Source organism: Salmo trutta, chromosome 22 (assembly GCF_901001165.1).
Source record: "Salmo trutta chromosome 22, fSalTru1.1, whole genome shotgun sequence".
NCBI classification, from domain to species: Eukaryota; Metazoa; Chordata; class Actinopteri; order Salmoniformes; family Salmonidae; genus Salmo; species Salmo trutta.
Window position 1 is genome coordinate 30,677,817 of NC_042978.1, and position 63,063 is coordinate 30,740,879.

At 41.7% G+C, this 63,063-nt stretch overlaps 6 protein-coding genes across 17 annotated transcripts; 4 read left to right on the forward strand and 2 right to left on the reverse strand.

The window, feature by feature from the left end:
* The first annotated feature begins 6,190 nt into the window (after positions 1-6,190).
* LOC115158567 (regulator of G-protein signaling 21) lies at positions 6,191-8,852 on the forward strand. Of its 6 annotated transcripts, none has more exons than XM_029707674.1 (5): positions 6,191-6,368; positions 6,883-6,947; positions 7,029-7,120; positions 7,834-8,000; positions 8,169-8,852. In XM_029707674.1, exons 2-5 carry the CDS (start codon positions 6,937-6,939, stop codon positions 8,370-8,372), a joined length of 474 nt encoding a protein of 157 aa, XP_029563534.1. In that variant the 5' UTR covers positions 6,191-6,368; positions 6,883-6,936; the 3' UTR covers positions 8,373-8,852. The 6 variants fall into 6 exon arrangements, with proteins under 6 accessions (XP_029563534.1, XP_029563530.1, XP_029563535.1 ...); XM_029707670.1 differs by having other exon boundaries at positions 6,192-6,368; positions 6,878-6,947; XM_029707675.1 differs by having other exon boundaries at positions 6,192-6,368; positions 7,050-7,120.
* A 12,107-nt stretch (positions 8,853-20,959) lies between these two features.
* Positions 20,960-25,757, forward strand: LOC115159012 (regulator of G-protein signaling 5). The gene is given in 7 exon segments (XM_075074249.1): positions 20,960-21,036; positions 24,635-24,730; positions 24,842-24,879; positions 24,984-25,099; positions 25,102-25,138; positions 25,569-25,602; positions 25,604-25,757. Coding segments are annotated over 7 exon segments (552 nt in total).
* A 2,421-nt stretch (positions 25,758-28,178) lies between these two features.
* LOC115158569 (regulator of G-protein signaling 21) lies at positions 28,179-31,056 on the forward strand. 2 transcript variants are annotated; one of them, XM_029707677.1, is made up of 5 exons: positions 28,179-28,468; positions 28,780-28,836; positions 29,278-29,339; positions 29,495-29,661; positions 29,847-31,056. In XM_029707677.1, exons 1-5 carry the CDS (start codon positions 28,383-28,385, stop codon positions 30,033-30,035), a joined length of 561 nt encoding a protein of 186 aa, XP_029563537.1. In that variant the 5' UTR covers positions 28,179-28,382; the 3' UTR covers positions 30,036-31,056. The 2 variants fall into 2 exon arrangements, with proteins under 2 accessions (XP_029563537.1, XP_029563536.1); XM_029707676.1 differs by having other exon boundaries at positions 28,181-28,468; positions 29,275-29,339.
* Positions 31,057-39,192: 8,136 nt separating this feature from the next.
* LOC115158571 (regulator of G-protein signaling 21) lies at positions 39,193-41,246 on the forward strand. The gene is made up of 5 exons (XM_029707681.1): positions 39,193-39,351; positions 39,460-39,555; positions 39,734-39,795; positions 40,054-40,220; positions 40,343-41,246. Exons 1-5 carry the CDS (start codon positions 39,263-39,265, stop codon positions 40,535-40,537), a joined length of 609 nt encoding a protein of 202 aa, XP_029563541.1. The 5' UTR covers positions 39,193-39,262; the 3' UTR covers positions 40,538-41,246.
* A 3,071-nt stretch (positions 41,247-44,317) lies between these two features.
* Positions 44,318-53,690, reverse strand: LOC115158570 (ubiquitin carboxyl-terminal hydrolase isozyme L5). 2 transcript variants are annotated; one of them, XM_029707679.1, is made up of 11 exons: positions 53,472-53,690; positions 52,872-52,935; positions 51,841-51,946; positions 51,231-51,356; positions 51,043-51,104; positions 47,219-47,349; positions 46,478-46,541; positions 46,272-46,374; positions 45,295-45,408; positions 45,051-45,149; positions 44,318-44,827 (listed from the first exon to the last, which is right to left on the reverse strand). In XM_029707679.1, exons 1-11 carry the CDS (start codon positions 53,545-53,547, stop codon positions 44,783-44,785), a joined length of 990 nt encoding a protein of 329 aa, XP_029563539.1. In that variant the 5' UTR covers positions 53,548-53,690; the 3' UTR covers positions 44,318-44,782. The 2 variants fall into 2 exon arrangements, with proteins under 2 accessions (XP_029563539.1, XP_029563540.1); XM_029707680.1 differs by lacking the exons at positions 52,872-52,935; positions 53,472-53,690 and adding an exon at positions 52,334-52,553.
* A 219-nt stretch (positions 53,691-53,909) lies between these two features.
* Positions 53,910-55,792, reverse strand: glrx2 (glutaredoxin 2). 5 transcript variants are annotated; one of them, XM_029707684.1, is made up of 4 exons: positions 55,768-55,792; positions 54,948-55,017; positions 54,696-54,872; positions 53,910-54,261 (listed from the first exon to the last, which is right to left on the reverse strand). In XM_029707684.1, exons 2-4 carry the CDS (start codon positions 55,014-55,016, stop codon positions 54,097-54,099), a joined length of 411 nt encoding a protein of 136 aa, XP_029563544.1. In that variant the 5' UTR covers position 55,017; positions 55,768-55,792; the 3' UTR covers positions 53,910-54,096. The 5 variants fall into 5 exon arrangements, with proteins under 5 accessions (XP_029563544.1, XP_029563545.1, XP_029563542.1 ...); XM_029707685.1 differs by lacking the exon at positions 55,768-55,792 and adding an exon at positions 55,722-55,741; XM_029707682.1 differs by lacking the exon at positions 55,768-55,792 and adding an exon at positions 55,554-55,731.
* Positions 55,793-63,063: the final 7,271 nt, after the last annotated feature.

The window sequence follows — 63,063 nt, forward strand, 5'->3', positions numbered from 1 at the left end:
TACAAAGTATTGACTTTGGGGGGTTGAATTGTTATCCACTATCAAGTTTTCCGTTTTTTGTCTTATTTCTTGTTTGTTTCACAATAAAAAATATTTAGCATCTTCAAAGTGGTAGGCATGTTGTGTAAATCAAAGGATACAAACCCCCCAAAAAATCTATTTTAATTTCAGGTTGTAAGGCAACAAAATAGGAAAAATGCCAAGGGGGTGAATACTTTCGCAAGCCACTGTATAGGTGGACCTGTTTTTTTGTTTACCGCTTAACTGCTCAATACATAATAGCCGCATGTGCGCACTCCCTCAGAAATTGTTTGAAGAAAATATCCTTTCTATTTTATTCAGCTTTGTTCAATTGTATTCTTCATACTATAAAATAATGCCATGGAACTCTAAGCAAATCTTGTCTGCTAAATGAACTAGTATAGCCCACAGCCATATGGCAAAGCCAGATCAGGAACTAATTTAAGGACAGGAGCGCTATTGTGTTGTTCTTAAATATATACAGTTGAAGTCGGAAGTTTATAAACACTTAGGTTGGAGTCATTAAAACTCATTTTTCAACCACACCATAAATGTCTTGTTAGAAAACTATAGTTTTGGCAAGTCGGTTAGGACATCTACTTGTGCATGACACAAGTAATTTTTCCAACAATTGTTTACAGACAGATTATTTCACTTATAATTCACTGTATCACAATTCCAGTGGGTCAGAAGTTTACATACATTAAGTTGACAGTGCCTTTAAACAGCTTGGAAAATTCCAGAAAAGTATGTCATGCTTAGAAGCTTCTGACAGGCTAATTGACATCCTTTGAGTCAATTGGAGGTGTACCTGTGTATGTATTTCAAGGCCTACCTTCAAACTCAGTGCCTCTTTGCTTGACATCATGGGAAAATCAAAAGAAATCAGCCAAGACCTCATCAAAAAAAATGTAGACCTCCACACGTCTGCTTCATCCTTGGGAGCAATTTCCAAATGCCTGAAGGTACCACGTTCATCTGTACAAACACAATTACGCAAGTATAAACACCATGGGACCACACAGCCATCATACCACTCAGGAAGGAGACGCATTCTGTCTCCTAGAGATGAACGTACTGTAGTGCGAAAAGTGCAAATCAACCCCAGAACAACAGCAAAGGACCTTGTGAAGATGCTGGAGGAAACAGGTACAAAAGTATCTATATCCACAGTAAATCGAGTCCTAAATCGACATAACCTGAATGGCCGCTCAGCAAGGAAGAAGCCACTGCTCCCAAACCACCATAAAAAAGCCAGACTTCCGTTTGCAACTGCACATGGGGACAAAGATCGTAATTCTTGGAGAAATGTCCTCTGGTCTGATGAAACAAAAATAGAACTGTTTGGCCATAATGACCATTGTTATGTTTGGAGGAAAAGGGGGGAGGATTGCAAGCCGAAGAACACCATCCCAACCGTGAAGCACGGGGGTGGCAGCATCATGTTCTGGGGGTGCTTTGCTGCAGGAGGGACTGGTGCACTTCACAAAATAGATAGCATCATGAGGATGGAAAATTATGCTTGGTCGCAAATGGGTCTTGCAAATGGACAATGACCCCAAGCATACTTCCAAAGTTGTGTCAAAATTGCTTAAGGACTACAAAGTCAAGGTATTGGAGTGGCCATCACAAAGCCCTGACCTCAATCCTATAGAAAATTTGTGGGCAGAACTGAAAAAGCATGTGCGAGCAAGGAGGCCTACAAACCTGACTCAGTTACCCTCTCTGGGCTAGTGGGACGTCACCGTCCCACTCTATTCAACAGCCAGTGGAACAGCGTGGCGCGAAATACAAATACCTCAAAAATGCAATAATTTCAATTTTTCAAACATACTACTATTTTACACCATTTTAAACATAAGACTCTCGTTAATCTAACCACATTGTCCGATTTCAAAAAGGCTTTACAGTGAAAGCAAAACATTAGATTATGTTAGGAGAGTACATAGCCCAAAATAATCACACAGCCATTTTCCAAGCAAGCATATATGTCACAGAAACCCAAAGCACAGCTAAATGAAGCACTAACCTTTGATGATCTTCATCAGATGACACTCCTAGGACATTATGTTATACAATACATGCATGTTTTGTTCAATCAAGTTCATATTTATATTAAAAAACAGCTTTTTACATTGGTGTGTGATGTTCAGAAAATGGATCCGCACCGAAAACTTCCGGTGAATTTACTAAATTACTCATCATAAACGTTGACCAAACACATAACAATTATTTTAAGAATTATAGATACAGAACTCCTTTATGCAATCGCTATGTCAGATTTTAAAATAGCTTTTCGGCAAAAGCACATTTTGCAATATTCTGAGTACATAGCTCAGCCATCACGGCTAGCTATTTTGACACCTGCCAACTTCGGGGAACACTAAACTCAGAATTAGTATTAGAAAAATTGTATTACCTTTGCTGATCTTCGTCAGAATGCACTCCCAGGACTGCTACTTCCACAAGAAATTTAGTTTTTGTTCCAAATAATCCATAGTTATGTCCAAATACCTTGTGCGTTCAGGTCACTATCCAAATGTTAACCCGCGAGTGGATTTCGAGACAAAAAAATTCAAAATGTTCCATTACTGTACTTAGAAGCATGTCAAACACTGTTTAAAATCAATTTTTATGGTATTTTTCTCAGAAAATAGCGATAATATTCCAACCGGACAATAGTGTATTCATTCAAAGAGGAAAAGAAAAAACAGCGTGGTCTTGTGAACACGCATATCCAATCTCTTTGTCACCAGGCAGACCACTGAGAAACTGAGCTACTATACTCTGCCCTGAGACAGGAGACGCCTCAATCTGCTTTCTGAAGGCTTCAGAGAGCCAATGGAAGCCTTAGAAAGTGCTACGTAACCCCAGAGATACTGTAGTTTCGATAGAGAATCAAAAGAAGAACAACAAATTCTCAGACAGGCTTGCTTGGAATTTTCTCAGGTTTTTGCCTGCCATGTGAGTTCTGTTATACTCACAGACACCATTCAAACAGTTTTAGAAAGTTCAGAGTGTTTTCTATCCAAATCTACTAATAATATGCATATTCTATTTTCTGGGCCAGAGTAGTAACCTGTTTAACCTCTTACATCTAGATGTTCCGCTAGCCAGTTTAAATCGGGTACGTTTTTTATCCGGCCGTGAAATTACTACCCCCTAGCCCAGACAGGTTACACCAGCTCTGTCAGGGGGAATGGGCCAAAATTCACCCAACTTATTGTGGGAAGCTTGTGGAATGCTACCCAAAATGTTTGACCCAAGTTAAACAATTTAAAGGCAATGCTACCAAATACTAATTGAGGGTATGTAAACTTCTGACCCACTGGGAATGTGATGAAAGAAATAAAAGCTGAAATAAATAATTCTCTCTACTATTATTCTGACATTTCACATTCTTAACATATAGTTGTGATCCTAACTGACCTAAAACAGGGAATTTTTACTAGGATTAAATGTCAGGAATTGTGAAAAACTGAGTTTAAATGTATTTGGCTAAGGTGTATGTAAACTTCCGACTTCAACTGTATATATTTTTTCATGTTATGTTTTTTTAGACCTGTCTAAAATAAATAATGTATGTATTGTGATGGTGTAGGCTATATTAAATTGATTTTTTTTACTTTTTAAAATGTAGATGTTCCCAAGGTACAAGGCTTGTAGGCTATGTAGGAAGCCACGAGATGCTAAATGTGTTTATGTTATTAATTAACGGTAAATTACGGTGATACCTGTAGTTATTTGCTTGACAATCACCGGCTGACAAAATTTCATGACAGCAACAGCCCTTTGTACTGTACAGCGGCTCTGCTTGGAACTGTTATTGTGGGGTGAGCCTGCAGTCAGACTGGTGTTATTGTGAAGGGACACAGACCCACGGAGACCACCAGATTACTCATTACACACCTACAGCCGGAAAGCGGCAGCAACCCAGGCAGACAAAACAACACATAAAATGGGAACCCAGACAGAGAAAAGGTAAAACCTTTGTAAGTAATAACATTGATGCTCTGGTTCAGGAGTCCCCCCCCCCAACCCAGATGGTATGTCCTGCCACAGAGACACAGAGCCAGAGAGCCAAACACTGAGGCCATGTATCAGTGGTCCTGGGGGCCGTCCTCCCAGCTGAGCTTTTAACATGAGCAACAGCGACCCACAGACACTCTGTGCATGGCAAACCCCACTGACAAAGGAGAGAGGAGAGGAGAGGGAGAGAATCCAAGTAGAGACAGAGCTCCCCACAGTGGCTGATGGTATGGTGGTCATGGGATGTCATCTTGGGAAGGGGCGATGCATTAAATCAGGTACTGTACTGTACACCAAATGGAAAAAGAGAGAGACAGAGGGGGGGGGGTTAGAGGGGGATATGGTTGTCATTGTAACATTGGAAGTGAACAGGGGTTTCTCCCGGTAAGCTGTGTGGTCAAATGCTAACTAGGGTGTAGTGTTGCCACAGAGTAAACAGAAGAGAGGAGAGAGAGAGGAGATGAAGGCTGCTGGCTAATCAACTCTCCAATCAGTTTGGCATGGTAACCACCATGACTCCTTGTGAGAATACAAATCAGATGAATTAGATATGAACATCCCAGTCCTATTTCTCCTCTCATGAGAAAAATTCATTAAGAAAATAATAATTCAATTCAAAGCGCTTGTTCGTATACCCTGTCTCTCCATCTCGTTCAATGTCTCTCTATTTTTCCATCTTTCTCAATCTCCCATTTTCTCCCAATAGAGAGAATGAATTTGAGTGAATAGAGAGAGATTTGATCAGGAATCATTGCAATGTTATGATTTCCCTATATAAAATAAAACATTTATTCAGTATGCATGGAGAGCAGTGTTTGTTGTTCAAAACAGGAGATGAGCTGAGCCAAACTACTTCAGGGAGTCTCTTTTGCCTCTGTAAATAGCCGGAAGTTTACACACTGTTTACCTAAAAGTGTCTAAGGAGGTATCTTTCTGTTTACATTTACACTTGTGAAATCTTTGTTTAGCATTGTAGCTCATTTAAAAATCTCATGTTTGTTGATGCAGTGATATAAAACATTCATTATTTACTGCAGGTATCTGCTTTAAGACTATAGATGTTGTATATTTAACAAGCATTATTTATCACTCATACATAGGTCCTTCCCTGCTGGCCCACACATCCTCTTCAGTGCACGAAGGTCAATAAATAAAGGTAAACAAATGAATTCATCACAAGCCTCAACAGGACAGAGATTTCTCACCTTGTGAATGGATGAATAGAGGGAGGTTGGCTGGGAGATGAAAGGCTGTTTCATTCAGCTTGGCCGAAGCACTGAGCCCAATGAATAAACTGGCCTTCACCTGCCATGGCAATAGTTCAGAGGGAATTAATGCAAGACAAATACATGACAATTAGGAAAAGGGCTAAGCCAGGTTTTATGTCTGCTCCTGGACACAGACCAAGTAAAAGGCCAGGGGAAACCACAGAACAGGGGAGGCCAGTAATGGTTATGGAGGGCAGCAGTGTGTACAGGCTTTTTTAAGACACCTGATTCAACACTAGCCACCTAATTTATGCTCTTAAAAATAGTCCAATGTTAGTTGAATCAGGTGTGTAAGCGCTGGGCTGAACAAATACCTGCATACATTATGGAACATGGCACAGAGGCTCAGGGGAGGGAATGATCAGATCTGCCAGGTTTTGTTTGGGTAGCCAGATTCCCAGCTGCAGCAGTCACAGCAGCAGTGTTTTACAGCACCTGTTCCCATTCTCCTAGCTGGCCCAGAGCGTCCCGCTGAGGGTCCATAAATCAGTCGTCGGTACTGGAGAGGGGTGGACAGGTAGAGACACTCTGCTGTCTCTGTCCCTTTTACTGTCATTCCTCTTGTTTTGCTCACTACACTGCCAGTTGTTCTGTCATCAGTAATTTTCAAAGCTGGGGGCCGACAGTGTCTGTCTCGGTCCCCCCCCATCTGGCAGAGATAGTGGTGTCTCCCTCCCTTCCTCCTATCCTCTGCTGTCTGTCTTCATAGGAGAGTGATGGGTGAAGAGTTTGTCGTTGAACTGGGTCAAACATCTCTCTCTGATTTTTCAAGCTTCCCTGATTCCCATCCGAGGAATTTCAAAGTAAAAAAAGCACAATAAAAACTCTGAGTCACCTCTTAACCCTCCCATCTGCCAATCCTCCTCCCAGCATAACATGTGGATACTTGTGTGCTCTAGCCAGAGGGGAATAGCAAACAGGGGAATATAATAGGGAAGTCTAACTAGAACTGGGAAAAACATCAGAAGTTGTTGAGCATATATATGAGTGCTGATCTTCAGGACGAACAAACTCTGCTTTTCAGGGATATTGTAATCATATGCATACATTGTAAGTATTAGCTTTGAGCTTTGCTTTGGCTGTATAGAGAAATAGAGAAATGCTTGTGACATGACCACTCCTTTCACATTCCTTTAATTCCGTACTAAACAGGGTTGGTTAACCTACAATATATTGGTTTGCTTCAGCTTTTTGCATTTCTAGGCACAAATGAGTTATGCTTCATTGTAAGTGGTTAGTAGTTCATAGGTAGGTAGTCTCTATTCACATTTGTGTATAAAATAAATGTTTGATACAGAACACTGCTCATGGATGATTGGTCAAAAATAATTTATCTCTGGCTAATACTTATTATCGATTAATGAATCAATAATCATAATGGATTACCAGTGTCTTCTTAAACGGCTGCAGATTCTGACTGCTGAAGTTATGAGATTTCCTGTTTCTGTCCCATAATTCATAGTGAAACTGGCCAGTTGCTGTTCTGCTTTTGCATTTTTTGGGCAAAAAACATCTCTGACTAGACAGGCTTCCTGTGCTCTCTGTTGCCCTCATTTTAGATCAGCTGTTTCCATCATCACTCTCTTATGTTAGAAGGTCTGATATCAGGCGAAGGGGCATGTACAGGAAGTAAGTCAACATTCTGTTCTGTATAAATGTAAACCATTTGAACATCATCATCATCCTCAAAAAAAAATTAAGAGGCTCTAGGCTTTTTTGTTGTTTTTGTAGGGCCCCCAAACCCCCCATCGATGAAGTTGTGTCATGGCGACAATCCCTGAAAAAACTCCAGGAGTCTAAAAGTAAGACAATGTACTCTTCTTTACGCTCTCTCTCTACTACTATTGATACTGTTGATTGGTACTGTTGATACAGTCCTACCAAAACATGTGCAGGGAAGTGGTACCAGTATAAGCCTAAAGTCATTGGAACAGGGGGGACAAGCTGGCTGTCGTTGTACATATTTTGTCTTGTGTCGATTAGAGTCAGTTCTCCAGCTGTGATTTATATTAAGCAATTAGTGTGAGTAATGCAGTTTGCTGTTTGTTTGTGTTCCCAAAAGACTAATGAAAAATGGTACACCTGCATGGCTTTATAAGTAGGCTAAGCATTTTGAGAAGGAACAGTAGGCTACAAAGGACAATTATTCTCCCATAAGACATCTGCAATGGTTCACTCACATCTAAAACATGTTTTATGACATTGTACATATTTTTTTAGGCAACAAAAGTTATTATATTGTTTGCTAATTTATTTGCATTGGTCAGCAACTGTAAATGTCCCATTTAAAAATGGAAGCCCAGAACAACTGTTGGTGAACTTGAAAAAGCATCTCCTTAATATCTCCCTGTCAATTTCCTGAACCAGTTTGACAACTTTGTGGGCTAGCCTGCTCTCTCTAACTAAACCTGTGTTCTACAGGTCATGGTCAGTGGCCATGCTTATATGTATGTGCCTGCCTGTGTGAATGTGAGTCTGTTTCACACAATCTCCTTTTTATGTCTCTACCATGTAGCAGGGCAGCTGGCCTTCAGAGAGTTCCTGAGGACAGAGTACAGCGAGGAGAACATCTTGTTCTGGCTGGCCTGTGAGGAGTACAAGACCATCACCACCAGCAATGAGATAGCTATAGCAGCCAAAAGGATCTACACAGAGTTTGTACAGGTCGACGCTCCCAGACAGGTACGTAAAGACATTAGATGGAATGGTGTAGCTTAATCTTCTTTCCCCCTCCCTCTCTCTCTCTTTCTTTCATTTATTTTTTTAATTGTTAGCTCTCCCCCTCAAGCTGTCTCTCAATCATTCTGTCTATGTGTCCCTCTCTCTGTCCAACATGATGGCTACACAAAGGCAGTTTCATTCATTACTCAATTCCAGATAAACATCGACTGTGGGACCAGGCAGGAGATTACAAACAGCATGTCTCAGCCGACCCTGAGCTGCTTCGACAAGGCACAGAGACTGATATACAAGCTGATGAAAAAGGACTGTTATCCCAGATTCCTGAAATCTGAAATCTATCAAGGTCTTTTAGAACCATCAGAAGCCAGCTGAGGTTCCAGAACCAGGTGGAGAATAATACCTGTCAACAACCAACAGTCTGTGGGCTGACAGGGATTCAACTCTCTCCGCTCTAACTAGCTGCCCATGTTAGTTAAGCATGGTTTAACTCTGGGCTGGAGCACAAAACACAGGGCCCATGCTCTGTAGTCTCTCTAATAATAGTTCATCATCTAGCTCAGTGGCTCCCAATCGTATTCTGAGGTGTGGCCAACCAAAATATTTTCTACGTAAGGTGGGATACTCTCCATATAAATATGCTAATATTATAGATAATAGATACGATTACAAATGTTATACAGTACTGACTTTATTTAGAGTATAAAGCATTATGTATCTTTTATAACTTATTATTATCCATTGATTATCAATTGATTGTTACATTTAACTGTAATAATTCATGGTATTCTCCTGATGTCTATGTAAACTAGGATATGTCAGACCTGCCATTAAAGCCACGAAAAAAAAGTTTCAGTCAGTTTTTTTTATTTATGTGTTGTTTCTGTCTATGACAGAAATTCAATAAGCCAACCCAACGTAATGTTGTGTATGCGGGTGTATGTCATTAGGATTCAGAAAGCCAATCCAACACAATCAGTGCAGCATCAGCTGAGGTCAGTCTCTTTCTCTCAGTCGTACCCTCATGTTGTTCCTCTTTATCTCTCAGACCCAGAGCAACCCCAAACGCTCTGTTCCCTAGGCAACCAGGCCAATGGGCCATCTTTGAGACCTCTCTCTCGCTCCCATCTCTGCCTCTCTCTTGTGTGTTGTGTTTTCACACATTGTACAGTGAGATTTCATGTTGTTTACAGTTAAATTGACCTCTCAGTGTTATCTGTAACACCATTCCAGGTATGTATAGTTTCTCCCCAGCAACGTCTGTGTACGCTATCCATGATGCAGCGAACATAATAATACTTTTTTTTAAATGAAGTAAGCTTTATGCAACATCTTTCTGAGTATGGACCCATCACACCTTTTATATCTCCCAGCCGGAGGCCATGTACTCTAGAAGGATCAACCACCTGCCTCCACTCCAACACACCAGACACCATCTTCCCTCCACATACAGACCCCCACAAGGATATACACCTGGCATCTTCCACTAGTAAACATAGACACAATTAAATGTAACGCATACCAACCTGCTCTAGGATATGATACCATGTTCATTGCTTCCCTCAGTGAGTCCCACACATCCACACACACATAGGCACTTTAATTGTGTTTCCGGCCAAACTTATACAGTTGCAAGAAAAAGTATGTGAACTCTTTGGAATTACCTCGTTTTCTACATAAATTGTTCAAAAAATGTCACAACAATAGACAAACACAGTGTTAAACTAACAACACACATTTTTTTTCCCCCTTGTCTATATTGAATACATAATTTAAACATTCACAGTGTTGGTTGGGAAAAGTATGTGAACCCCTAGGCTAATGACTTCTCCAAAAGCTAATTGGAGTCAGGAGTCAGCTAACCTGGTGTCAAATCAATGAGACGAGATTGGTTAGAGTTGCCCTCCAATATAAAAAACACTCACAAAATGTGAGTTTGCTATTCACATGAAGCATTGCCTGATGTGAATCATGCCTCGAACAAAAGAGATCTCAGAAGATTAATATTAAGAATTGTTGACTTGCATGAAGCTGGAAAGGGTTACAAAAGTATTTCTAAAAGCCTTTATGTTCATCAGTCCACGGTAAGACAAATGTGTCTATAAATGGAGAAAGTTCAGCACTGTTTCTACTCTCCCTAGGAGTGGCCGCGCAGAATGCTCAATGAGGTTAAGAAGAATCCTAGAGTGTCAGCTAAAGACTTATAGAAATCTCTGGAGCATGCTAACATCTCTGTTGACGAGGCTACGATATGTAAAACACAAAATACGAATGGTGTTCATGAGAGGACACCACGGAAGAAGCTACTACTGTCCAAAAAGAAATTGCTGCATGTCTGAAGTTCGCAAAAGAGCACCTGGATGTTCCATAGCACTACTAGCTAAATATTCAGTGGACAGATGAAACTACAGTTGAGTTGTTTGGAAGGAACACACAACACTATGTGTGGAGAAAAAAGGCACAGCACACCAACATCAAAACCTCATCCCAACTGTAAAGTATGGTGGAGGGAGCATCATGGTTTGGGGCTAATTTGCTGCCTCATGGCCTGGTCAGCTAGCTATCACCGACGAAAAAAATGAATTCCCAAGTTTATCAAGACATTTTGCAGGAGAATGTTAGGCTGTCCGTCCGCCAATTGAAGGACAACAACCCAAAAAGAAGTACATCAACAACAGAATGGCTTCAATAGAAGACAATACGGCTTCTGGAGTGGCCCAGTCAGAGTCCTGACCTCAACCCGATTGAGATGCTGTGGCATGACCTCGAGAACGGTTCACACCAGAAATCCCAAGAATATTGCTGAACTGAAACAGATTTATAAAAAGGAATGTTCCAAAAGTCCTCCTGACTGTCGTGCAGGTCTTATCCGCAACTACAGAAAACATTTGGTTGAGGTTAGACTGTGATGGCACCCGTCTTATAGGCTCTTAACCAACCATGCTATTTTCATTGTTTTTTCACATTTTTCGTGACTTTTTTTGTACATAATGTTGCTGCTACCGTCTCTTATGACCGAAAAGAGCTTCTGGACATCAGAACTGGATTGTTCACCTCAAACTGGAAGAAGAGTTATTCTTCAATGAGTCGGACTGGAGGGATATAATACAGACACCCGACCAGGCCCAGATCCCCGTTATTCACTGGAGAAGGAAACTGAGATTTTGCAGAAAGAGATCAGGGTGCCTTGTGAGGATCAGGTGACAAGTAGCTAATCTGCCCTGACCTTCTGTTCTGCTAGCTAACATTCAATCGCTGGAAAATAAATGGGATGAACTGAAAGCACGTTTATCCTACCAATGGGACATTCAAAATTGTAATATCTTATGTTTCACCGAGTCGTGGCTGAACGACGACATTAAGAACATACAGCTGGCGGGTTATACACTCTATCGGCAGGACAGAACAGCAGCCTCTGGTAACACACAGGGCTGGGGGCCTATGCATTTATGTAAACAACAGTTGGTGCACGATATCTAAGGAAGTCTCGCGGTTTTGCTCGCCTGAGGTAGAGTATCTCATGATAAGCTGAAGACCACACTATCTACCTAGAGAGTTTTCATCTGTATTTTTCATAGCTGTCTACATACCACCACAGACCGATGCTGGCACTAAAACCGCATTCAATGAGCTGTATACCGCCATAATCAAACAGGAAAACGATCATCTAGCGACGGCGCTCCTAGTGGCAGGGGACTTTAATGCAGGGAAACAAATCAGTTTTACCTAATTTCTATCAGCATGTCACATGTGCAACCAGAGGGGAAAAATATTCTCGACAACATTTACTCCACACACAGAGACACATACAAAGCTCTCCCTCGCACTCCATTTGGCAAATCTGACCATAATTCTATCCTCCTGATTCCTGCAAACAAGCAAAAATTAAGCAGGAAGCACCAGTGGCTCGGTCTATAAAAATGTGGTCAGATGAAGCAGATGCTAAATTACAGGACGATTTTGCTAGCACAGACTAGAATTTGTTCCGGGATTCTTCCGATGGCATTGCGGAGTACACCACATCAGTCACTGGCTTTATCAATAAGTGCATCGAGGACGTCGTCCCCACAGTGACTGTACGTACATACCCCAACCAGAAGCCATGGATTACAGGCAACATTCGCACTGATCTAAAGGGTAGAGCTGCCGATTTCAAGGAGCGGGACTCTAACCCAGAAGCTTATAAGAAATCCCGCTATGCCCTCCGACGAACCATCAAACAGACAAAGTGTCAATACAGGACTAAGATTGAATCGTACTACACCGGCTCCGACGCTCGTCGGATGTGGCAGGGCCTGCAAACTATTAGAGATTACAAAGGGAAGCACAGCCGAGAGCTGCCCAGTGACATGAGCCTACCAGACGAGCTAAATAACTTCTATGCTCGCTTTGAGGCAAGTAACACTGAAACATGCATGAGAGCATCAGCTGTTCTGGACAACTGTGTGATCACGCTTTCCGCAGCCAATGTGAGAAAGACCTTTAAACAGGTCAACATTCACAAGGCCACAGGGCCAGACGGATTACCAGTACATGCACTCCAAGCATGCGTTGAGTAACTGGCAAGTGTCTTCACTGACATTTTCAACTTCTCCCTGTCTGAGTCTGTAATACCAACATGTTTCAAGCAGACCACCAGGGGTGCGTGCTCAGTCCCCTCCTGTACTCCCTGTTCACTCATGACTGCACGGCCAGGCTTGACTCCAACACCATCATTATGTTTGCTGATGACACAACAGTGTCACCGATAACGATGAGACAGCCTATAGGGAGGAGGTCAGAGTGATCACATTGGGAGAATGTAATGCTGATGTTTCTGCCAAAAAGCAGGTGGTTCTGCAATGCAGCCCATCTGTTACTAAGGCTCTAAGTGTGTGTGTGTGTGTGTGTGTGTGTGTGTGTGTGTGTGTGTGTGTGTGTGTGTGTGTGTGTGTGTGTGTGTGTGTGTGTGTGTGTGTGTGTGTGTGTGTGTGTGTGTGCAGTTTGTCAAATCAAGTCAAAATGTATTGGTCGCATACAAAGTTTAGCAGATGTTATAGTAACATAAGCATTTTTCTGCACGCACTATCTCCTAACAATGCAGTAAAATGCCAAACAAGTACACAAATAATAAATTAAATAAATATATATATTTATATATATCAAGAAAATTAGGAACGAGTCTAATTAACAATCCAAATAGCACTGTAACAGTAATCCAAATGCAAGATCAGCTAGGAACGAGATGTACAGCAGTAGATTTATTAGAGTGAACTATGAACTATAGTGTGTATAAACAGCGTAACTATAATACAATGTACAGTAGATGAAATATTAGAATGAGCTACAGCTGTATGTTGAGAATGCAGTAGGGTCCAGGGGTTTATTGTCTACACCAGGGAACAGCAGCGTTGGCTGTGGGAATGTGTGTGTGTGTGTGTGTGTGTGTGTGTGTGTGTGCGTGCGTGCGTGCGTGCGTGCGTGCGTGTGTGTGTGCGTGCGTGTGTGTGCATTTGTCTGTGATAGCTTGTGTGTGTGTTTGTGATAGTGAGTGAGTGTGCATCACCTGGTAGATGGCTAGTGATGGCTCTTCAACAGTCTGATGGTCCAATAGAAGCTCTCGGTCTTAGCTCTGATGCACATGTACTGTCTCTTTCTGTCAGACGATGACCAAGGGAACAGTCCGTGGCTCGGGTGACTGAGGTTGTTCATGTTCTTGTGTGTGCGTACGTGCTTGCATGTGTTTCTGTCTAACTACAGAAGAGAGGAAAGTTCTCTAACCAAGACGGCGTCTGCCATTTGGAATATGAAACTTGAAGACAGAACATTAATAAGACAGTAGGGTTATAAATGAGATGAGACCAGTGACACAGTAACATCTACATAATACCACACCAGCCCGGGGATACAGCAGGGATTTAGGTCTCTACAAAACATACTATTGCATTAAAATAATCTCCCTTTCAGGGCTGGGATGATAATACAAATCTGCCTGAGCCAATACAAAGATTGGATCAAAGCAACATAAACAATATCTCTGTCAATTATAGGACAGGGCATTGTTTGGGCCTGAAGAAAAGACAATAACACAGCATAATATATTTGGAAACAAAGAAAGATGACTTCAAGTTCCAAGTGTAAAGTGAAGTTTTAATTCGGTTGTTGAAGGTGACATTACATATAGAAACACTATTTTGTCTTTGTTCCTTTAAAACCTGGTTGCATAAACAAGTTAGAGCAGGCAGGGACAGACAAAATAACAGTGAAATCTCACAACATGGTAGAGACTTCATGCCATGCTAATCACATGACCCACTGGGTTGGCAGAGGGCAAGGGACATTGGGAAGAAGGATAGTTCTGAAAGCCTCTCAATCATCTCTTGGTGTGTGTGTGTGTGTGTGTGTGTGTGTGTGTGTGTGTGTGTGTGTGTGTGTGTGTGTGTGTGTGTGTGTGTGTGTGTGTGTGTGTGTCTGAAAATATCTGAAACCCTACCTCTTCTTAGAGGGTCTTAAATAATCCCACAGCACTCCCCCCTTTTTTTATGATATCTTACGAAGGTCCTGAACCTCCCTATTTGTAACATTCTACTGATATTGCCCTAAAAATAAATACTTTACCCAAGACTATAAGGATATTTCCCATTGACTATCGTGGTTTTTCAGATCCCCTAACAATACAGTTTGCAGGTCCATCTGAAATATTATGAGATAGTAAGTACTATTCCTGGACCTGACTCCAAAAGCGAGCCATCGATGGACAGTACCAACAAATATGCTCTATGGATTCTGTTTAATTTAATCCCATCCCATCCCTATTCTGATAGACCCCTGTGATGGCTGGGTGCTGATTTGGGAGACAGACAGGGAGGGGATAGAGGTCGTGAGGCCCCAGCAGGTTGGCCTTCTCTGGGCTGCAGAGCAGAAGAGATAACTCCCAGGGACTTTGCGTCTGGTAAAGTAGCAGCGGAAGAACTCATGGAGGGAGGGAGATAAGGTGTCTAAGACTCTGCTGAGTCCCACAAATTGTCCCTGGTCCTGACTGGGAAAGGCTGAAGTCCTTTCATAGCTTACCTCCTGCAGTAGGGCTTTCTGCATTAAAGGTTTAGAAATGGGTTTCTTACATTATCTGGGAACATACCTTATCCCTAGTTCCTTCTGAACACCCCATTCTGAACACACACACACGCACACACAGTCCTCACCTCTGATTCCCTCACCCCAGATGCTGCTTTGACAGTAAACAGTAACAGTTCAGTATATATGATGAAGGGTTTGCAGGTATGTTTGGAAAGTCAGTATTTGAGGATACATTTTTGAGGAGAAATTTTTCAAATGAAATTATTTTATCATATTTGCTCCCTTCTCAGCATTAACTACTACTGAATGTACAGCTCGGTTTCTTATTAATATCCACTAGATGGCAGCAAAGACGCCATTTCAGATTTACATTTACATTTTACATTTTAGTCATTTAGCAGACACTCTTATCCAGAGCGACTCACAGTAGTGAGTGCATACATTTCATACAATTTCATGCATAACTTTTTCTGAACAAATTATGAATTACGAGTCAAAGTTTCAAAGAGAAATTGAAATTCATGAGCAAATGAACCATGGACCAGCTTAGTTTTTTTAAATATATTTTTTATCTCAACCTATACATTTAACAGGGCCATATGCTATTGTTTCTGAATAATGCCATTGCATAAACTCTTTTCACTTTTGTGAACAAGTGAACCAAGTCTCTAGTCCTTGCAACCACACTGTAGATTCTGCTGACCAAGGCCCGACAGACATGAGAATTTGAACCATAACGCCTGAGCTGTTTTTTCTATGAGGGGATTTCAGAAACCACAAAATATAACACTGTCAGTCTGACTTCTCCTGAATCTCCTGTGTTTCCTTGGATGCCAAGCCGTTTCACTTCCACCTCAGTTCAGAGGAAGTCTGTGAGGGTTTTGCAGACACAGACACCCACCCTGTCCTCAGAGCTGTGGAGAATGGTGTCCCTCATCCCAACACTTAGAGCTGTGGAAAATGGTGTCCCTCATCCTAACACTCTATAAGCCTGACAATGGGTGCCAGCTTGCTGCAGCACCTAGTCCATAGTGCTTTTACCTCTCCACTGGTTTTCCGATTGCAGGTCAAGGAAAGGAGGAGAACAGGAAGCCACTTAAGACTAGTGGGACCCACATTGAGTCATGCATCACAAAACTATGATAGCCTCACCTATCGTAGGTGTGTACGTCATAAGCGGCAGCAGAATAGTAAGGGTGTGCACGTCCGCTTGTTTTATGTGTCAATAAAGTTTCAGCAGCACACTGGCATTTGAAAGTTGCTTTGCATAGTTTGACAATAACATTGGCACTCCTGAGATGAGATTGTCCTCATATATTTGCAGTTTTTCCCCAATATACAATAGTTATCCGATAATATGCCTCTTTACATTGTCTACTGTACCTTCATGTTGTAATGCTGTAGTAATCTGCCTTCCTGTTCTTACACTATGTAAATGACTGTGTTGTTACCAGGTTATTATTGTAAAGATTATTTATGTAATGAGATGTTAGTGAGATGCTAGTGCAATGCAACAACTCCTGCTAGCAGGTCAGATATTATTGACAGTAAGAACAAAACTGAAAACTGAGAACTGAGGCAAGACTGAGTCTCCTTTCTCAAAATGTTGAATATTGAAGTACAGAATTTCACAATTGACGCTATGTTGCTAAATTGAGTTAAAATCAGTAGCACTTTCACAATAGGGATTGCCAAAACACTGTAATCGGTGGAAATAAACGGTTACATTGACATCCTGAGGCGTTAGTTCACTCATGGTTATTGCGAATGTGAGAAAGGTTATGTTTCTAGTCATGTCAGAGATTATTAGGTGCAAGTTGATTTGAGTGCATTCTTTGTAAACCAAAATGATATTTACCAAGCACATCTAGAACCTCTTTCTTGGTACCACACCATCTTACAAGGAAGCAGACAAGTCAATGACAAAACAATAACCTTACCAACTGTCTGCTGACACAATATCAAAATTACAGAACAGAACAAATTGTCTCTACAAGACTTCATGCTCTACCACAAATACAACTGTTTGGGTTCAATGTACGTTATGGACAGTGGTGTGGCCGTCCCTCTCCCAGATAGACCCAGACAGACTAACAGAGCTAACATGGTCCTACTCTATTCACAGGCCAGGCAATTAATGAATTGACTGTTTCATCTGCTGTCTCTTAGCTACTCATTATAATTTAATTACAGCTACATTTAATTAGCCAGTCATCTAAAGACCTCATAATAGGTGTCACAGCCTGAGGCTCCACTTGAGAGAAGAGAGAGAGAGAAACAGAGAGAGAAAGAGAGAGCAAGAGCGAGAGAGAGAGAGAGAGAGAGAAAGAGAGAGAGAGGCAGAAAGAGGAATAGCTGCTCTAAGGGTAACTTTCTCTGCTGGAAGATACAGTAGCACAGTACAGTTCCACTAAACATTTAGGAATGTCACATCAGATATCACAAAATAAATCCCTCTGTCAGGGTTTAACCTCCAGGTCATAGTCTACAAATACTAATAATGGAATTTTTAGGGATTTTTAGTTGCCCTATACAGTCAACAATTACCTTTTATATAGTAAGTAATTAAATGAAGTTGAATGAATGTTGACTTCGATTGTAAAAAAAAATCTAATGAAATGTGACTGAAGTAATTGCCTGCTATAATGTGTCCAAGTGCTAGAGTAAAAATACACATTCTAAGAATTGAGCCATTTACAATGTAAATGTCCTCTTAATCTGTCTGTCTGTATATTTCAAGACATGGCATATGAGGGCGCAGTGAGATACCGGCTGGGTTGGATGATACTTTTCTCGTTAACCATTTCTAAAAAACATATACAGTACTTCAAAACGGGAAATCAACCAATCCTCCATAGTTAACACAGTGGAAATGTCAACTTATTTATTATCTAAATGTTGAAAGTGTGTCGGCGACAGAGAGAAACAAAATGGTACAGTTTGAGGCCATGTGGCCGAGAGTGATGCTGGCGCTGGAGATGGGGGTATGAGCAGCTGTGTCTGGCCAGGGGTGATGTTGTGGATGTTTGTGTGTGTCTGTATGTTGTCATTTGTATGTGTATGTTTAGTTTTGTATTGTAAAAATAAAATACAAAAATAAAATAAATGCAGCCATTTACAGTATCAATATAGTTCTCTGTCATCATGTTGACTGTGGACTGCAAGTCGACATGTCCCAATGTCCGCATCCTATGATGCAACATCATGGCTGACTGGTAGTTTCACACCCTATGTTGAAATAATACAAAACAAATGACGGGGGTACCGGTTAGTGGAGGTAATTTGTAGGTAAGGGTAAAGTGAAGTGACTAATGCATACTGTATATAATAAACAGCGAGTAGCAGCAGTGTAAAAACAAAAGGGGGGTGCGGCAATTTGATTAATTGTTCAGCAGTCTTACGGCTTTGGGGTAGAAGCTGTTAAGGAGCCTTTTGGTCCTAGACTTGGCGCTCCAGTACCGCTTGCCGTGCGATAGCAGAGAGAACAGTCTATGACTTGGGTGATCGGAGTCTTTGAAAAATGTTTGGGCTTTCCTCTAACACCGCCTAGTATATAGGTCCTGGATGGCAGGAAACTTGGCCCCAGTGATGTACTGGGCCGTACGCACTACCCTCTGTAGCGCCTTACGGTCAGATACCGAGCAGTTGCCATACCATGCGGTGATGCAACCGGTCAGGATGCTCTCGATGGTACTGCTGTAGAACTTTTTGAGGATCTGGGGACCCATGCCAAATCTTTTCAGTCTCCTGAGGGTGAAAAGGTGTTGTCGTGCCTTCTTCACAACTGTCTTGGTGTGTTTGGACCATGATAGTTCGTCGGTGATGTGGACACCAAGGAACTTGAAACTCTCGACCCGCTCCACTACAGCCCCGTCGATGTTAATGGGGGCCCGTTCGGCCCGCCTTTTCCTGTACTACACGATCAGCTCCTTTGTCTTGCTCACATTGTCTTGCTCACTCATGTTGCATGTGTTGGTGTCCCTCTTTACCACCCTGAAACTCAGTTAAATTAGATACACCTGAATGGAATGGATGAAAAGAAACAAACAGGAAAACACAATTACTTCCGCTCCAGTAAATCACATCAATAAACATTGGATGAGTGTCTGGATCACCCATAGTGATCTTTTCCATCCTGCCACACAAACTTCAAAATAAATAAAACAAAACACACACACAGAGCTCAAAGGGTGTCATTGTAGATTCGTTCTGTTAAGAACCAGTCATACATCTCAGATTCATAATCTAATCTTCACTGAGAGTGACAGGCAGGACTTCCATGGAACATTGTGTTACCAAAGTGTTTTCCCCATAAGATACCATTTTGTGTTTTCTCTCACACCTTTACTCTGTTACTGATACAATGTCAACACACGGGTAGTGATATGATATGGGGCTGGTCATTGGTGTTTATGTGAGTGGAAGTAGAGTGAGAGAATGCTGCACACGCACATGCGCACACACACACAGGCACACACGTACGCTACAGTACATACTGTACCTAGGGCATGACTCATCTGTTCATCCTTGTCCAAATCTGATTCACCAAGACACACCTCTATTTAATTTAGTTGTATTTGTGTAAGACAAAGTATTTTCATAGTATCTGCATGTATGTATCTAATGGAAAACTTAGTTAGTTCACAATGAATCCCTAAAATATGTATGGAATTATAAATCCACATATAACCACATTATTGGTGCAAAACACATAACACAAGAAACACAAATCAAATCACCACAAAAGGTCACATCTATGTGAGTATATTAATTATTTCTTCCTGGGGTTTAGGTTTTCAATTTCCACTAGCACAAACAACATGAATTTTCATATCCTCTGATGTCAGGGTTTATATGTGTTCATTGTGAGCCCCTTTGGGACCCAGCCATTAGTCAAGCATGTCAAATGAGATACACATGAGGAGATTCTCAGTAGGTGGGTTGCCCTTCTGCTTTTACCCCTCCACATCACACACCATGTCAGTACCAGGGTTTGTAGTTAGGAAAGTTCAAAATACTCACACTAACTATAGGTAGATGTGACCAGCCGATCTCTCCACAGGAGTCCACAAACACACCACAACACTCTAGGGGGAACTCGGGGGGAAGCTTCAAAAAAATGATTTGCATGTTATGAAATTCCATATGACTACGATTTCAGTGAGTCTTTCTATTCTTATCTATGGCTAGGGTAACCTAAGCCAAAATAAAGCAGCAATAAGAAGATCAATATAATCTGACTCACAAGCCTTGTTGCAATAGATGAGAATATCGGACCACTCCCAGTTTTACAGACACACCTTGATAGGACAGTATGATGGTTACCCATTCAGATTGCCATGGCCATGGTCCCTTTTTCTATTACATATTATTCTTCCTCTTATGTTAGCAAAGTTACCATTCACAGTAAATGACAGATGTTCTCAGGAAGTTGTATGTGGAGGAGTATAGATGTGAGTAAACCCTGACGATCATATTAAGGTGGGCAGACAGACACTGCTCCTTAACATCTTCCTGTTTTAAAATATGGTCATTTCCATTCACTGGCATGCAATGTCTTCAGAGGGAATTATTATAGTGTTGAATCATGAAAGATGTGTCTTCATAGAGTGTGATTTAGTAATATATGTACTATTTATACTATAAAACACAAACACTGTAGGAAATAGCTCTCAAAAGTTCCATTATATTGATGAATGGAAAAACGGTGGAAGAAAGCGGGGAAAATGTGAAGAAATTTGAAATTAGAACTGTCCAGGACTGTAAATGCCCTAGGGGAGTTATCTAGGGGTGGCCTGCACCAGCAAGTCCCAAATGTCCCCAGAACAAACCTCTCCTGAGACTCCTGAGATGCCCATACAGTGTACAGCTATCTCCTAGGAGGAAACACTGTCATTTACGTGAAGATGCCAAAACTATTATTTTCAAAGATACGGATCAATGAATATAACGATCAGCTGCAAAATATGACACAGACGAGAAGGTAAGCTAATGTACCGTACCAGTCAAAAGTTTGGACACAGGCCCCGCGAGTGACGCAGTGGTTTAAGGCACTGCAGTGTTAGCTGTGCCACTAGAGATTCTTGGTTCGAGTCCAGGCTCTGTCGCAGCCAGCCGCAACTGGGAGACCCATGGGGCGGCACACAATTGGCCCAGCGTTGTCTGGGTTAGGGGAGGGTTTGGCCGATGTCCTTGTCCTATCGTGCACTAGTGACTCCTGTGGTGGGCTGGGCGCAGTGCTCGCTGACACGGTTGCCAGGTGTACGGTATTTCCTCTAACAGATGGCTGGCTTCCGGGTTAAGTGGGCATTGTGTCAAGAGGCAGTGCGACTTAGTTGGGTTGTGTTTTGGAGGACGCACGGCTCTCGACCTCCATCTCTCCCGAGTCCATAAGGAAGTTGCAGCAATGAGACAAGACTGTAACTACCAATTGGATAACACAAAAAAGGGGTAAAATGTTTTTTAAAGTTTGGACACATCTACACATTCAAGGGTTTTTCTTTATTTTCTACATAGTGAAGACATCAAAACTATGAAATAACACATATGGAATCGTGTAGTAACCAAAAAAGTGTTCATAACTTGTTATGGATAGGGGGCAGTATTTTCACGGCCGGATAAAAAACGTACCCGATTTAATCTGATTATTACTCCTGCCCAGAAACTAGAATATGCATATAATTATTAGCTTTGGATAGAAAACACTCCAAAGTTTCTAAAATTGTTTGAATGGTGTCTGTGAGTATAACAGAACTCATTTGGCAGGCCAAAACCTGAGAAGATTCCAAACAGGAAGCGCCCTCTCTGACCATTTCTTGGCCTTCTTGATCATCTCTATACAAAATAGGGGATCTCTGCTGTAACGTGACATTTTCTAATGCTCCCATAGGCTCTCAGAGGGCGCCAGAACGTTGAATGAGGACTTTGCAGGCCATGGCTGAAAAACAGTAGCGCATTTGGATAGTGGTCGATCTGAGAACAATAAGACTGGTGCGCGCGTGCACGAGAAGAGTCCATTTTACTTTCTCTGTCTTTGAACGAAAACAACGACTCCCGGTCGGAATATTATCGCTTTTTTACGAGAAAAATCGAATAAAAATTGATTTTAAACAGCGTTTGACATGCTTCGAAGTACGGTAATGGAATATTTTGCATTTTATTGTTACGAAACTCGCCGGGCACGTCACCCTTCGTGACCCTTCGGATAGTGTCTTGAACGCACAACAAAATGCTGCTATTTGGATATAACTATGGATTATTTGGAACCAAAACAACATTGGGTGATGAAGTAGAAGTCCTGGGAGTGCATTCTGACAAAGAACAGCAAAGGTAATCCAATTTTTCTTATAGTAAATCTGAGTTTGGTGAGTACCAAACTTGGTGGGTGTCAAAATAGCTAGCCATGATGGCCGGGCTATCTACTCAGAATATTGCAAAATGTGCTTTCACCGAAAAGCTATTTTAAAATCGGACACCGCGATTGCATAAAGGAGTTCTGTATCTATAATTCTTAAAATAATTGTTATGTTTTTTGTGAACGTTTATCGTGAGTAATTTAGTAAATTCACCGGAAGTGTTCGGTGGGAATGCTAGTTCTGAACGTCACATGCTAATGTAAAAAGCAGTTTTTTGATATAAATATGAACTTGATTGAACAAAACATGCATGTATTCTATAACATAATGTCCTAGGAGTGTCATCTGATGAAGATCATCAAAGGTTAGTGCTGCATTTAGCTGTGGTTTTGTTTTTTGTGACATTATATGCTAGCTTGAAAAATGGGTGTCTGATTATTTCTGGCTGGGTACTCTGCTGACATAATCTAATGTTTTGCTTTCACTGTAAAGCTTTTTTGAAATCGGAACGTGTGGTTAGTTAAAGGAGAGTCTTATGTTTAAAATGGTGTAAAATAGTCATATGTTTGAAAAATGGAAGTTTTCGGATTTTCGAGGACTTTGTATTTCGCGCCACGCCCATCATTGGATATTGGAGCAGGTGTTCCGCTAGCGGAACGTCTAGATGTAAGAGGATAAACAAATCAAAATATATTCTTCAAAGTAGCCAACTTTTGCCTTGACGACAGCTTTGCACACTCTTGGCATTCTCTCAACCAGCTTCATGAGGAATGCTTTCCCAACAGTCTTGAAGGAGTTCCCACATATACTGAGCACTTGTTGGCTGCTTTTCCTTCACTCTGTGGTCCACCTCATCCCAAACCTTCTCAATTGGGTTGAGGTCGGGTGATTGTGGATGCCAGGTCATCTGATGCAGCACTCCATCACTCTCCTTTTTGGTCAAATAATCCTTACACAGCCTGGAGGTGTGGTTTGGGTCATTGTCCTGTTGGAAAAGAAATTATAGTCCCACTAAGCGCAAACCAGATGGGATGGAGTTTCGCTGCAGAATGCTGTGGTAGCCATGCTGGTTAAGTGTGCCTTGAATTCTAAATAAGTCACAGACAGTGTCACCAGCAAAGCACCCCCACTCCATCACACCTCCTCCTCCATGCTTCATGGTGGGAACCACACACATGTCTGTGTGAGACGCTACTCTGCGGCGGTTGGAACCAGAAATCTCACATTTGGACTCATCAGACAGAAGGACAGATTTCTACCGGTCTAATGTCCATTGCTCGTGTTTCTTGGCCCAAGCAAGTCTCTTCTTCATATTGGTGTCTTTTAGTAGTGGTTTCTTTGCAGCAATTCAACCATGAAGGCCTGATTCACACAGTCTCCTCTGAACAGTTGATGTTGAGATGTGTCTGTTACTTGAACTCTGTGATGTATTTCTTTGAGCTGCAATCTGAGGTGCAGTTAAATCTAATGAACTTATCTTCTAACTCTGGGCCTTTCTTTCCTGTGGCGGTCCTCATGAAAGCCAATTTCATCATAGCTCTTGATGGTTTTTGGGACTGCACTTGAAGAAACGTTCAGTTCTTGAAATGTTCCGCATTGACTGAACTTCATATCTTAAAGTAATGATGGACTGTCATTTCTCTTTTCTTATTTGAAGAAACTTTTACCAAATAGGGCTATCTTCTGTATACCACCCCTACCTTGTCACAACACAACTGATTGGCTCAAACACATTAAGAAGGAAAGAAATTCCACAAATTAACTTTTAACAGGGTACACCTGTTAATTGAAATGCATTCCAGGTGACTACCTCGTGAAGTTGGTTGAGAGAATGCCAAGAGTGTGCAAAGCTGTCATCAAGTCAAAGGGTGGCTACGGTGAAGAATCTCACATTTGTTCAACACTTTTTCGGTTACTACATGATTCCATATGTGTTATTTCATAGTTTTGATGTCATCACTATTATTCTACAATGTAGAAAATAGTAAAAATAAAGAAAAACCCTTGTATGAGAAGGTGTGTCCAAACTTTTCACTCGTACTGTATATATCTAGGAAAGAGGCATTTTAAGTATTCAATATATACAAACACATGAGGACAAATATCATATAATAAAACAAAATGCAGTAAGTGTTTTATATTTACACCAATACAGAAATAAAGAGAAGCTGTTGGTAATATATCAAGATCAGATCTTAATGTATACTACTTCCTCAATTTCCACAGGATCGATATCCTTTTAAGCCGAAAAAGATAGAAAAAAGACATTCAGTGTATTCTGGTACAGAAGATAAATGATGACTCCTTTTCTAAAAAAATCAAGTAAGTACAGCAACAGTAGAGACTATTTCACAACAATAACATGTCAAATAGTAATATTGATTTACAAAACCCATCTAATCCAAAAACGTGTCGTCAAGCGGACAGTAGAAGAATTCAACCAACTCTTGAGAAAGAGTTGAAGGACAAAAGTAAGGACAACTGTTTTAACCACATTGGCCCAGAGTACATTTATTATCTTCAATAGTACAGTCTCATAAGACCAACTTCTGACTTTAGCATGCTAATCCCACAGGGTTCTTTGCAGCCTGCAGATCCTTCCTGCAGTCTGAATTCCGTGAGGAGAATATTGAGTTCTGGCTAGCATGCCGTGACTACAGAGAGAACACCTCACCAGCCGACCTCTCCTGGAAAAAGCAAAAGAGATCTACCAGGAGTTCCTCCATCCCCAGGCCCAGTGAGAGGTCAGTTAGTCAGGCTATGCTTCAGCTTTCACCTTGGTAGTAGCAGCTATCCAAATGCTAACATATTACAAGCTAAAGTAGCATACCCACAAATGTAGCTATAATTCCTAAAGTGTGACTAGATAATACCATGTACTTTGCTGATGTGGGAAAAGGCTATTTCATAATAGAGATAGCAAGATGGCGGGCAAAGATAACAGCCTCTCATCAGAATCATTTGACAACCATTGTAACGTTCTGACATGGGAAAATTACTCTTTCAAAATACAAATAGCAAGCAGATGGGACAAGGTATGATTTGAGCAAGCTCATGCAATGAATGAATGAATTGGCAAGCTTAGGGTGGAAAGATGACCATATCGTTCCGCTCAGGCCTTTCATAAAATTTCCCTTCACACTCATTGTCATGGTTTGTGTTTCGCCCCTACAAATTAACATTGACCACCACTATGAAGATCAAAACATCCATGAAGTCTCCTGGTCTGTGCTGCTTTGATGAGGCAGTGAGAAATGTGTACAGACTGATGGAGAGAGACTCATGCCCCAGGTTCCTCAGGTCAGACGCCTACCTAGGGCTCAGACGCAAAGCCAGGACCCTCTGGTAGAGGTCAGGGATCAAGGGTTTCAGAGTCAAGATTCACAAAGTCAAACAAGGAGAATGACCACAGGAAATGACTTATGAGTTGTAGATGAAGAATAAATGAATATAAAGTATGGAGAACGATTAGAGATGAGTGGTGTGTAGTGATGAGTGGTGACAATGATTCAGAGTACTTAACAGTACATTCATTCAAACCTCTAGATCACATGTCAAACTCATTCCGCGGAGGGCCGAGTAAATGCGTGTTTTTCGCTCCTCCCTTGTACTTGATCGATGAATAAGGGTCACTAATTATTAAAGACTCCCCTCACCTGGTTGCCTAGGTCTTAATTGAAAGGAAAAACTAAAAACCTGCATACACTAGGCCCTCCATGGAAAGAGTATGACACCCCTGCTGTAGACTGACTGATAAGTCAAAAGTGGCATTTGCATCAAAAGTCAAATTCTAGGGAATTTTTATAGATTGGAACGACGGTACAGCATGTCTAAATGGAAAGACTTAAGTTATGAATGGTTACAGAAATAACTTGCATATGGTTGCAAAAATGCAGAACTAAGAGGCTGTTAAATCTTCTATTAAAGTGTCCTTTGTTGTGGAATAGGAACAAATCTCTCTTCATTCCATGCTAATTGGGCATTATATGTATCCGTCAACAATATGAAATATGAGTAACTGTTATTTGTTTAACTCTGTTAATACTAATATAGCATGGACGTATCATGTCAGTTTCAATGTACATTATACTTCCATAAATCAGGATGTAAATGTTGTCAGGATGGAGGGTTATCATTGACTTGTCCTATGACACTGAGTAATTGTCTGTGGTCGGTGGGCAGGGAGATTCACACAAAAACATTTTCCACAGCCTGCTACCTGCCTACCTGTAAGGCTGTTGTGCTCACATGTCAACTGTGTCATGAAGTTGGGAAAAAAATTGCCCTGCCACTCTTGACCCCTCTCTGTAGATGGCTCTATTCCTCAAAGTTGTATCTTAAAAAGGCCATCTGGGATGGCTCTAACAATAACTGTGAGTTTGACTCAGGACACCCACCAGTGGATTCAGTCATATGCTGTGATGCGTGGCAAATCACCCTGAATTTGTCCCCTTTTTAGGGAAGTAATCTCATCACCAAGGAACAACAGTTTTTTTTCTATGGCGACTTTTAGCAACTATGCACACTTCTTCGCTCCATCTAGATGTCCAAACCGCTGAAAGACACAAGGTTAGCTCAGCAGGATCTTCAATTGAGTATTGCATGATGATTCTGAGATAAACTACAATTTATTACACATACAAGGTTATGAATAAAAGCAGACTTCAATGGGATTGTATTATGTGAGAGTTGTTGTTCTATTGGATAGAGGGAAGACCAGACAATAGTGCCTTATCTTACTATTAATTTGCTCAGTAAGCCTAGAGCATGGTATAATATATTATATTTACAAACATTATTTATTTCTTTATTGGAGGGGCTGAGGGCTGCTGGTGTAAGGCGATGTTCTTGCTAAATGACCAAGAGCTCACCTCTCCTATATCACCACAGCACGTAGGCGACATCACGCCACCTTGTCCCTCACACACAGTCTGACACAGTTTTGCTCAGTCCCAAGCGGTTGTCATAACAGCCGAAGGGAAGTGGGTAATGTGCAGTGCATTTCAGACACTGTCTGAGTTACTCAATACCGTCACTCAGGAACCTCTAGAATGGATACTGTTTGTATGGTGTTAATCACACAGGCGATTGCGGTGTGTTCATTTAAAACCTCTGGTTAGTTGAGCTTTACTGTATTATATAAAGGTAGTTGTGGTGGTGTGGACGAGAGGGCACAAGGCACATTAAATATAATTGGACATGTTTTGGTGTCCCTTGGTTGGGCTTGACTGCTTGTGGCCATCTTTGGGCAAGTTGAGGAGGACCAAGTCAGTTACTGTGCAGAATGACAGACAGGCAATTGGACATGGCTGCCTACTGGTAAAGATCATTTGGCAAGTGAGGTTTATATGACTATGGCTACTGTATGCAAAGGCTAGTTAGAAGAGAGTGAAAAATCTGATGTTGCCTACTGTAATTGCTCTATATTGATCAGACCAAAACTGCTGTTAATATTTGTCAATAGAGCAAGTTTGCCTTTGATAATCCATTCACAGGGGTTTTACCTGTAAACTGTCAACCTTTAGAGAAAGAAACACAACTTGTGGTGCATATGATGCTTTTGGATAGAACTTAAACATCCCAATGATGTTTCAACAGGGTACCAAAACGCAGTAAGCGAAGGTCATGATTTGCCTATCACTCTCACTGTCTCTGTCATTTGCATCTGAGCAGCGAAGATAACAAATACTGTGGACATACAGAGCATGCTTTTAACAAGGAGACATTAGACCCTCCCTTAAAAACAGAGGTAGAGAGAGAGCATGTCACAGGAAGAGAGAAAGAGAGCGTGGAGGCTTCCTCTCTTGCTACGGTTTGCTGGGCTGGGTCTGATGTTTCAGTGTTTCACCATCCAGCCCATAAGCAACGGGGCGCCCTGCATATAAGGCCTGAAGTGGGGGGAGACCCCTCCATACAGAGAGTGATCCATCGCAGCATGAGCAGCACCAGGAGACAGAGAGTGTGGAGTTAAAACATGCCCAGCCTAATCATCACAGAGACACTGACACAAACACGGCACTTCAATATGGAGCAGGACGACAGGAGGGGGAACAAGAACCTGTGAGTTTAGCTTATAGATTTTTTTATGCAGTCAACAGCTGGGGAATTTGGAAAATGTATTGTGGAGCTTTTGTACAAGTAATAAGGATAAATATTCAATGTAGTCTAGTAATACTAAGGATCTGTAATATACTTTCTAAATATAAAATACTTTGTATAGTTTCTTTTACAATGCTTTTATATACGTATATGTTATACTAAATCTGTAAATACCTCCTACCTAGATACTACATACTGAATGTCCTTATACAGCAATGGAATAAGTCTTGTTTTATGAGACGATCATGACATTTCTCTTTTTCTCTCCATAGGGGAAAGAACTTTATTTGCCGACTGCAATGCATGTTCTCACACTCCACATCTGAGAGGTAAGGATTCTTACTCTTCCTTACACTGTCACTCTGCATTAATGCTAATTGTTAATATTTTGCATGTATTTTATTGTTCAAATACCATGTGTGTTCTAGCATCCATCTATGGTAGTGTGTGTGGATTCAAATGAAACTTCAGGACTTATGTTAACTTTGGCACAGCACAGGCGCACGCACGCACGCACGCACGTACGCACGCACGCACGCACGCACGCACACACACACACACACACACACACACACACACACACACACACACACACACACTCAAAGGCCCAAGTGTTTGATATGTGAAAGAACTTGATAACTGTGCGGCTATAATAATTTCTTAATTATGTTGATTCTATGTGCCCTTTTGTCCTCACATCAAATACCAGCTTATTTTTACCCAGATTTGACTCTAGTTGAGTCATCAAACACACATTTTCTTCCCAGCAGGCTAAGTTTAGAAGATACCCAACAATGGTCTCAGTCACTGGAGAGACTCCTTGAGTCTAAATGTAAGTTTTACTTCACGAGACGATCAAAATAGTTAGAGATAAGTAGCTAAATCAGATTTTAAAAATCTAAAAATGTGGAACAAAAACTCCATGTGTGCAGGCTTGGGGCTGTATCAGTGTTTCATGCCTTGGTTTGTTTTTGTTCTTCCCCACAGATGGACTGGCCACCTTCAGAACCTTTCTGAAGTCTGAATTCAGCGATGAGAACATTGAGTTCTGGCTGACGTGTGAGGAGTACAAGAAAATCAAGTCATCGTTCAGAATGTCATCGAAGGCAAAGAAAATCTATGAGCAGTTCATAAAGGCTGAGGCTCCTAAAGAGGTAAGACTGTTATGTATTGCAGTACATGGCTACATGTTAAAGATTCAAATAACCCTCTGTAACCTCATTGATGTTTCAATGTATTTCATCAACACCATCCAGTTATTAAACCACCCTCAAATGTCTCCAGACATGCTATATGAAATGCTTCTGTACTTTGTAAATCTAAATTAATCTTGTTCCAGATAAACATTGACTACTACACAAGGGAGCAGATCAAGAGGGCTGTGAAGACTCCTACCCTCCAATGCTTCGACGATGCCCAGAAGATTGTCTATGGGCTGATGGAGAGAGATTCGTACCCTCGCTTCCTGCGCTCAGACATTTACAGATCCCTCCTGGAGTCCCTCGCCGCTGACGCCATCAAGGGATGATAGGAGAGGAGAAGACGACAGGAGAACATGAAAACAGTAACTGGAATGTTTGGGCTTCTACAGGATGGAAGGCTGACCAAGCACAAAGAGACTGACAGGCCATGCCCTACAAAACATGGTTCCCACAATGCAGGACCACACCCTGAAACACTCTGCAAGCAGGATTAGCCAAGAGAAAAATAAAGAAGCAAAGACAGAAGGAAAAGCAGAGAGGATATGGGGAACTCTACGGTGATGCATGTTTGAACTGGATGCTGCTGTCCTATCAGTGACTCTGGGAGTGACATGTCGTATCATAAGTGATCAGATCGTCTTTGACAGTGAATGAATCACATAGTGAATGACGATTGAACTGAAACACAACGTCAGAGAACCATGCAGTCCCCACTCAACCGGAGGTGCTTCCTGTCTTGATAAAGACAGAGAAGAGTGTGTCCGTGTGTGTGCGCGTGTGTGTATTTGTGTGTGTGTGTCTGTGTGCGTGTAACAGGAAGCCTATGATACTGTGATAAGACATGAGATGCAGGGTGGACTTTCTCTAGCAGTACTAACCTACGTGGTCAGGAGGAATGTAATGAAGGAAAGAACATGTATTCAGCGGATATACAGCGGATAAACAGAATATACTCTCCTTTACACTATGAATATTTAGTCTCTAAAATCAGTCAAGTTTTGTGAAAGGAATTTTGATCTTTACACTTGTAAGGGAGTTAAAGACTTCTTACACTGTCTATCATTTAAGAATGACCTATTGAGAAGTATAGGTTAAGTTGTGCAATTGTAGAGAGAAGAATAGTCTATGTCCAACTTTGTATATTGAACTTAACTCCTACTTATTTGATACAGAATGTTTCTGATTGCTTACTGAGCTTGCACAATAGAATGTTTAGTCGTTCAGATTTGCATGTTGTACTATTTATAACACACAGTTACTGTTTGGATGCTGACTTTTGCAATGCTTGTAAAAAAAGTTATGATTATGTAGGATGACATTAAATGATTAAATTATTTGCAGACAAGGTACTTGTTGTCAATCACTAATTAGCAAAAATGTCTTCTGGCTCACTCTCAACAACTAAATTAAAAACCAACATTACACATAGCGATTGCTTTAATCTTTACAGCTCATTACATAGTAAATGTCTCAGACAGTCCATGATTTATCACAACAATGTTTTACCAGCAAAACATAAGTATAATATCACTATTCCATGAAGCGTGTTATACATTTATAAATGTGTGGCAATAGTACTGCCAAATCAATGTCACATGCTAATGTTAAATGTTATCCCTTGACACACCACCTTCCCAGAAAGTAGTGAGAGGGCTATTACCATATAGTAAATCATGAGTTTGAGCACATTTGATGGTCTCCAATGCATGTGAAATCATATCAATGTGCAAAAAAAAAGTCTAAATTAAAAATAAAAATAAATCACACACCAGACATTTTATTAGGTACACCCATCTAGTACTGGGTCGGACCCCCCTTTGCCTACAGAACAGCCTGAATTGTTCGGGGGATTCCACAAGTTGTTGGGTAAATGTTCGACAAGAATGTTGGTCCATGCTGACGCGATGGCATCACGCAATTTCTGCATATTGGACGGTGGTACATTCATGCTGTGAACAGTCCGTTCCATCTCATCCCAAAGATGCTCTATTGGGTTGAGGTCTGGGGACTGCGCAGGCCACTCAAGTAAACTGAACTCGCTGTCATGTTCCAGGCAATGTTTTTCCATTCCTCATTTGTCCAGTGTTGATGACTACATGCCCACTGGGGCGGATTCTTCTTGTTTTTAGCTGATAGGAGTGGAACCCGGTGTAGTCGTCTGCGGCAATAGCCCATCCATGACAAGGATCGACGAGTTGTGCATTCCAAGATGCTGTTCTGCACACCACTGTTCTACTGTGCCAATATTTATTTTTTTGTGGCCTGCCTGTTAGAGTACATGATTCTTGCCATTCTCCTTTGACCTCTCTCATTAACGAGCTGTTGTCGCCCACAGGAATGCCACTGACTGCATGTTTTTTGTTTGTCGCATCATTCTCGGGAAAACCCTAGACATTGTCATGCGTGAAAAGCCCAAGAGGGCAGCCATTCCTGAGATACTGGATCCAACACACCTGTCACTGACAATCATACCACGCTCAAAGTCGCTTAGGTCACTCACTTTGCCCATTCTAACGTTAAATCGAAGAGTAACTGAATGCCTCGATGCCTGTCTGCCTACTTTATATAGCAAGCCACGTGACTCACAGTCTGTAGAAGTGATTCATTTTCGTGAATGGGGTGGTGTACCTCATAAACTGACCGGTGAGTCTATATACATTCATGCTACACATACATCTGCTGCTACCAGACTCTTATTTACTATGACTAATAATGCACAATTTAAAAACTTGCCCCCATATCCCCTGTTTACCTGATACATGTGTAAATATTGTATTAGAAATTGTGCCTTCCTGTGTTATACTTTTGCTAAAATGTCTATTCTATTCTACATGCTTTTGTTTTTATCTGAAAAACTAGTCTTGTTTCAAAAAAAAAATTCTGCATCATGAACAACAGAAACAGGAAGAGCTGCTGAGTTTCAGTTTCTCATCACAAGACCATGGTGATTATGAGAAGTAATGTATTTTTACAGTAAATGGATATCTGATAAGAGACTGTGATCCTTGTGTTAATAACTATGTCAACATGACACTGCATGTAAAGGTGTTTCATCATGGCAATGGCAGTGGGCGTAACATGTTATTTTGCATGGCTAGAAAAGTGTAGTGTTTTATGTGATCATTGTACACCCCTGTACTGTTTGCCAAGTTATACATAGTTGCTTCAAATACCTTCAACCAAATTAATACATTTGAAGCACATTTGCTTTTATTTGGCCTCAGAAACAAAACAGCACTGATAGTGCTTCCTGACTATGGATGCTTAGAAATCGTAGTTGGAGACAAAATATACTTCACTGGTGGGAAACAGTACTACATAAGGCTTTTTGGAAGCATTACTGTAATGGTAAATCACAATAAACACACCAGACCAGTTCCCTCTCTGTGTTGTGGTCCTCAATAACTTTGGTGATTTACCTGCTAGTGCCAATTCACAATGGGAATCACGACACACAGAGACGCGGATGTACTGTGCTAATAATGATCTAGACCAAAAATACCAAAGTGTTAATACTAAGTCCTTTTTTTTGCTTGCTGCAACCATATGCATGGCTTCTGCTCAAAGTTTGTCAAAGGTGGATGGATGAATGGACGCTGTGACAGTTGAATACGTGACTCATACAGTATGAGGAAGGATGATGCACATGTGAGAGTTATTCCAAGGAAAACAGATCCCTCGCCAAGCATATCAACAAGAATGTAGTTTCTTAATGTGGCTATTGTCTGAGAAGTGACTTACCTTTTCATCTGATTGGGTGAGTACAGTATGCATGGGCTGGCTGGGCAGAATAATATTTACATAGGATTAGGCTACCATGTTACCAACACAGTTTCAATATTGAATAAAGGAAAATCTGCAACACATTGCAGGTGTTGATTTTTTTCAGCATTGTAAAAGGTAAATATAGATAAAGTGACACAGTTATTGATTTTAGAGGTTGTGATTGTGAGTCAGGCACTCTCCCTTTCCAGGTACTATGATGACCACATGTCCAGATATCATGTGGTTAACTGCCCTTAACCTTAACCTAACACCAACATCAACCCCAACTTGAACCCTAACCATAACCCCAACCCACACACCACACTGCTGGATAGGACGGTTGTGGTTTAAATTCTGTGCAGTAAGATGGTCTAGGCCTATCTATATAACTACAGTTGTAGTCAGAAGTTTACATACGCCTTAGCCAAATACATTTAAACTCAGTTTTTCACAATTCCTGACATTTAATCAGAGTAATAATTCCCTGTCTTAGGTCAGTTAGGATCACCACTTTATTTTAAGAATGTGAAATGTCAAAATAATAGGAGAGAGAATGATTGATTTCAGCTTTTATTTCTTTCATCACATTCCCAATGGGTCAGAAGTTTACATACACTCAATTAGTATTTGGTAGCATTGCCTTTAAATTGTTTAACTTGGGTCAAATGTTTTGGGTAGCCTTCCACAAGCTTCCCACAATAAGTTGGGTGAATTTTGGCCCATTCCTCCTGACAGAGCTGGTGTAACTGAGTCAGGTTTGTAGGCCTCCTTGCTCGCACAAGCTTTTTCAGTTCTGCCCACAAATTTTCCATAGGATTGAGGTCAGGGCTTTGTGATGGCCACTCCAATATCTTGACTTTGTTGTCCTTAAGCCATTTTGCCACAACTTTGGAAGTATGCTTGGGGTCATTGACCATTTGGAAGAACCATTTGTGACCAAGCTTTAGAACTTCCTGACTAATGTCTTGAGATGTTGCTTCAATATATCCACATAATTTTCCTCCCTCATGATGCCATCTATTTTGTGAAGTGCACCAGTCCCTCCTGCAGCAAAGCACAACATGATGCTGCCACCCCTGTGCTTCATGTTTGGGATGGTGTTCTTTGGCTTGCAAGCCTCCCCTTTTTCCTCCAAACATAATGATGGTCAATATGGCCAAACAGTTTTGTTTCATCAGACCAAAGGACATTTCTCCAAAAAGTACGATCTTTGTCCCCATGTGCAGTTGCAAACAATAGTCTGGCTTTTTTATGGCGGCTTTGGAGCAGTGGCTTCTTCCTTGCTGAGCGACCTTTCAGGTTATTTCAATGTAGGACTCGTTTTACAGTGGATATAGATGCTTTTGTACCTGTTCCCTCCAGCATCTTCACAAGGTCCTTTGCTGTTGTTCTGGGATTGATTTGCACTTTTCGCACCAAAGTATGTTCATCTCTAGGAGACAGAAACGCGTTCTGTCTCCTAGAAACGCGTTCTGTCTCCTTCCTGAGCGGTATGACGGCTATGTGGTCCCATGGTGTTCATACTTACATACTATTGTTTGTACAGATGAACGTGGTACCTTCAGGCATTTGGAAATTGCTCCCAAGGATGAACCAGACTTGTGGAGGTCTACAATTTTTTTCTGGGGTCTTGGCTGATTTCTTTTGATTTTCCCATGATGTCAAGCAAAGAGGTAATGAGTTTGAAGGTAGGCCTTGAAATACATCCACAGGTACACCTACAATTGACTCAAATGATGTCAATTAGCCTATCAGAAGCTTCTAAAGCCATGACATAATTTTCTGGAATTTTCCAAGCTGTTTAAAGGCATAGTAAACTTAATGTATGTAAACTTTCGACCCACTGGAATTGTGATACATTGAATTATAAGTGAAATAATCTCTCTGTAAACAATTGTTGGAAAAATTACTTGTGTCTTGCACAAAGTAGATGTCCTAACCGACTTGCAAAAACTATAGTTTGTTAACAAGAAATGAGTGGAGTGGTTGAAAAATGAGTTTTAATGACTCCAACCTAAGTGTATGTAAATTTCTGACTTCAACTGTATATATTTTGTCATGTGGTTGTGTAATTTCTTCCCATGCCCTTTCTATCCTGCAGAGGACACTTTGGTATTTTCTGATTTCCTCCTAACAGTGTGATTGCCAGCATGTGTGGCTGTCATCGATAGCCACTCTCAAATTATGGATCAAACTTAACAAGCTTTTATCATGCCTTAAGAGTAGTTCCCTTTCCCCCCCATTTTAAATCCCTCAACAGCAACACAGTGTCTCCGCCGTGTCTCCCACAAGACCACATCCTAGAGAACTACAGTACATTCGGAAAGTATTCAGACCCCTTGACTTTAAAAAAAAATGACATTGCAGCCTTATTCTAAAATTGATTAAATTGTGTTTTCCCCTCATCAATCTGCACACAATAAATTTGAGCAAATGTATATATAAAAAAAAATGAAATATCACATTTACCTAATGATTCAGCCCCTTTACTCAGTACTTTGTTGAAAAACCTTTGGCAGCGATTACCGCCTCGAGTCTTCTTGGGTATGACGCTTCAAGCTTGGCACACCTGTATTTGGGGAGTTTCTCCCATTATTTTCTGCAGATCCTCTCAAGCTCTGTCAGGTTGGAAAGGAAGCGTCGCTGCATAGCTATTTTCAGGTCTCTCCAGAGATGTACGATCGGGTTCAAGTCCGGGGTCTGGCTCAGCCACTCAATGACATTCAGAGACTTGTCCTGAAGCCACTCCTGCATTGTCTTGTCTGTGTGCTTAGGGTTGTTGTCCTGTTGGAAGGTGAACCTTCGCCCCAGTCTGAGGTTGTGAGCGCTCTGGAGCAGGTTTTCATCAAGGACCTCTATGTGCTTTGCTCCATCAAGGACCTCTCTGTGCTTTGATTTGCTCCATCTTTCCCTGACTAGTCTCCCAGTCCCTGCCACTGAAAAACATCCCCACAGCATGATGCTGCCACCACCATGCTTCACCGAAGGGATGATGCCAAGGTTTTCTCCAAACGTGACGCTTTGCATTCAGGCCAAAGAGTTCAATCTTGGTTTCATTAGACCAGAGAATTTTGTTTCTCATGGTCTGAGGTTCCTTTAGGTGCCTTTTGGCAAACTCCAAGCGGTCTGTCATGTGCCTTTTACTGAGGAGTGGCTTCCGTCTGGCCACTCTATCATAAAGGCCTGACTCGTGGAGTGCTGCAGAGATGGTTGTCCTGGAAGGTTCTCCCATCTCCACAGATGAACTCTGGAGCTCTGTCAGAGTGACCATCGGGTTCTTGGTCACCTCCCTGACCAAAGCTCTTCTCCCCCGATTGCTCAGTTTGGCCGGGCAGCCAGCTCTTGAAAGCATCTTGGTGGTTCCAAACTTCTTCCATTTAAGAATGATGGAGGCCACAGTGTTCTTGGGGACCTTCAAGGCTGCAGAAATGTTTTGGTACCCATCCCCAGATCTGTGCCTCAACACAATCCTGTCTCGGAACTCTGCGCACAATCCTTCGACCTCATATTTTGATTTTTGCTCTGACATGTATTGTCAACTGTGGGACCTTATATAGACAGGTGTGTGCCTTTCCAAATCATGTCCAATCAATTGAATTTACCCAGCTGGAATCCAATCAACTTGTAGAAACATCTCAAAGATGATCAATGGAAACAGGATGCACCTGAGCTCAATTTCGGGTCTCACAGCAAAGTGTCTGAATACTTATGTAAATATGGCATTTCTGTTAGAATTTTTTTATAAATTTGCTAAAATTTCAAAAAAATCGGTTTTGTCATTATGGGGTATTGTGTAGATTGATGATGAAAAAAAAAAGTCATACATTATAGAATAAGGCTGTAAAGTAACAAAATGTGGAAAAAGTCAAGTGGTCTGAATACTTTCCGGATACACTGTTAATGGGCAATCTGAATTCAATCACTAGCCCTCTGGTATCAATCCCATGGCAAGATCCAAACACTTGTAGTCTCTTTTGAGGAATTCTGCCTATGACGTTGAGCAGTAATTAAATGACACTGATGTAAAATATACCACTTTGTGTTTACGGAACATTTAAAACATTGTTCCCGTATTTATGCAAATTCACAGATTTTCCATTACTTTTTTGGGTGGTGCCACAGTGACATACAGTACTCCACCTGCAGAATGCTGTACTTTCTGGGTAAGGACAAACATATTCAAATCACATCCACCATGCATTTGCATGAACCCAGACATCTTCTGACAGCTTCAAATAAATATTAACATAGTAAAATAAATAAAAGTGTGGAAAGATGCAAAGCTAGCGCGAAGCCAGGTGATGTGTGCGCTATTAAATTACCATGCTGGTGGGGCAAGAACCAGTCATTCAGGTTGGAGCACTATGCTGATAACTCACTTATCACTCTGAGTCAGTTGGACGAATACAACCATCTATTCAGGAAGGTAGAGAGAGAGAGAGAGAGAGAGAGAGAGAGAGAGAGAGAGAGAGAGAGAGAGAGAAAGAAAGTGCGAGAAAGAGAGAAAGGGGGTAAGAAGAGAGAAGTAGGGAAAGAGGAGAGGGGGAGAGCAGAGGTAAGAGTTCAGAGGTGAAAGGGTTTAGGTCATCTGTACAGAAAACAAAGTGGTTAACCTCAAAACCTGACCAGTGACCCTCCTAATTATTCCAGATAGTGGTTTACTGCATTACCTGGCACATTGTTGCATCCGGTAATGTCCCTCCTCTTTCATATCAATCTAACGAAGGCGGTTACTAAGTTAATTGCAGGTTAGCTAATTTCTAACTGGAAAAAATGTAGAATAAAAATTGGAGAATCAAATTGTATTCGTCACGTACATGGTCTACATCAGGTATAAAAGGTGCAGCGAAATGCTTACTTTCTAGCTCCCTCAACAGTGCAGTACAATATCAAGCAATTTATTTCCAACCCCTTCTTCCCATGTTACTATTTCTTTACACTCTATGAATAGAGTCTTGGTTGAATCTTAATGATTAAGAAACAGGAATGTAAGAAAATGTGTTTGATGGGCTACAGCATTCCAATCAGTATGCATCTTACGGTAGGGCCTATACTTGTGTTGTGAAGCGGATATTGCATCATGTTCAGTCCTCCACATTATCATACTTTCCATGCATTCTTTTCTTATGACATCTCCTACTGCTTGATTAGATCTGATTGGTTTAGTTAATCAAATATATGTTTGTCTCTACAACTGCTATTGGGTGGGGGTTGGGGGGATTTGAGACTTGCGCTTAGGAGCGAAATACATTTTTAATTGTATGAAGTGTATTACAGTAATTTCCTTTGATGTTGCTGTAACTTTTATCCTGAGACTTGGAGAGTTTCAGTTTAAGTGGATAGGAAAGACCCCAACTCAGAAAAGGCATCAAGGCCCCATGATGAACAAATGTTCATGTTGTCAAAACAAGGTATCCTCATCAGTCCTCTAAACTTTATTATAGTTTTGGAGGGCCTTGTTGTGCCTCTACGTCATTGGCTCACCGCCTCACCCTGAGTTAAACATGGAAGCACAAGCACTCTCAGTAGTGTAAACATTTACACTAAACAGCCAATCACATTCCCTAGCACTGCCTTTTTCTCCTTCAGGCTCTCACCATCAGCAGATGGGCTAGTCAACTGTTTACATAGAGTTGGCCAATCAGGTTCCAGATCTGTTACTCTAAGCCCACCTTTCTAGCATGACGATATCAGAGAGAAACTATAAAGTGCTCTGACTGCTCTAGAGGGAGGTCGATTAACTTGCTTGCTATAGTCAGGACTATATTCAGTGTTTCACCACAGAATCATGAGAGAGTGTGTTGTATCAGAAAGGGACATGGCGTGTACAGACTATATGAAGGAATCGGATTTCTCTATTGATACAAAAGGAATCAAGTAAGTTATTTAATGATTAATGTTTGTGTTATTAAAGCTGGTTGTTATGACATTGTTAAGCAATGATAGCAGTCACATTATCCTAACAGAAATTATTGCATTTTTCAGGAAGAGAAACTGGAGGACAAGGATATGCTATCTTTTGAAGATCACCTCTTCTTCTTCTTCTTCTTCTTCAAAATGCATGGCAGGAAGATCTTACAGGTGAGGCTCAGGGATTTGAATTATGTACTATTATGGAAGTAAATTAAGGACTATGTTAAGACTATTTTCTAATAATGATCCAACTTAATATGAATCACTATAAGCAGTATTTACTACTACTACCACAGTATGCTTCTTGTACATGTTGCTCTAATATGACTGTTCTCTCCTTCCTCAGGCCAACAGTGGAGGAAGTCAACCAATGGGCACAGTCACTTGACAAACTCCTGAGTCACAAATGTAAGTGCCACCCCCTGAGTGTTATAGCTCATATGATAACAGCATGATTGTATGAAACTGGCACAAAGGTCATTGGGTAACAATTTATACGAATTAAGTGAGTCAACTTGAAGTGAAGTACAGTTGTAACTTAACTGCACCCCTGATTGGTTGATATTTGACCCTTGACCTCAACTTAGCTTGAAGGCCTCTTTCACTGCTTGCTTTGACATTCCCTCTGTTCTCTCTCCCTCATTCCTTCCTCCTCCTGTCCTGCAGATGGAAAGGCAGCGTTTCAGATATTCCTGAAGTCAGAGTTCTGTGATGAGAACATAGAGTTCTGGATGGCCTGTGAGGAGTTCAGGACCATCACGTCTCTAGGGAAACTGTCATCGAGGGCCAGAAGCATCTATGAAGAGTTCATCCAGTGTGATGCTCCTAAAGAGGTGAGATTCTTTCACTACTGTCAGATGTGATTTGGGAAAAAAACAACTATCTAATGCCATTATGTGATCATTCTGATTGTACAAAGACTTACTGTGGTTCTTGTCTCTATGTTTGGCTGCAGATCAACCTGGACTACCAGACAAAGGATGCTATCATCCAGAGCCTGCGTCTGCCCAGCCTGACGTGTTTCCTGTCGGCCCAGAAGAAGGTGTTTAACCTGATAGAGAACAACTCGTACCCTCGCTTCATCCACTCTGAGCTCTACAAGGAACTGTGTGCCATCGCCAGGGGAGAGGGGAAATATCTCAAGTTTTAAGATTACTACTCGCAAGAATTGGCTATGTAGTCACGCATTACATGAAGTTGCACTGACACCATGAAGTTACATGGAATGTAAAACCATTTCACATTTGAGCCATGTGGTCATTGGCAATGCTGTAGCGCACTATTTATAAACAGTACTGTAGTGTAGGAAGTACAGTGAATATCTAGCTGTAAATAGCTTTGCCTTTACACTTGAAAAATGTTCATTCAACTGTGCATCCTTTTGCAGTCAGACAAAACAACACCAGGACCTTTGTGCACATGATTATGCAGATAAGATGTAAAGTTGTTTTGATATTGGCTCAAAATGGAATTGCTTATCCGGTTGTGATTGAATGCACTTTAGTCAGTTTCACCAAACACCAGTACCGGTAAATAACTGGCTACTAACTGTTTGCAATTGATTGTATATGATGCGCGCAAGTACTTTCTGGGACCAGTCATATAGGTTTACATTGGCAACTGTTTCGCTGGAGGGGTGAATGTTTTGCATTGCATAGAGGTGTTTACACTAAATATTGTAGCGGAAATGGTTTTAACCATTCCAATGAGTTCAGTTCATCATGGGTGAACTTGCTGTAAATAAAACAAATGACAGAGGTAAAGGTATGGTGGCAGCTGGACTGCAACACTATTGTTTTTCATTATTTATCATTTGTTAAATATATACATGTCAAATAAAATAATGTTGAATTCAGAAACAATGTATTTTCTAGTTACTGGGCACTGAAGGTTTTAACAGTGTTAGTAATGAGAAAAAGACTACAGATCCAACTGAAATAACAAACCATAATTTCAATATGACAGCGAATGACTGTCCATGACATGATAAACTATACGTTATACCTTACAACTTCCCAGCAGTAGGGCTACCTTGAGGCAGCTGAGGAAGGCAATGTTTTGGTGTAAAGAGATTACATATGAGGTCTCCCCAGTCTTCTCCCTTCCAGGCCTAATATTTACTCAACAAATTCAAACATCAAAGACATAAATACCGACATCAGATCAATTCCCTTTCTCACAACTCCTGGATGAAATCCATCTACTGTACTCTACCAGTAAAATAATGTCTGCAGAACATGTAATTCTGCTTCCATTGGAACAGTGTGTTCCCGCAGTGGGATGGGGCCATATTATTAAGAGGTTCCAGTAAGAATTGTTCTGTGGTCCACATGCAAACGAGAACATCATGACTGACGTAAGGCACTGTATCTCTGTACCGCTGAGGATGTGCAGACTTTGTGTCACTTTCCTGACATGACAGAGCGCTGTTAGTAAGGATGTGCATGAGCTCATAGTAAAAGCTGACACTGAGCAGACTGCCAGACACCTCTCCTCTCTGACAGCTGGCCTGTAGTACTAGGACCCATGGCTTGTGTTGATATTTCACAGTCCTGATATAGGACAATTTCTCTCCTAACACATCTCAACCCAAACAGCTCAAAAATAACTCCCTACACTCCTAACATGAAGGCATAATAAGACATCCATCTAACACATTAGTCCAAACAGACCAGAAACAACTGAATATGTTTCTTAGCAACGGGCTAATAGTTTTGCAAAAGGGCAGTTTCTCCCCCCACTAAACATCCAGTCAAAACTGTGCAAGAACTATCGGGGTGGATACTAATACACCACCACGAGAATCAGAAAACATATCGTTGCATGTCTTTCTACCTCTGAGTTTGTGCTTAAACTATATATGGACTCACCCATATCAGGAAAACAGAGTACTACAAAGTATGCTCTAACTGTGCAGAGATGTCAGTGACATAGCACTTAACACCTTAAAATAACATCTTAAAGCTCAGTTGGTATGTATTCCAAACATACACTATCTATTCATGACACATGCACGTGGCCTATTTTCAGGAAGTAAGTGTTCCTTCTATTCTTTTGGGTGGATTGCGAAACTTGCTTTATTTGCTCCTACAGTGGAACTGGGCAGGCCTGCAAACAGCAATTTCTACTCCAAGGAGTGCTTAGGTTCTTGTATACACAGAAAGGATACACATAGAAGAGGGTAAGTTGTAAACGTCAGGCTAAGTACAGTAAATTCAAACCCAGAAAGGCATGAGTAAAGCATCAGGCACATTATTTCTTAATTATTAGTACACATGGAGCCGTAAGATTGAAGAGGACTCCCAAGTTTCTTACAGTACTCAAAAGGTCAAGATTTCATTGTTTTTGCTAAATGTAGGCTGGCAACTTGAGAACAGAATCTACAGCACCCAACTAAAAGGAAACAAATAAATGTTCTAATCGTATCTATTGCAGAAAAACATAATTCCTCATAAGCATGCTTTAAACCATATATAAATACATGTTCATTGGCAGAACTTTAGTGTACTTTAAAGCTGTAGGCTACAGATCAGGCATACTAAAACCAAGTTACGAGTACTAAAAAATGAAATACAAATTTGGTCACAAAACATGGCTATCAGTGAAAAACAGGGGAAGGACAGTGTCTGTGTGCGTCTGGCTGTCTGCAAGTCATGGCCCTATGCAAGGCACAATCTGCAGAAGGTAAAAGGAGGAAATGACTGATGCAGAAAGCTATAGTCTGCCAGTGTTGTGGACATGGCTGACTACAACTAGCCAACTCTGCGTCAGAATTCTACATCGTTGTGTCAACCTAACGTCACATGGTCAAAACTCACTGCGCCAGCTAAGAGGTTCAGTAATGGTCCCTAAGGTGAAACATGACTAAACGTCCTGATCTAAAGAAATTTAACCTGATTTGGTATTCTTATTTTAGATTGAGTGGCACTTATCTAAAGGCAGTTGGATGTGACAACTGTTGCTTGTGTAAAGTCAATTATTGATAGGTGCAATACAGAGTTGCCTGTATATTTGTGACATCGTAGGCGGCTTAGTGATTAGACACAGGTTGACATTTGTCTTGACTCATGTCTGAGTGATTTCCTCTTAGACCAGCTGCAAAGTTAAAATTGGCTATAATATAAACATTTCATGAAAACAAGAATGAGCTTTTTGGTCTTAATTTAAGGTCAGGGTTAGGAGTGTGGTTAAGGTTAGGATTCAAATCTGATTTTATGACTGTGCCAGCTAGTGCCCACTGCAGAGCTGCCTCCAGAACAAGATCCATGACGAAAAATGCTAACCTGCTGATAAGACCAGCAGCAAAGGAATTTGGGGATCATACACCATGGGATAGAACATGATCTGTGACATTATTAGTATCCATAAAGTCATTAATGATGGGAGTTGAACACTATTAAACCTGCAAACTTACTTGCACACACACAAACTTGACCATGTGGACCTACACTATGACAGAATGCAATTAATCAAACTACAACACATTTTATTATGAAAATAAGACAGGTTCATTTAAACATATCTTTCCAGGCATACATTACAGCTTAGGGGTAGACGTGGGTGGGAGTCAACACAGTTCTTGTCTGTCCCACTGCCCGTGTGTTCATGTCTGTGGGGGGTGGGGGTCACATGATACAATGGTGGGGTAGGGGAATACAACGACTGATGAGTGTGAGTGTTAGTGCTGAGCGATTTGTGCTTTTTGAGGTTGGTTCGATTTCGGTTCAATTATAAAAAAGATAATCACAATTTTCGATTATTTTTTCCAACATTAAATGCATTATGAAATAAATATTTTTTATGGAAATTCCAAAGCCAAAAATAGTAAGCATTCAATTGCCAAAACATTAAAAATATTCCATTGTCTCTGTCAGGTCCACATTGGGTAGATATCAATAGAAAAATACTATGAAATAATACAATATTTCAGTTGTGTATATTACTAAGTTTTTATTTTATTACTTCATTATTCCTTAAAGTCATCATCTCATCTCATCTCAGCTCAGGCAGTAGCAGTCTGTAGCAGCCAGTAACGTTATCTATGTGCTCCCTATAATGTACTGTCTTTAGTATCATATTTAGCTAGCCTGCCTAAGTAGCCTATGATGCAGAGCTGTCTGATGAAATCATTTGACTAGTTCTTCAAAGTAGCTAAGGCATACTTTCACAAACTGTCTCTATCCCTCTTGTCGTTGTGGGTCTGTGTGTATCTAATTACCTTCAGACCAGCGTCCCACAGTTCTTGACTTGATTTCTACGTTGGGCTCACAAAAAAAAAAAAAGAACTAAATGGAATTAAAGTAATTAAACTGAAGTCGGTCAATTAGTTGTTTTATAACCCCCCCCCCCCAAAAAAACAAAATGTTGGTTAATCACTCAGCACTAGTGACTGTGTTCACTTGGCTTCCTGGACTTTTTTGGCACTCTGCTTCTCCTTTGCCTGTGGAAATGACATGCATTAGTTAATGCCAGTGAGCAGCTGTCTGTGAGAGGTAAATATCACCCTCTAGTGGATATAAGTTATAACACTGTACTTCAAAACAGTTAAAAAATACAAAGGTTTGCCATATATTGCATGTACCTTGTAGAGAACCTTCAACTACCATCATACAACAAAATTATACACACAAAATTCAAGTTTCTGCATCGGCTAGAGATCTCACCTTTTCCACCAAAGGTATCAACTGCTGGTATTCTGCCAGTGTCTTCAGCAGTTCCATGATGAAGGGTAGGTAGTTATGCTTTCGTCGGATGTTTTCGATCTATAACAAAGTAAAAATAATTATATTTAAGGCAAACATTAAAATGTGTAATAACCTCACTAAATGCTCTAATCATTGTTTTTGTTGGCTAAATGCCCATACCATTGTATTTGTCGGCTATTTGACCCATGGTCAGTGAACACACCTTGTATCGTTTGAGTTTCTGATTCTCCTCGTCAATCAGCAGCTGATACTTTGCAATTTCTGATTGGATCGAGCTGAGGAGGGTGCTGCTCTGGTCTGTGTCCATTGGCTCTTCCTGGGGGAAAAAAAAGAAGGGTGAGACTGTTTCCATTCGGTCAAATGTCCAACCAGATGTTTATTTTCCGGACAGATGTAAGATTTCCCGACCATAACAAATAGAAAACCATTTGAATGCCACCACATGTATGGTAGTGCTTTTTAGGAGTGCCCACTTGTCAATATATCTTTCCAAATGTCTGTGCCTCCATGCTTGATATAGTAGCTAGTTGACTAGCTAGCTTGATTTGTACAGTTGGCATTTTTAAGATATCTAATGCCTGGTCGAGCAGCTTAGAGGAAGAGAAGGAAAGCAAAAATCACTTCGTCTTAATACTCCTCCTTGGTGTAAATGTCTGTAAGGGGGATTAAATCTAGCAAAACATCAAAAACTAGCTAAACATTTCTCCTCTGCCTGCATACAGCAGTGTCTGACTGACTGGTGATGGGAAACTTTGCGTGATAGTACCATGATACCATTTTTTAAGTTTGTTAGCGAGAGTGCAAATTCAGGAGACGATAGAGTAGAGATGATACGATTGAAATACAACCTGACCCAAACTCCATGCATAGCAATGTGATTTATAGAGGATTTTATTTTTATCAGGATATTTTCTGCCAGGCTGCAATGTTTTTATTTTTTGGTTATCCATTAGCCGGCAATTACCGGCTAATGGAAAATGCTGGAATGAGACCAACGTTACTTACCGCAGTTAGACTACATCTTTCTTTCATCATTAGCAGCAATTTTAAAGGACTTGATAAATGACAGTGACATGGGTAGAAGTCTATCCATGGCCCTGGAGGGCTGGTAATTGAAAGGTCCTGGCCTGAAGGCTGCCCCATGGGCATCATGGGTAACAGTGACACCACTTACAGTACCTCTGCAAGCTGGATCTGCAGCTCCGCTATTTTCCTCTCATAAATCATCTTCCTGTCTGACACGATGGCCATCAGGTTGAAGCGGATCTCTCCTTCACTGTACCTGATAAGAGTGACGGAAGATACACGAGCAAGCATAAACACAAACAGCATCAATATGACACTATTCAATAGTGGTCAAAATGTAATGGATCCAAAATATTTACTTCTGTATTCTTTTCTCAATCACTGGCCGAACTGCGTTGATCCAATCGTCCTGGTTGCATACACCTGAAACACAAAACAAGAGGGGGTGAAACTATAAATAACGTTATTAAATAAATATACATTTCATGGTAGAGCAGTGACTAGACACATGCAAGCATGTATCCTACTTTTCCCAGTCATACAACCAAAGAGAAAAAATATATATATAAATGGCCAACAAGCATATAGTGTAGAATAGGGTTTGTCTGGTTCAAGACATCACTACCCACACTCCAAATTCACTAGAAAAAAACGCTAAATTGCCATCCAAACTAATCTGAAACGGCAGTTTATTTCAAATTCAGTTCTCTCTATTACTTGTAAAATGATGTAGGACAATAAAACAACTTTCTCTCTCTATAAATCTAAATACACTGAGTATACCAAACATTAGGAACACCTTCCTAAAACGGAGTCCCCCCCCCGCCCTTAATTTGTCAGGGCTTGGAATCTAAAATGTGTCGAAAGCATTCCACAGGAATGCTCGCCCATGTTGACTCCAAAGCTTCCCACAGTTGTGTCAAGTTAGCTGGATGTCTTTTGGGTGGTGGACCATTCTTGATCAACACAGGAAACGGTTGAGTATGAAAAACCCAATGATCAATAAAGGATGATAGTTTTCACCTGGTCAGTCTGTCATTGAAAGAGAAGGTGTTCTTAATGTTTTGTATACTCAGTGTATATGACCTGTATGTGCATACCGAGGTCGATGGGCCCTTCACGTAGTCCGTCCAGCTCATAGAGCCTGCCGTTGACAGGGACGTAACTCACAAAGTGGAATGCTTCCTCATCCTTCGCTGAAGACTTGGCGTCAAACTCAAACATCTGCTGCCTGAAAACAAAGAAACAATAAAATAAGATGGCAAAAATAAGAAATTGACAGTTATATCTCATTAGCAGAGCAACTAACATCGTATTAAAACCAAAGCCTTTTTTTCTCCCAAACTCTGCCTTTTGAAAAACTACATGCAAACAAAATGGCAGTTTGTCTGCTTATAGTGAAGCCTTTGATTTGTCTAGTGATGTCTGCGGTGAGACTATCATTCTCTGAAATGATTGTTTCAATTATGTTTCTAGAGATAATATCTCTCATCATTACTCAATGCCTAGGTTTACCTCTACTGTATTCACATCCTACCATACCTTTATCTATACATTATACCTTGAAGCTATTTTATCACCCCCAGAAACCTGCTCCTTTTACTCTCTGTTCCGGACGTCCTAGACGACCAATTCTCATAACTTTTAGCCGTACCCTTATCCTACTCCTCCGGCGATGTAGAGGTGAATCCAGGCCCTGCAGTGCCTAGCTCCACTCCTATTCCCCAGGCGCTCTCTTTTGATGACTTCTGTAACCGTAATAGCCTTGGTTTCATGCATGTTAACATTAGGAAGCCTCCTCCCTAAGTTTGTTTTATTCACTGCTTTAGCACACTCTGCCAACCCGGATGTCCTAGCCGTGTCTGAATCCTGGCTTAGGATGACCACCAAAAGCTCTGAAAATTCCATCCCTAACTACAACTTTTTCAGACAAGATAGAACGGCCAAAGGGGGCAGTGTTGCAATCTACTGCAGAGAGCCTGCAGAGGTCTGTCCTACTATCCAGGTCTGTACCCAAACAATTTGAACTTCTACTTTTAAAAATCCACCTCTCTAAAAACAACTCTCACCGTTGCCGCTTGCTATAGACCACCCTCTGCCCCCAGCTGAGCTCTGGACACCATAGGTGAACTGAATGCCCCCCCATCTATCTTCAGAGCTCATGCTGGGACATGCTTAACACCCCAGCCATCCTACAATCTAAGCTTGATGCACTCAATCTCACACAAATTATCAATGAACCTACCAGGTACCACCCCAAAGCCGTAAACACGGGCACCCTCATAGATATCATCCTAACCAACTTGCCCTCGAAATACACTGCTGTTTTCAACTAAGATCTCAGCAATCACTGCCTCATTGCCTGCATCCGTAATGGGTCAGCGGTCAAACGACCTCCACTCATCACTGTCAAACGCTCCCTGAAACACTTCAGCGAGCAAGCCTTTCTAATCGACCTGGCCCAGGTATCCTGGAAGGATATTGACCTCATCCCTTCAGTAGAGGATGCCTGGTTTTTTTTTTTTAATGCCTTCCTCACCATCTTAAATAAGCATGCCCCATTCAAGAAATTTAGAACCAGGAACAGATATAGCCCTTGGTTCTCTCCAGACCTGACTGCCCTTAACCAACACAAAAATATCCTGTGGCGTTCTGCATTAGCATCGAACAGCCCCCGTGATATGCAACTTTTCAGGGAAGTTAGAAACCAATATACACAGGCAGTTAGAAAAGCCAAGGCTAGCTTTTTCAAGCAGAAATTTGCTTCCTGCAACACAAACTCAAAAAAGCTCTGGGACACTGTAAAGTCCTTGGAGAATAAGAGCACCTCCTCCCAGCTGCCCACTGCACTGAGGATAGGACACTGTCACCACCGATAAATCCACTATAATTGAGAATTTCAATAAGCATTTTTCTACGGCTGGCCATGCTTTCCACCTGGCTACCCCTACCCCGGTCAACAGCACTGCACCCCCCCACAGCAACTCGCCCAAGCCTTCCCTATTTCTCCCAAATCCAGTCAGCTGATGTTCTGAAAGAGCTGCAAAATGTGGACCCCTACAAATCAGCCAGGCTAGACAATCTGGACCCTTCCTTTCTAAAATTATCTGCCGAAATTGTTGCAACCCCTATTACTAGCCTGTTCAACCCCTCTTTCGTGGTGTGAGATTCCCAAAGACTGGAAAGCAGCTGCGGTCATCCCCCTCTTCAAAGGGGGGGACACTCTTGACCCAAACTGCTACAGACCTATATCTATCCTACCCTGCCTTTCTAAAGTCTTCGAAAGCCAAGTCAACAAACAGATTACCGACCATTTCGAATCCCACCGCACCTTCTCCGCTATGCAATCTGGTTTCAGAGCTGGTCATGGGTGCACCTCAGCCACGCTCAAGGTCCTAAACGATATCTTAACCGCCATCGATAAGAAACAATACTGTGCAGCCATATTCATTGACCTGGCCAAGGCTTTCGACTCTGTCAATCACCACATCCTCATCGGCAGACTCAATAGCCTTGGTATCTCAAATTATTTCCTCGCCTGGTTCACCAACTACTTCTCTGATAGAGTTCAGTGTGTCAAATCGGAGGGCCTGTTGTCCGGGCCTCTGGCAGTCTACGGGGGTGCCACAGGGTTCAAATCTTGGGCAGACTCTTTTCTCTGTATACATCAATGATGTCGCTCTTGCTGCTGGTGAGTCTCTGATCCACCTCTACACAGACGACACCATTCTGTATACTTCTGGCCCTTCTTTGGACACTTAACTACCCTCCAGACGAGCTTCAATGCCATACAACTCTCCTTCCGTGGCCTACAACTGCTCTTAAATACAAGTAATGCTAAATGCATGCTCTTCAACCGATCGCTGCCTGCACCTGCCCGACCGTCCAGCATCACTACTCTGGACGGTTCTGACTTAGAATATGTGGACAACTACAAATACCTAGGTGTCTGGTTAGACTGTAAACTCTCCTTCCAGACTGACATCAAACAGCTCCAATCCAAAATTAAATCTAGAATTGGCTTCCTATTTCACAACAAAGCAGCTTTCACTCATGCTGCCAAACATACCCTGGTAAAACTGACCATCCTACCGATCCTCGATTTCGGCAATGTCATTTACAAAATAGCCTCCAATACCCTACTCAATAAACTGGATGCAGTCTATCACAGTGCCATCCGTTTTGTCACCAAAGCCGCATATACTACCCACCACTGTGACCTGTACGCTCTCGTTGGCTGGCCCTCGCTTCATACTCGTCGCCAAACCCACTGGCTCCAGGTCATCTACAAGACCCTGCTAGGTAAAGTTCCCCCTTATCTCAGCTCGCTGGTCACCATAGCAGCACCCACCTGTAGCACGCGCTCCAGCAGGTATATCTCTCTGGTCACCCCCAAAGCCAATTCCTCCTTCAGCCGCCTCTCCTTCCAGTTCTCTGCTGCCAATGACTGGAACGAACTACAAAAAATCTCTAAAACTGGAAACACTTATCTCCCTCACTAGCTTTAAGCACCAGCTGTCAGAGCAGCTCACAGATCACTGCACATAGCCCATCTATAATTTAGCCGAAACAACTACCTCTTCCCCTACTGTAATTATTTAATTTAATTATGCACCCCATTATTTCTACTTTGCACTTTCTTCCACTGCAAATCTACCTTTCCAGTGTTTTACTTGCTATATTGTATTTACTTCGCCACCATGGCCTTTTTTGCCTTTACCTCCCCTCATTTGCTCACTTTGTATATAGACTTATTTTTCTACTATATTATTGACTGTATGTTTGTTTTACTCCATGTGTAACTTTGTGTTGTTGTGTGTGTCAAACTGCTTGCTTTATCTTGGCCAGGTCACAATTGTAAATGATAACTGCCTACCTGGTTAAATAAAGGTCTAAAAAAATAAAAAAGTAAAAGCCAACTCACCTGGCAAAGCCGTTGTGAACTTGTCGAATAACTTCAGAGTTGCTGAGAGCCAGACCTTTCATCTTTATAGAAGAGAATATCATCAATGTGTGGGTGTTATGCACATCCCAAGGACAAAACACAGACTGACAATAAAGAAAGAACAGCCTGCACAAAGTAAACGCTAACCAGAATCATGCACAACTTACAGCAGCATCGAAGCTGAGTGAGAATTCTCTGAACTCTGTGAGTGTCTCTCCCAGCAGCATGTCAGAGTGAGTGCAGTTTAGCAGCACACTCACAATGGCCTGGGTAGCACATGCATTATTTATCACCTGAAACAACACACAGACATTAGACATATGAGATCCTGCCAGATGCTCTTAACCAGAGTGACTTATTTTTTTATTAACTTGGCAATACAGTGAAAAACAAATTCTTATTTACAATGACGGGCTACCCCGGCCAAACCCTCCCCTAACCCGGACGACGCTGGGCCAATTGTGCGCAGCCCTACGGGACTCCCAATCACGGCTGGTTGTGATACAGCCCAGGATCGAACCCGGGTCTGTAGCGACGCCTCTAGCGCTGCGATGCAGTGCCGTAGACCACCGCACCACTCAGGATCCCAAATGCAGTCAATACATTTAACACATTTACTGCAAGTAGACTTCTCTTCTGCTATCAGCAGAATCAGTGCCAGGAAGAAAGTGACTTCTGAAAACACTTCTGAGGATTTTGAAAATGTGCAAACTCTGCAATACATACAATGAATATATAATTCCCCCCTTGTCAAAGATGTCTAACCAAACCATGTACCTGCTTGGCAAAGAAGATGTTATCAAGTCTTGAATCCTGAACGATAGAGCCTGCTGGTGCCTCACCTGGCTGCCACTTGAACAGGAAGATCAACCCATGAACTGGTCTGGAGGAAGAAAGAGAAGCCTAGTTGCTAACACACTTTTGTACATTGCGCTGTAACTTACTATTCGACCTAATTTTAGCGACCCAAAAAACGGAATACTTCCAGGTCAACTGTAATTTGACAAAAAGCACAATTTCTCCACTTTCCAGCAAAATCAATGACGAAACCTTCATACTGCCCGTCTCTGCATGATTGAAGAAAGCAATGAGCTCCGTCGATGTTTTAAAAAAAAATGGCGGGTAGGGAAGCGAAACCTACTGCATGATAGGGAAAGGGGTAGATAAGCCATGTAGGGAAAAAAAAAATTTCATTCAATCTGTCCAATTTATCACCTCTAAAATGTAACTAAAAAACTATAAAGAGTTTATATAATGTGTCATTACATACCTATTTGAAGGTTAGTGTCGAATTTGAATCAGGTTTTTAGGGCGGCGCTAAAGTTATCTTCAGAAGTAAACAGCGGCTGCCGCGGCTTTTGAGATTCATGATGGCTTGCAGTGATAATGCAAAAATACATTCTGTTGTACAATTGACTAGGTATCCCCGTCACCCTGTCCCTTTCTTGTTTTTAATCTGCGAGAGAAGCGCTGCTCCTGGTGGAGAGAGGCTGTACGACACAGAATGAGTTGCATTATGCGTGATGTACAGCACGTCATGACAGGTCACAATTTAACGTACAGCGTCAGAGGGGTCCGTTTTTTCTACTTTTCTCCAATACTATCGGGCTATTACCATGTCAATCAACGCATGAATAGAAACGTAGTTCACACCCCAAGATTGACGCCAACAGTCCCATTAGTTTTCATTGCAGCCTCGTTTGAATGGGTTGCGCAAATTTGTACGGATTGGGGTTAATCAACAGCATCACAGCAATATTATGCATTTGTGAAGTGTTTCGAAGCAAAGAGATTAGGGCATGGCTTACTTCAGGTTTTCAAAGTTCTCTGGTTCCATACTCCATATTTCTTCCACCTGAGCTCCTTTACAACCTGGGTTAGTAGAAAGGGGAAATCTGTGTTAGTTACTATGATAATTTAAAGCAATAGCTAACTAACTATACGGATAGTGGACAGAACACTAGCTATTCAATCTAACTAGTCGAGACATTTGAATTCGCAGAAGATTGCATCAACTATGACCAGTTTAACTAGTTAGGCCTTGATGTGTACAATATTCAACTGGATAAGCATGCAGTAAAAATGTCAGCTTTTAAAGGAATTTCATTAGTCAGCTAGTTAACCCAGTACAGAGCCAGTGGGTGTCATGCTATCATGCTAATGCTCTCACATCATGCTTAGCTACCACGCTGGAAAAAACGCTAGCACGTGAGCTGTAGCAGATAGCTAGATGGTGTTCAATCTGATTCACAAATAGCTGTTTATGAAATTTGCTGCACTGCAAACTAACACTACGGTCACAAAGGATGTGCGTAGCCAAGGCTACTTAATTAGCTCAGACTTTGCTATGGCTTGTTGGCAATCTTGCTAGAAAGTACTAGTAGCATGCTAGCATATAGCACACTCACCAAAGCCTTTGATCAATTCTGTGAAAACCCCAGGATCACTTTCCATAAGACACCATTCTCCTGCGCTTCCAGCCATTTTTATTTGTTTCAAGAACTGTAGTTGTATTGCAGTAGACAAGCTTATATCTGTAGTGGCTAGTAAAATGAATCAATCCGCTGCGTACGTTGTGTTCAAGCAAAATCTCCCGGCATGTCTTTCAACAGGAATCGTGTGCAAACCGCGAAAGGGGGGGCTGTCTGTGCAGATTGTCATCATAGGCCTACATTTTTTCTACATACTATATATAGTTGTCATTTCAAATGTTGCCACAACGTTATTTCGCTAAAAATAACATTGTTTTTATTATGAAGCACTACCATAATTTTAACGAGTGTATCATGTTAAACCAGTTAATGTATTTCTTATTTCACAAGCATGCAAATAATTAGGCACAGTCCTCCCTTGAAAAGATTGGAGTTTAATTCATTAAAATACTGTACATTCCCTGAATGTAGACGAAGAGTGACAATAACAAGTGTGCATCTTGGTAAATAAACCACATAGAACCCATATAATGTATCACACAAAGTCGAAGAAACATTAAATAAACACAGGATAAATTACAGTGAGAATTAGAACGGTTAGTCATTTGGTGGACTCAAACTGTCCGCTGCCCGAGCCTTCAGAGTTAGTTTTCACGCAGCACGGGGCACATTGTTCTATCAGAGGCAGCAGCTTTCCCTTCTGGTGTAGCTCCTTTGTGTCAGAGCCTCCTCCAATGCAGTTTCCATTGATGAAGACCCTCGGAACCTGTAACCACAAGTAATCCCATTAAAAATAACACTAAATGGTGCTTATTAAACTAGAGTTCAGTTAAGCTGTTCTCTGTGTGCATATTAATAAGAACAATGTCCCTACTGGTTGGGTACCAGTTGTTTTAACTTAGTGCTATTGCTATCAACAACAAGATAGCAACATAGTCAGGTCAAATGTCAGAATCACCAGTAGAATCAGATCCATACTGTACATCTATGTAGCATACATATTGTATTTAGGGTAAAACATGAACAGTACTCAATCAACAACCTACTTTTCACTTTGAGGGTTATAGAGAATTGTCTATTATACTAAAGCTAAGGTGGCATATGTGATATATAATGCGATACGTAATTCAGCACATAGCAATGTAAAACGGCATGGAGAATGCAAATTGGTCATGATATAAACATGAGGTTGTTACATACTGTTCTGGCACCGGTCATCTGCGCCAAGGCCTCTTGTAGTCGTCTTCCATCATTGTGTTCATCCAGCTCTATCACCTTGTATGTAGCACCAATTTCATTGAATACATTCTTGGCCATTTTGCAATATGGACAAGTGGTCTTGGAAAATATGACAATGCAGTTATGAGACACCACCTCCTGAAGAGAAGAAAATCAAATGTCAGACCAAGTCACCAACACACACAGAATCATGAGATAAATGTTAAATCTTACCTGTAGAAACTGACCACACGCTGCTGTGCTTGACAGACCACTTGAGCTGAAGGATGTGAAATTCCCCATCCTGAAAGGACACACACAGGTTGTCAACTAGCCAACGTTGTCAGTAAATAGATAACTTGCTAGCTAAAGCACTGATACAGACATGCACCAACCCATCAATGAAAATATTGTAGCAATAACCTTAAACATTTCAAGGCGTGTGCAGAAGAGATTATCCCCATTATCAGTGATAATAGAACAATCAAACAGGTGAGACTCAGTTTGTATTGTGTGTCCATTCTGAGGTAAACTAGCTGTCTGTAGCGTTAGCTAGCAACCCGTCGAACATTCACAGCAAGGCACTGGCTAATCTGAAGGATTAGTTTGCGGTGGGATAAGGATTGTCGCAACCATCAATTAACGTTAACTACCCATCTTCACGAGACTCGTAAACATTAGCATGCTGGTCACATTTGATTCGCTAGCTTTCAAGTTTCGCCGTCCACATATATTACGATAGTTTAAAATGAATAACACATGGCTGTCAACATACATTATATTATACTGACAGTATTATTTAATATTGGCATTTCAATGTTAACTAGCAGGGAAAGTGACCTTCGGCAACCGTTCCATACGAATCTGGACAGGAGTCCTCCTCGCGCTAACATCATTAGCAAAGAGAAAGCAAATAACATAGAATCAACCTGTTGGCCGAGGTGGAACATGCGGTTCATATACACTCAGTAGTGTAGAAAAACATTAGCGTTTCTGTGTGACCACTACCTCCATTTGCTCTGTTTGCGATGTACAATTGGCCGCACATGCTTACCTTGACTACCGGAAGTACATTATTATACAAGAGGGGTGGGTCAAAGATATTTATAACTAACCCAAGAAAGTTCAGCTGTGTCAGTTACAGTGGGAGCAAATGAAGCGTAGTGGGCAGAACAAGCAAGGAGGTGGGCAAAGCCAACCACAAACTATCGAGATCCTATTGGTGCGTTGTAGCATGTATTTGTATATTTCTGTTAGGGAACGCCTCTGTGCGTATGCACAAATTCGATTAGACTTTGCGCTCCTTCTAAAAAACGCAATTATTTAACAAACTTTGGCAAACCGTCAAGTCTCTACAAATTAGTGCACTGTTTTCGTTACATATTTTAGGTTTGGGAACAGAAAAGTGTATTGAGATCAGATGTTTCATCGATGACAAAATTAGCAGAATGTCGGCCCAGTTTCACCTAGTTCCATCCTCTCCATTACCTGCGACTGGACTTCCTCTCACTACCATATTTGGTGGTGAGAAAACGTTATTTTTCTTCTTCTTCTTTGAGATTGGGTTGGCAGATCGCATCCAACTTTTAATGTGCATACACCGCCACCTACTGGAGTGTGAGGCCAGTCACGGCCTACTTAAATTCAATTCTCATGAGTCCTGTTCCTCTAAGAAAGTGAAACAGAGCCCTAAACACCACTTCCCTCCCCCTCCCCCACTACACTACCCAAACCCCAACCCTGTCCAGCCTTTCTAACATTTTCACGCAATCTCCTTAGAGATTAATGGCGCCGGATGAGATGCCTGCCGTTTTACGGGCTCCTAACCAACTGTGCTATTTTGTAAAAAAAAATCTTGCATTGTTTGTAAGTCATTTTGTACATAATGATGCTACTGTCTCTTATGACCGAAAAGAGCTTCTTGACATCAGAAAAGCGATTACTCACCTCAAACTGGATGAAGATTTTTTTCTTTAATAAGTCTGACGTGAAGGATATACTGCTTTGTCGAGACAAGGCCCAAATCCCAGTCATCAGCGTGAAGAAAATTTGGAGAAAGTGGGGGAGGAGGGTGGGGTACCTTGTAAGAATTCGCTGACGAGTAGGTAAACCACCACTACCCTCTGTATTATTGGCCAATGTGCAATCATTGGAAAACAAACTGGACAATCTACAGTTAAGACTATCCTACCAACGGGACATTAAAAACTGTAATATCTTATGTTTCACCAAGACTTGGCTGAACGACAACACGGATAATATAGAGCTGGCTGGCTTCTCTGTGTTTCGGCAGGACAGAGCAGCTACGTCTGGTAAGACGAGGGGCGGGGGTGTGTGTCTATTTGTCAGTAACTGCTGGTGCGCGATGCCTAATTTTAAAGAATTTTCGAGGTATTGCTTGCCTGAGGTAGAATACCTCATGATAGTGTGGTCTACAGCCTATCTAACAAGAGAGTTCTCATCTATATTATCTGTAGACGTCTATTTTACGACCACAAACCGATGTTGGCACTAAGACCGCACACAACGAGCTGTATAATGCCATAAGCAAACAAGAAAATGCTCCTCCAGAAGTGGCGCTCTTAGTGGCCGGGGACTTTAATGCAGGAAAACTTAAATCAGTTTTACCTAATTTCTACCAGCATGTCACATGTGCAACCAGAGGGGAAAAAACTCTAGACCACCTTTACTTCACACACAGAGACGCATACAAAGTTCTCCCTCACCCTCCATTTGTCAAATCTGACCATGATGACTCACTCAATATGGAAGTGGTCAGATGACGTGGATGCTACGCTACAGGACTGTTTTGCTAGCACAGACTGGAATATTTTCCGGGATTCATCCATAGGCATTGAGGAATATATCACCTCAGTCACCGTCTTCATCAATAAGTGCACCAATGACGCTATCCCCGCAGTAACCGTGCGTATATTTCCCAACCAGAAGCCATGGATTACAGGCAACATCCGCACCAAGATAATAGCTAGAGCTGCCGCTTTCAAAGAGCGGGACACTAATCCAGATGCTTATAAGAAATCTTGCTATGCTTTTTTGCAGTATTGGTTAGAGCCTGTAAGTAAGCATTTCACTGTAAGGTCTCCACCTGTTGTATTCAGCGCACGTGACAAATAAACTTTGATTTGATTTAATTTGATATGCTGTTTATGCTCGCTTCAAGGGAAGCTACATTGAAACATGCATGAGAGCACCAGCTATTCCGGATGACTGTGTGATCACGCTCTCCATAGCCGATGTGAGCAAGAACTTTAAACAGGTCAACATTCACAAAGCCGCTGGGCCAGATGGATTACAAGGATTTGTACTCAAAGGATGCGCAGACCAACTGGCAAGTGTCTTCACTGACATTTTCAACATCTCCCTGGCCGAGTCTATAATACCTACATGTTTCAAACATACCACCATAGTCCCTGTGCCAAATAAAATGAAGGTAACCTGCCTAAATGATTACCGCCCCGTAGCACTCACGTCAGTAGTCATGAAGTGTTTTGAAAGGCTGGTCATGGCTCACATCGAAACCATCATGCCAGAAACCCTAGAACCACTCCAATTCACATACCGCCCCAACAGATCCACAGATGACGCCATCTCAATCGCACTCCACACTGCCCTTTCCCACCTTGGCAAAAGAACACCTATGTGAGAATGCTGTTCATTGATTACAGCTCAGCGTTCAACACCATAGTGCCTACAAAGCTCATCACTAAGCTAAGGACCCTGGGACAAAGCGCCTCCCTCTGCAACTGGATCCTGGATTTCCCGCAAAACACCAGTCTCAACGTCAACAGTGAAGAGGCGACTCCGGAATGCTGGCCTTCTAGGCAGAGTTGCAAAGAAAATGCCATATCTCAGACTGGCCAATAAAAATAAAAGATTAAGATGGGCAAAAGAACACAGACACTGGACAGAGGAACTCTGCCTAGAAGGCCAGCATCCCGGAGTCGCCTCTTCACTGTTGACGTTGGGACTGGTGTTTTGCGGGTACTATTTAATGAAGCTGCCAGTTGAGGACTTGTGAGGCATCTGTTTCTCAAACTAGACACTCTAATGTACTTGTCCTCTTGCTCAGTTGTGCACCGGGTTCTCCCACTCCTCTTTCTATTCTGGTTAGAGTCAGTTTGCGCTGTTCTGTGGAGGGAGTAGTGCACAGCGTTGTACGAGATCTTCAGTTTCTTGGAAATTTCTCGCATGGAATAGCCTTCATTTCTCAGAACAAGAATAGACTGACAAGTTTCAGAAGAAAGTTTTTAGTTTCTGGCCATTTTAAGCCTGTAATCGAACCCACAAATGCTGATGCTCCAGATACTCAACTAGTATAAAGGCCAGTTTTATTGCTTCTTTAATCAGAATGAAAGTTTTCAGCTGTGCTAACATAATTGCAAAAGGGTTTTCTAATGATCAATTAGCCTTTTAAAATGATAAACTTGGATTAGCTAACACAACGTGCCATTAGAACACAGGAGTGATGGTTGCTGATAATGTAGATATTCCATAAAAAATCTGCTGTTTCCAGCTACAATAGCCATTTACAACATTAACAATGTCTACACTGTATTTCTGATCAATTTGATGTTATTTTAATGGACCAAAAAAATAGCTTTTCTTTCAAAAACAAGGACATTTCTAAGTGACCCCAAACTTTTGAACGGTAGTGTATATACTAGGCAGTGTCAAAGAAAGGCCCAAAAAATTGTCAAAGACTCCAGTCACCCAAGTTGTTCGTTCTCTCTGCTTCCGCATGGCAAGCAGTACCGGAGCACCAAGTCTAGGACCAAAAGGCTCTTTAACATCTTCTACCCCCAAGCCATATGACTGCTGAACAACTAGTCAAATGGCCACCCAGACTATTTACATTGACCCCCCCGCTGCTACTCAATGTTTATTATCTATGCATAGTCACTTTACAAATTACCTCGACTAACCTGTACATTGACTCGGTACCGGTACTCCCTGTATATTGCCTCGTTATTGTTATGTACATTTCTTGTGTTACTTTTTGATTGATTAGATTTTACTTTAGTTTATTTAGTAAATATTTTATTAACTCTATTTCGTGAACTACGTTGTTGGTTAAGGTCTTGTAAGTCTTGTAATTAAGCATGTTGTATTCGGCGCATGTGATAAATAAAATTAGATTTGATTTATCTATGTCATACAGTTCACAAAATATCAACACATGCTCCACAGTTTCCTCCACTAAACACTCATCACGCAGATCTCTTTCATGTCTCCCTATCATTCACAACTTGGCATTCAAACCTGTGTGCCCTAACAGGATTCTACTCTACACAAATTAATCTCTCCTACATTCCATACTCCCTGCCTCATCCTTAACTGACCGGTACACATGATAAAATTGCCTCCCCTTACTACTAGCATCCCACTCCCTTTGCCAAAGATCGAGCCCTTTCTCCCGGATCAAGGACTTGAGTTCCCTGCGGCCCAACAGGACCTGAATATCTACCCCCTCTCTTCTCACAGCACTCTTAGCCACCACCTCAGCCTTCTCACTACCCTCCACACCCACATGGACGGGAACCTAGCAAAAGCTTACCACCATTCCCATCCTCTCCAATCCTATTAACATCACCTCCACAAACAAGTCTCCCCTATCCGACTTGCCAGTCTTCACACTACTCAACACTGCAGCTGAATCAGAGCAGATCACCACTCTGAGTGGTTTCACCTCCTCCACCCATCTAAAACCTATAATCTTTGTCGTCAACTCGGCTGCATACACTGACACATAATCAGTTAACCGCTTAGATACTCTAACATTGAAATCTGGGATATACACCCCTGCCCCCACCCTACCACTGACTGGATCCTTTGAACCATCTGTATACAGTGCATTCTGAAAGTATTCAGACCCCTTCCCTTTTTCCACATTTTGTTACAGCCTTATTCTAAAATGTATTCAATTATTTTTTTTCCCTCATCAGTCTACACATAATACATAATGTTTAGCAAATTTGTAAAAAATAAAAAACAGAAATACCTTATTTACATAAGTATTCAGACCCTTTGCTATGAGATTCGAAATTGAGTTCAGGTGCATCCTGTTTCCATTGATCATCCTTGAGATTTTTCTACAACTTGATTGAAGTCCACCTGTGGTAAATTCAATTGATTGGACAGGATTTGGAAAGGTACACACCTGTCTGTATAATGTCCCACAGTTGACAGTGCATGTCAGAGCAAAAACCAAGCCATGAGGTCGAAGGAATTGTCCGTAGAGCTTCAAGAGTTACAGATCTGGGGAAGGGTACCAAAACACAGTGGCCTCCATCATTCTTAAATGGAAGAAGTTTGGAACCACCAATTCTCTTCCTAGAGCTGGCCACCCGGCCAAATTGAGCAATCGGGGGAGAATGGCCTTGGTCAATGCTGCTTTTTATTTTACTGGGCCGATGGTGATGCATCTGATGGTCAGTCTCAGCGGAGGGAGAGAGCAGCAGACTGAGGGTCCGTCTCTCAACATCCCTCCGCTCTCCCTTTCCTCCACTGACACTGACCAAAAAGGGACACCGTCTTCCAGCTGATGGCGAAACTCGAGTCGCACCGCATTATTTCTGCCTCATGCACAAATTCATGTTGTTACTCCTATGAACAGAGAAAGTGAAATATTCCTTGATATTAAAAAAGACCCAAGCCGCTAATATTGTGAATGTTTCAGTACTTAAATGGCAATTATTTATTTCAGAAGGAGTCAGCAAAACTAGTACTCTATATGTGCTCTAGGTCATTGGACACCGTTAGACATGCACGTGGTTATTCTTGTAACTGTTATGGCCAACTATGGTTACACCTCTTGGGTTTTTTCCAGAACAGGTGTTCCCCTTTCAGTGGAGTCAGCAGGATGTCATGTATTGGTTAATCCTGTAGAGTGCCAAGGTCTGTTGCTATGGTCCTACATGCATGAAACTATTTCTATGACTCTACAGGTTGCATGTCCTAATATGAAGGCAATATGATAATGGTTAAGAGGAGTTACTATGACTATGACATAAGGAAGACAAATGTATAAGTAGTTTGTGCCAATGTATTTTTTCGTAATCCGAGAAGTAATCATCTAGTTTTTCTAAACTATCTGATTACAATATTTTTGCTGGTAACGTAACTGAATAAAGGTGTTTTTTTGTAATCAGATTACATGTAACTGATTACATGTACTGAATTTACATGTGATCAGTTACTCAAATCAAATTTTATTGGTCACATACACATGGTTAGCATATGTTATTGCGAGAGTAGTTCTGCAGGAGGGGTGAAGTCAGGCGCAGGAGACTTAGGTACGTGAAACACGTTTAATGAAGAATGCAAGTCCAAAGAACCGAACTGACAAGGCAGGGTAAAAATAATTCCAAAGCAAGACAAACACAGTCTAGGAATGTAGCAGGACGCAGCCCAGCAACCCTAATGCCAAAACGCGTAACGTATTCTTAAGGACAAGAAAAAATAATCCCCCAACCTACAACAACAGACACGAAACAATCCCGCACAACCCCAAACACAAAACAGACAGACTAAATACCCCACTAATTACTAAACACAAAACAGGTGCTACCCTAACCAGATATTACCAAACGAAACAGAAAAGGAAATCGGTGGCAGCTAGTAGGCCAGCGACGACGACCACCGAGCGCCGCCCGAACGGGGAGAGGCGCCACCTGTGGACATTGTGACAGTACCCCCCCGAAGCGCGGCTCCTGCAGCGCGCCGACGCCGGCCTCGAGGACGACCCGGAGGGCGAAGCGCAGGGCGATCCGAATGGAGGCTGTGGAACTCCCGCAACATTGCAGGATCCAAGATGTCCTCCACCGGTACCCAGCACCTCTCTTCCGGACCGTACCCCTCCTAGTCCACGAGGTATTGCAGGCCCCCTACCCGACGCCTGGAGTCCAAGATGGACCGGACTGTGTACTCCGGGGCCCCCCCGATGTCCAGGGGGGGCGGAGGGACCTCCCGCACCTCAGCGTCCTGCAGTGGACCAGCTACCACCGGCCTGAGGAGAGACACATGAAATGAGGGATTAATACAGTAATACGAAGGGAGCTGCAACTTATAACACACCTCGTTTATTCTCCTCAGGACTTTGAACGGGCCCACAAATCGCGGACCCAACTTCCGGCAGGGCAGGCGGAAGGGCAGGTTCCTAGTCGAGAGCCAGACCCTGTCCCCCGGAGTGAACACGGGGGCCTCACTGCGGCGGCGGTCAGCGCTCTCCTTGTGCCGTCCCACGGCCTGTTTAAGGGATTCCTGGACGGCACTCCAGGTCTCCTTAGAGAGCTGTACCCAGTCCTCCACCGCAGGAGCTTCAGTCTGGCTC

Bases quoted from the DNA above. Each gene is read 5' to 3' on its own strand.
- LOC115158567 (XM_029707670.1), top strand. From the start codon at position 6,302: ATGAGTGCTGATCTTCAGGACGAACAAACTCTGCTTTTCAGGGATATT. The intron at 6,948-7,028 runs GTAAGTCAACAT...AAGAGGCTCTAG, and splicing joins CGAAGGGGCATGTACAGGAA to GCTTTTTTGTTGTTTTTGTA. The intron at 8,001-8,168 runs GTACGTAAAGAC...GGCTACACAAAG, and splicing joins AGGTCGACGCTCCCAGACAG to GCAGTTTCATTCATTACTCA.
- LOC115158569 (XM_029707676.1), top strand. From the start codon at position 28,383: ATGCCCAGCCTAATCATCACAGAGACACTGACACAAACACGGCACTTC. The intron at 29,340-29,494 runs GTAAGTTTTACT...TCTTCCCCACAG, and splicing joins GAGACTCCTTGAGTCTAAAT to ATGGACTGGCCACCTTCAGA. The intron at 29,662-29,846 runs GTAAGACTGTTA...ATCTTGTTCCAG, and splicing joins AGGCTGAGGCTCCTAAAGAG to ATAAACATTGACTACTACAC.
- LOC115158571 (XM_029707681.1), top strand. From the start codon at position 39,263: ATGAGAGAGTGTGTTGTATCAGAAAGGGACATGGCGTGTACAGACTAT. The intron at 39,796-40,053 runs GTAAGTGCCACC...CCTGTCCTGCAG, and splicing joins CAAACTCCTGAGTCACAAAT to ATGGAAAGGCAGCGTTTCAG. The intron at 40,221-40,342 runs GTGAGATTCTTT...GTTTGGCTGCAG, and splicing joins AGTGTGATGCTCCTAAAGAG to ATCAACCTGGACTACCAGAC.
- LOC115158570 (XM_029707679.1), bottom strand. From the start codon at position 53,547: ATGGCTGGAAGCGCAGGAGAATGGTGTCTTATGGAAAGTGATCCTGGG. The intron at 52,936-53,471 runs GTGAGTGTGCTA...CTACTAACCCAG, and splicing joins AGAATTGATCAAAGGCTTTG to GTTGTAAAGGAGCTCAGGTG. The intron at 46,542-47,218 runs GTATGCACATAC...TTTGTGTTTCAG, and splicing joins TGAAGGGCCCATCGACCTCG to GTGTATGCAACCAGGACGAT.
- glrx2 (XM_029707682.1), bottom strand. From the start codon at position 55,672: ATGAACCGCATGTTCCACCTCGGCCAACAGGTTGATTCTATGTTATTT. The intron at 54,873-54,947 runs GTAAGATTTAAC...TCTTCTCTTCAG, and splicing joins CGTGTGGTCAGTTTCTACAG to GAGGTGGTGTCTCATAACTG. The intron at 54,262-54,695 runs GTATGTAACAAC...TTGTGGTTACAG, and splicing joins AGATGACCGGTGCCAGAACA to GTTCCGAGGGTCTTCATCAA.